This window comes from Helianthus annuus, chromosome 7, assembly GCF_002127325.2.
Source record: "Helianthus annuus cultivar XRQ/B chromosome 7, HanXRQr2.0-SUNRISE, whole genome shotgun sequence".
NCBI classification, from domain to species: Eukaryota; Viridiplantae; Streptophyta; class Magnoliopsida; order Asterales; family Asteraceae; genus Helianthus; species Helianthus annuus.
This window is the reverse complement of record NC_035439.2, coordinates 88319229-88391317: the sequence shown is the minus strand read 5'-3', so window position 1 is coordinate 88391317 and position 72089 is coordinate 88319229. Positions and strand designations below refer to the sequence as shown.

Here is a 72089-nt window from a genome sequence, read left to right as displayed (position 1 = left end):
GGAACATCTACATCACCTTCCAGATTAGTAACATTTTGGTTTGCACCTTGTTCACTGATAGGATTTGCTTGATTTAAAATCTGGATCTGCTCCCCTTCAGCCTCTGAATCACCATGATCAAATGTTGGACCGATATCAGGTGATAATTCTTCATTTGTTGCCGTCTGATTATCGGGAGTTTGTGGAGTATCATCATGTTCTCCAGCATTACTAGGACCTGCTTCATCGTCATTTGAAGTTTGCTGTGATCGCCTAGAATACTTAGCTGGAAATCTTTCCTCTGATGACTCATAATCTCTAAGAATATCCAACTCGTCAAAGAAATCTTCTTCATCTTCAGGTTCTTCCATCACATCAAACGAATCCCACAGAGTGTCGTAATGATAACGCCATGAATCTCCAGGGTTCTGTGGCGGCATCGTATGACCTTGACATTCAACATTTGCAGCTTCAATAATCCGCTTTTCACTTGGAACGAAGACATGTCGCATAGGACTTGCATATCCAACAAATATACCCTCAATGCACTTTGGACCAAACTTTCCAAAAGGTTCTATTACCGTACAGGGTGACCCGAACGGTTCAAGATACTTCAAATTAGGCTTGCGGTTATTGATCAATTCAAAGCACATTTTGTTGAATTTCTTGACAGTGAGGACTCTGTTGAGCGTATAGCATGCGGTGGAAACAGCTTCTGCCCAAAAATTTATCGAAAGTTTAGAATCTACGAGCATTGTTCTAGCCGTCTCGATTAGTGTCCGGTTTTTGCGTTCTGCGACTCCATTCTGCTACGGAGTGTACGGAGCACTAAACTCATGCAATATACCTCGTTCTTCACAAAATTCTTCCATCTTGTTGTTCTTGAATTCAGTACCATTATCACTTCGAATTCTTCTGATACGCCTCTGGTACAAATTCTCAATCTTTTTGAACAACGCCATCAAACTATCAAATGTTTCATCCTTCGTCTTCAGGAAAGATACCCACGAAAATCTGGAATAATCATCAGTAACGACCAAACAGTAGTAATCTCCTATAATGCTTTTGACATTCACAGAACCAAACAAATCCATGTGAAGTCTTTCCAGAGGTCTTGAAACTGAATTGACATGCTTTTGGGGTGTGACTTTTTCTTCTGCTTGCCTTTAACACAGCTAATGCACTCCCCTTCCAGATGAAAACCTTTGATGTGAGCTCTTGTAACCAAATCATTGTGTACCAAGTGATTCATTTTTCTCAGATGTATATGCCCCATCTTGCGGTGCCACAATCTCGATTCTTTCTCAGTTGCTCTCGACACAAAACAATGAGCCTGACCCGTGGTTGTCGTTGCTACACTCATATCCATCACGTACAGATCATTGACTCTTGGTGCCCTCATGATGATCCATTCCTCAGGGACAACAAATCCTGGTTTCAAGATCAAGCATTCTTTATCAGTGAAGTGAGTGGTATACATTATGTCACAAATCTGCGTGATACTCAGCAGATTATTCTCCAGCTCAGCAATGTAGTTAACTCTTTCAAACGTCACAATCCCATTGGATAACGTTCCTTCGCCAATAATCCTACCACCTTGATTACCCGCGAATCCAACATAACCTCCATTGATATTCTTCATATCGTACAGCAGCGCTGTCTTTCCTGTTATGTGCCGAGAAGCTCCACTATCCATAATCCAACGTGAAACGGATCTAGGAAGCCCCTGCACATTTCAAAAATATTTAATTAGATTTTGACGCTACCCAAGCCTCCTTTGACTCGGGTAACTTGACATTGATGTGAGTTGTTTTTATGTAGAGCGGTGGAAAATTTTTGTCATTTATCTTCAAACTTTCCTCAGACCCAATGTCAACCTCTTTGTATAAAGGAGCATCCTTTTTCGGAGGTTGACCAGATGATTGGTCTTTCTTCACCACATACTTCTTTACAGAAGTTGATTTTTGTTTCTGAAGTTTCTCAAACAAATTCAAAGGTACATACATCTTCTTGGTCGAAGATGATGATTTTTCAGTCTCAGAAACCTTTGGTTTTGGAGAACTTGCTTTCTGCTCAACACCTTTTGGCTTCCAAGTTTGTTGAAATGAGGCAACTCTTTTGTAAAATCTGTCGTTTTTAGTTACCACATTTTAGTAGGTTCAGTTTTGAATTTAATGTTTTCATTTTTCAAAACATTTTTCTCAACAAACATTGGTGCTTTCCCTTTCACATCATCTTTCTTTATTGGACTTGTCACAGCTTCAGTCTTGGATTTCAAGTTGGTACACTTTCGTGCAATATGTCTAACCTGATTGCATTAAAAACATGTTCGGGTGTCAACTACCCTGCTTGTACCCTCAGACTGAGGTTGTGAGGCCTTCTCCTCAAAGAACTCTTTGTTTGATTTTGAAAAAATTTTAGGTTCTTCATCAGAAAGTGAACTCGAACTCGAACTCGAACTTTTCACAAATACTTTCTTCTCTACAAATTGTTTATTATGAACATTCTTTCTTGGATAATTCTTACCCCCCTGATAACCATTCGACCATCTGTTTTGTTTTTTGTTATGAAGATGCGAAGGTACAACAAGTTTTGTGTAGTAAGATTTATCTTTTTCAAAGTTCATTTTCCTCTTTGTCTGGTTCAAGCTTTTCACCTCAGACAGATTAATTTCTGTCAATTTGAACACATTTGTCAATTTATCAACATTTACATTCTCTAGTGGAAACTCAGAATCCGAATACAACTTATCCGATCCAAACATCTTGTACATGACAAGATTAGGTTCGTCATTTAAGTTGTTTTTGGTTTTGAGTTTCGGAATGTAATTATTCAAGAAACACTCATCATCTTCATTTGAATCAGACTCCAAAACACTTTCAGCCATGCTTTTAACAATATTAGTCTGAACACTATCATCAGATGATGATGACGAAAATGTGATATCAATTGACTCTGGAAGTTTTATTTCATTTAATCTTCTTCACCATTAACCAGCCCGGACTTTTTCTTTGAATAATTGTTTAAAACTGGTGGTGGAACTTGATGATATCCCACCCCTGTTCCATCCGAAAATACATCTTCGCCTGCTTTGTTTTTCCCGATGGGTTTGGGAACAATGTGCTGCAAAACAAAGCTTACGGAGTTATAGCTGGTTAATTTCAATTTGATGCGTTTATTTTCAATTTTTGCTTCTTGGAACTGAAGCTTCAGTTTAGCAATTTCATCCAATTGTTGATTAATTAACTCTTCTTTCACCCTAAGCACTCCCGACAGTTGAAGATTTTCTTTTGTTGTTTTACCATTTCGTTCATCAGAATCTTTAACCGTTCGTTTAAGCTTCTCAAAATTTTCGGTGATGTGACGATTTTCATGAATTAGTTTTTCATTTTCTTTCCTAGTTCTTTCTATGTCACTTTTATCACTTTCAGTTTTTTCAGTTAACTCTTTTGCTCGATCGTTTAAAGCTTTCAACATTTTATCCTGGTTTAAGATCTGATTTTCAACCTCTCTGACTCTTTTTGTCAGATCTTTAACCTTTTTGTTGTTAAGGTAAGCAATAGTACTACAATCTTTGCAGTTTTTCATGCATTTCTTGCAGTCACTTTCAATTTTAACTTTCTTACCTGACACTTTGTTTGTATCAATCTGACTGACCTGGCTTTTTGACTCAGTTCCAGAACTAGAATATACCTTCAATTCCTTTGCAGCAAGAACTTTGTTAGCCATCTTCATCAGATTTTCAGCTGTGAACTCCTGTGATGTATCTATCAACCCGTCATCAATCTTCTTTGTCTGCTGCTTCTCTTCTGCCATCTTCACTTTTTCTTCTTTCTCTTCCACTTTCTCTTCACCGCCTCCCCATCATTCTTTCTGTCTGGCTTCTTCTTCTTCAGCGAATTGCTGAATAAGTGCATCAACACTAATGGAATCAGGATTAACTGCGATATTTCCTTGTGGATCAAGGTAGCATTCTCTGTCGGCATCCCATCTCTTTGCCCTTTTGGCTTCTTTGTAAGTGTTGTAGATTCTGCTCATTCTTGTTTGGGCTTTCATTCTTCTGTTCACAAACTTTTCTTCTTCCGTTCTGTTGTCTTTAAATGGAACAATCTTTGTTGCTGCAAACGCATAACCAACTGCGTCTTCCTCAGGCAATAGCTCACTCCAGTCATATCCTTCATCGTCATGAATGACTGCAAGAGCTCTAGACTTCTCTTTGTCTTCAATCTGCTTCAACCTGGGAGGTTCCGACTTATTCTGATGATAGATTGCTTTCTTGTAGTAATCTTCTCGGAACGGATTAGCAGAATCATCAGCATAATCGTTTCTGCACTCCCGTCTAAAGTGACCTTTCTGTTTACATTTGAAACATGTCACCTTTGATTTGTCAAAACCCAACTTGGTAGAAGGTCCACCAATAGACTTCCTTCCAGTTATCTCCATGAAACGTTGAGCTCTTCTAACAGCACTGGCCATACACCACCTTATATCGATCAGTCCCATTTCCTCCGGATCGATTTGATCATAGTCTTCTTTCGTAAGGTTGGTGTTGCCTATTGTCACACCCCGATTTCCACGTGTCTCACCGGTGGGCCCGGTGGGGGATTATCGTGACGTAGTTGGCAACAATATAGTCAAACCACACAATATATGAATGCACAGCGGAAGCATAAAGATAAATGTATTTCAACGTTAAATGTAATATCAAGTATCACCATTGTTGAAATAAAAATCCACAGGGGATCAATAATAATAATAAAGTATTGTTCAACAGACTTCAGGCATTTTAAGCTTGCGAGACTTCTAATGATGCTAAGGAGAAATCCCAGCCAATTACGCATAGTACCTGCATTTAGTCTTTTGGGAAAAATACGTCAGTTTACACTGGTAAATACATTCAACTGACACTTTTGTAAAATGTTTAACAAAATTGGTTTAAATGCACAAGGCACAAACTCTTTATAACTTGGGATAATTTATAATTAAATCTAGTAAAGAATTACATGTTACTATGCGTTCGGTCGCCCGGGTCGTGTCGGGTTAAAGTTTAATAGACACGCCACATAGCATAAAACTGTGGCAGGTAAACCAACGGCTACACTTTTATAGTCATGGACATAATGCCGGGTTACGCCTACACCCGGATGTCAAGGTCGTGGCCATTTCGTAAAATGCTGCCAAGGATATCTGGGACATGGTCATTAAGCTCCCAAAGGCGTAAAGCCAACAAAACAAGTTTTTAAACGTGTCACATTGATAATACCCAACTACTAATGAGTTGGGGTCAATTGCCCGACCAAGCGGTATTTTAAATACCGTAACCCAAGCCCGTATAACGGAAAATAAGTTAAAAGTATTTACCTTTGCAAGTATAAATCCTTAATCGAAATAAATCGCAGATAGATTTTACTGGTCTCCTATTCTGGAACGAAGGTTTTAAAATAACCTATTAGAATCCTAACGGGTCTTTAATTTAGCCGTAGCTTAGACCGGTCAGTTTCGAAGGATAGTTACGGTTTAAGCGCGTGAAAGGCGAAAACCGTGAATGGAGTGTGATTTTGACCCAACAAGTTTGAAGACTTGTATGGGCATAATAATCATACTCTGGATTTTGGGGTCAAAACAATATGGTTTGACCCGTTTCGGCTAATTTATGTAAACTAGTTACATAAGCCAAATCGTGCGTGTAAAAGGCGCAACGGGTAACCGTAAGAGTCCTACACTGTTTTCCTAAGTCAATATGCTTTAAAGAGGTTGTGGTATCAGTAGGATACCTTCCATAATACCCGTAACGAGTTTAAGTTCATAATATGCCCCGTAGGGGTATTTCGGTCTTTTTAAAGATTATAAAAGAGGTTTTTGAGTTCTACAGGAAAATCTGAGTTTCCCGAACAGTTTATAAAGTCTAAAATACTTTATTTATTATTTAAAATCAGTAGCAACTGGAATCGGGTCAAAAGACCTTGTAGAACTCAAGTTATGGCCGAAAAGGGTATATTCGGTATTTACCGAACCGTTGCCATAACCGCAGGTTATGAGCAGGTTAAAAATAATTAAAAATATTTAAAAATCCCAAAATATTATTTTACATCAGTGAGTAAAAGGTTTGGTGTCGAAATCCGGGTTTAGATAGGCGTTATGCTAATTGCGCTATTAAATCACTAAAGTTTCCGTAATTGCGCTATTTAGCATAACTCCGATTCTGGACCTCGGATTGACGTGAAATTTTAGGGACATTCTTAGAGATCAGTAACTAAGGTTATGGCTCTTTCACATGTCCAAAATTCTCGTTTTAAATTAAAAAGGGCGTTACGGTCAACTTTTAAGCATTTAACGGAAATGTGTAAAAGACTCGGACAAACAACGAACCGGTCACAGAGGGTTATACCATCATGTAACCTGGTCCTAAGAGAGTCCTAAGGCATATCTAAATCAAACTTTAACGGGTCAGAACTGAATTCAAAGCAAAAGTCAAAGCTTTTGCGACTTTCGGCTCCGAACCGGGTTAAAACAGTAAATGGTCGGATCAAACAAGCTTAGACTAGTTAATATACTTATTATCATGTTTTATGAGTGTTTAAACAGGTTACATATCATCTACATTACCGATTATGCAAGAAATCGCAAAATAACATTTCTGTTGACTTTTTCTATGCACGTTTGACTCGACATTAGGACTAGTTAGAGTGGGAATCAGAGGGTGCCCTTTTAGGGGTTTAAAGCCCACATGATTACCAACATATAACTATCTTTGATTCGACAAACCACTGGACCATTTGTGATTTATCGCTAAGTCAATTGTTAATTACGACGGATTGACTTTTAAGCTAAACTAAGCAAAAACTAAGCCATAAAAGGGTGGACACACTTACAGAAGCTTGGTGCACGATTTAGGATGTTAGAAGAGTGCTTGAGAGCTCCAGAGATGACTTAGAATGCAGGTTTGAGGTGTGATTCACTTGTGTGCAATGTGGTGCCTTTTATAGTAACATTTCATGCATAAGATCATTACAACTCACCCTACAAGGGTTCATGGATGATCAGCAGGTGGCCCTGGGTGCTAGGGGGCATGTAGAGGGCGCCCATGCTTCATTAATTGCTCAAATGATCGTTCACAAGCTCAAACAACAAGTCTGTCCAAAGTTTCTGCATCTGGGGTCCTTACGTGGCCCGCATTAGGATTCAGGCTACATGCACGCGGGCCGCCTGAATCTTCATGTCAGGAAACGTATCCACAGGTGGCTCGCGGCCCGCATTAACTTGCTGGTTTCACCCACGCGGCCCGCCTGAGGGTTGATTTCAAAGATTTTCAAATCTTTTGTCATGATTAACCTGACCTTTCGGTTTCGAAGGGGTAACTTTGCGATTTGGCCCTCAATTATTTACAATGAAGGGCCTCGTGCCTTTTACCCGCATTGTTAAGTCCCCGGTTAGTTTAATTACTATCCGAAAAGCCTTAACTTTTATTGTTGACGCTTTTAACCCCTCGCATATGAATTTGATCATAACTTTCTCGTTTTAAAATGGAACTTCGCGAAATTTATATAGTATATTCTAGTGAGCGTATTTTACTGTTACAAAGCCTCGGGTTCGTCAAAGGGTCACTCAGAGGTATAAATTAAACATGTTGACACAATTAACCCCTGCAGCTCGTAATCTCTCACTTTCTCCCGCGTTTCGCTCCGTACGATCCATGACTTATTCGTTTGAAGGTACGAGCATCATTTAGGGTTACTATACAGTATATTTACCCTTCGTTGACATTTATAACCCTCGAATTTACATACTTTCAAGGTTTGTCAACATTAGTCCTTTATTTAATATTTAATGCCACGTGTAAACTCATGACACGTGTTAACACATTATTGGACACAAAATTTCGAGGTGTTACACCTATCTTCCCAGCCACGAGACTCTCATAAGATTCTAGCACTGAAGCTAAGAAGACCATCTGTTGCTTTGCTAACTCCTCACTGATATTTTGACCATTTTTCAAATCCACAGCGATGTTGCATTGAAATACATTCTTTGGTGCTGAATGCTGTTGACTTGAAGTACTAGAAGATGATCCTTGACTTGAAGTGTTTGATGACATTCCTCCATGAAAACCACTGTTTAAGCTTTCTTGATTCGTTGGTTGTGAACTTTCTGCTGTGAAAGCTGTTTTGGGAGACACGGTTTTTGGAATCATACTCTTTGGATAATACAGTTCCACATTTTGTTGATACAAAGAGTGATTGACTTTATTTGTTTTCTTTATCTCCAGCTCATGACTTTCAAGTCTTTCAATCAGCAAATCAACCATTAGCTCTTCTGACTTGATTGTATTCTTGATCATCAATGCAAAGTATTGCCAGTCCATATCATTTGGCAAAGAGTCAAACAGCTTGTCAACTAGCTCTTCTTGAGAATATGTGACTCCATGTCTTGCCAACTCCAGCTTTAGATGCCCAAATCGCTCAATCATTTTAGAAACAGACTCATTTTTTAGACATCCGAACAAATCAAACTCTTTTCTCAGTAATTTCTTTTTGTTTTTGATTATTTCAGCAGTACCAACACATTTAGTTTTTAATTTTTCCCAAAGATCTTTTGCGTTTGTGTATTCAATCAGTAAGATTATGTCTTCTTTCACTGACTGATGTATCAATGCTATGCACTTCTGCTCAGCCACAAAATTTTCTATGTCTTCACTTTCTGTCAAATTTTCAAAGTCTACTCTTCCATTGTTGAAACCGTTCTTTAAACTCTTCCAGCTCGGGTACGCGAAAGCCTTTAACCATTCATCAAATCTTTTGGCCCACCTGTTATACTCTTCGATCGCCATCAGCTTTGGTGGTATGTTATATGTTCCATACGCACTTTCTACGCTTAAGGCATCGGACAAAGTCTTCTTTGTACTTGGAGAATTTTCATTCGTTCGGTTTGACGTATCATCTCCAGAATTTCCAGCGAATGCATACATGTCACTAAAAGGATTCATGAATTCATCCATTTTTAAGTACCTGAAATAATTTATCAAACACTTAGAAAATTTTTTGTGATTTTCAAAAATCTAACACAAATGCACTTGGATCGAATGACTTGTTCGATCGAACGATATACACTCAATCAGTTAGCTTGTTCGATTGATCGGCTTGTTCGATCGAACGACCTGTTCGATTGGATGTCAAATGAATGACTTGTAATAGCAATCAATTACTGTCCGATCGGTCGACTTGTCCGATCGGCTAGCAATATGACGTAAGCAACAGATATCAAATATCAACAATGTTGTCCGATCGATTAGCTTGTTCGATCGGCTAACACTGATGATGTCAGCAACACTTTTTGAATGCAATCTAACTGAAATTGTCCGAACGTTTATACTAACAAGTTGATGATGTCAGCAAGTCTAAGAACAGCTATGTCGTCCGAACGGCTGACATCAGCAAACAAGAACAGTTTTTCATAGTTTTTGATGAATTTGAACAAGTTTTTGGACGAATTTTGTTATGAAAACTTGAAGGATTATACTTCTGATGATTGCGAATCGATCTATAGAAAATTTATCAAATTTTAACCGTAAAATCACTCTCAATTTTAAGTTTTTCCGATTTTATGGTGACAAAATGAAAAATAAAGCTAGATCTGAGTAGAAAGTAGAAGAATTTGTCAAATTTCCGGTGAAATTTGAGTCGAATCAGCAGAAATGACAAATCTCCGGTGAAATTTGTCTTCGAATCAACAAACACGGCTTGAATTCCGGTGAATTCGTCTTCGTAGATCTCGATTCAGCTTCCTGATGCTCTGCTACCACTTGTTGGTCCCTCGGATAGGATCTACTTCTTTGGAAACTTAGTTGAATCGGATATGATTAATGCGCGGGTATCATTGAATCACACAACAGATATACGAGAACAAATTCAACTCTGAATTACTGTCTGATCTTCTATTGATAGAATATGAAAATGTACAAGCTCCTTAGAGAGTTCAGACGGACATGAGTTTGCCAGAGAGTGAAAGTGTCAAAAGTTACAAATGAGCTGATCGAATAGCTATTTATAGGCACAGTTAGGATAGAGTGAGTGATGGCCGATCGGCTGGGCTAGCCGATCGGCTGACATTGCTGACCGATCGAACAGCCTGTTCGATCGGTTGGGCTGTCCGATCGGCTGGGCTAGCTGATCGGCTGGCATAGTCAACATGAGTCAGCACTTAACAAAAACGCGCCATATCCTGACTTGCCTTACATACAAACATACAAACATAAACTATTTACAAACATACAAAACATGACTACATGCTGACGGAAGCTACAGACGTTATTGTACTAACATCATGGTCATTCTAGAGTGTTCTTGGCTGATCTAGAGTCTTCTAATGGTGCTAAGATGTTCTAGCAACTTGTAGGCTGTTCCGGAAACTTCTGGGCAGCCCTAGACGCATCTTTAGTGTTCCGGAACCTTCCAGAACTCGTGAAGAAAGTTGTGTATTTAGGCGGATCGTGACATTCTCCCCTACCTAAATTCGCAACGTCCTCGTTGCGATTTCGGGTTATGCCTCGTTGTGATGAATGACTAGTTGATCTTGTCTTAGAACCAACCTCCAGTTGTATTGATGTTATTGACATACCTTGACGGTCAGTGTCCGTCTTTGTCTTCATTTTATGAACTTGGTTTTCCGTCTATGATGCAAATATTGTTTGCAAACGGAATGAGAAAGGCCGGCTCCTTTTCAAAGAAATCCTGGCCAAGCACGAAGTCGTGCTCTTTCATTGGCACCACGGAAAGGTCAATCTTACCTTTCCATGCCGATTGTGGTTTTGATGCCGTAGGCCATCCCTAGTGTTGGTTGGATGGGTCCGTTTGTGGTCTTCATCGTTGCGTTTTGTTTTGTTACTCGAACACCGAGTCTTGTTGCTTCATTTATTGAGACGAAGTTATATCTTGCTCATGTGTCAACTAGTGCCTTAACGGGTCTCCCGTTTACCACCATGTTGACGAGTTGAAGTCCTGCTTCCGACTTCTTTTCTGGTTTTGTGGTTGTGGATCTTTTCTTTCCCTTGTTCGGGAGCTTTTTGATGTTATGTTTTTCTCGTGTTTTGGGAGTTTCTTGTGTGTTTAAAGTATTAAGATGACTTACTTGCATGGACCCCGGACATGCTTCTGGTTGTGCCTTGTTGGTGTCGATCAATTTTGCTTCTAACTCAGCAAAGTTTTTGTGAAAGTTTTGGATCTTGACGTCTACCTCACTCCGCAGCCTTGCGATTTCCTCCTGGATCATGGCTTGCATCTCGAGGCGTATGACGCCGATAGCGGTTTTGAAGTCTTCTTTGAGTCCTCTTAACTCATCTCGCACTGTTCCCAAAGCGTCTAGCTTTTCCAAGGAACGATTGACAAGAGTTCCAAGTTGTGTGACCGATGCTTCGACATTAGTCTTTATTTTGTCTAAGGATCCGACCAAATCCATAAACACACTTTCAACTTCTTGTTGATTCTGGTTGTGATTGTGTGTCTCTTCTTTACTAGAGATGATTTTCTTGTTTGTTGCTCCCTTCTTGCTTTTCTTGTTCGCCATCCCGATGAATCGACGCGGCTTTGATACCACTTGTCACGAAGTAACTTCTGACTCACGTGTAGCGACTTAGACTTGTTCTAAGTTAAGCTTTTATACCCAGCGATGATAAGTTTTGTGGGAATCAAGTGATGGTTGCAAGTGTTGCTTACAAAGAAACAACTTAGTATTGATTAGGACAAGGTTTACAAGAGTGAGCTATGAGTACAAGTATACAAACTTGCTAAAGTGTTGGGTTATGAATGAGTTATGAGGGGGTTATGTGGGGTGATCTCAAAATGAGACCTTCATCACCTATTTATACTAGTTCATACTAGTTCTAGAGAATTCTTAACTAGAGAATTCCATATAAATATCTAGGATATTTATGAGCTGAATTCTAGAGAGTTTCTTCAAAATATCCATGACTCCTAAATGTTTTCATGTTCATTCTAGAGTGTTCTTGGCTGATCTAGAGTTTCCGATGGTGCCAAGATGTTCTAGCAACTTGTTGGCTGTTCCGGAAACTTCTGGGCAACCCTAGACACATCTTTAGTGTTCCGGAACCTTCCAGAACTCACGAAGAAAGTTGTGTATTTAGGCGGATCGTGACAATATGCCTTTTAAAGTTTAGGTGATCTATTTAAAAGAATTATGTGTTTTATAGTTTGAATGGTGTGCCTAAATCTGATAAAACACCATTTGATCATTGCAATATATGTATTTCACAATATTTACCAACTCTTATATTAGAAACACTTTGCAAAGAAATAAACAATGGTACATACATTTAAAACACTATGGAAAGAAATAAACACTGGTACATGTGGTTAAAACACAACGTCAAGAAAATACACACCACTGAGTAGCATAACACATATTGATGAACCAAATAACTAAAAAATACAACAACAAATAACTACAAGTACATGTCCTTCATTAAACCTGTTAATGATTAAAAAAAAATAAGAATAAACTTGTAACTGGTAAACACAATGTGAATAAACTAATAATTGCTAAAACACAACATAAAGAATTTGTGAATGATGCAAAAAAAAAAAATAAATAATAGAATAGAATATGATTTAGTATGTATTATTCGTATTATAAGTAAGTTGCAATTTTGAAATCTTAAAAGAGTTATTGTTTCCTTAAATATCTCCATTTTTGTTTAACAGGTAAATCTTTCATAAATAAGTTAATTATTCAGTTACATTTATGCCCTTTAGTATATAATTTATTGATGACACATGTCACAATGAGAACACTTCCTACACTTTGTAGGAAAAGTAGACTTTGTAGCCAACTCCTACCCTATATATATAATCAGAATTTATATTGAGAATCATAAATTATATTTTATTTGAATTCGAATACTGAACTCGAATTTGAATCGAATCGAATTCGCATTTTTAAAAACCAAATTTCAATCAAGTCGAATTTCGAATTTTTCGAATCCGAGCGAATAATAAACACCCTAGTTGAAATGGCTTGGGCATGTTAGAAGGATACAAGGGACAAATGCGGTTAGAACCGTAGAAACTTTCAACGTGGAGGGGGGAAGAGTAGAGGTAGACCCAAACTGATTTGGGATTAGTGGATTAGTCATGATTTGCGAGAACTTGCACTTCTTTGAGGACGTTATCGATGATAGAAGTTCATGAAAACGCAGTATTAACGTTAAGGATTTTTAGGAGGACGATTTAGTTTTTTACTAGATCTCTTGTGTTAGGGGTTTCGTTTGTCATTTTATTTTGGTGAACTTTGCATGCTACCACTAAATTGTGCATGTCTATATAAGATGTGTTATCTGTTCCCAGTATACAATCATTAGACCACTCGTAGTGGACGTGATTTTTCCAACATTTGCCCAAAAAAAACGCCAGATCACGCCCATACACCGCCCCCTGGGCGTGTTTCACCAACTTTTTTGGTTTGGCGTGTTTAAAATCACGCTGTTGGGGCAAAATTTTGACCAATTACATTGAAGCTCCATTTTTTTTGGCCAATAGCTTTTTTGGTTGGTTTTTTTATTTTTATTTAATTCTCTGCATCCTTTTAACATAATGCCAACATCCCCACTACACCCATTTTAGAAAAACACCCAATAATGCCCCTTGCTAACTGTACTGTCACATGACAAAAAATGCCCAAAGATAGGGGCATTATTCACACTTACCGCTATGCATGCTCTTAGTAGCACAATTAATTTAGCACTCTTTGTTTTTCTAGCGTTGTATACATATATTTATTTCATTTTGTTTATTTTTGTGTGTACTTGTGTATGTTGTCCAGTCATTTTGTATACAATTTTGATTTTTGGCGTTAGGTCTTACTAAAATTTTAGCTGTTTCTTTATCCTTGTTCTTTAGATAAAGGTAAAATTTGTTTACATTACACCACCCCTAAACTCTATCTAACTTTGCTATAGACGGGATTTTAATAGGGATGCAAACGAGCCGAGCCAAGCTCGAGCTCAAGCTCAAGCTCAGTTCGATTCGAACTTTATTTTTTAAAGCTCAAGCTCGGCTTGTAGATAATTTTCAAATCGAAGTTCGGCTTGTTTAATCTATACATATAATAAAAGAAACTAAATAAGGGACACATGTCAATCATTGAGGCCATATATACTTCTATTTTCCCGTAAATTCCTTTGATTTTATAGATAATCCTAAAATCTATCTTTAAAAAAGTTAATCCTAAAATCTTAAAATAATTAATTTACATATTAGTACTTTTCAAATTTTCAATTAGTTACGTATCAATAAAATAATTTCAAAAACTGAAAAGTTACATAGTTAATTCCCATACTAATTAGCTAATAATTATATATGCGGAGGAAGTTGATAAATATGACGAATGTGAACTTGAAATTGTATACAAGCACTTCTTTTGACTTTTCACTTTTTTTTTGGTGTTTTAGAATTTTGAATATTTTTACCCCCCAATAACGCTTACAACCACTTAACTTTTTAAAGATTTTATAATTAGGTTTTACGTGTTTATTTTTATGTACGTATCAATATAAATTCAGGTTGATTTACGCTTTGACGTTAGCATTATTTTTATGTTCGTTTTCAGTTGGTATATCTTTTGATGTATTTTTTTTCGGGTCAAATATAATACATCTTCGTTAAACGATATAAATTCGAGGTACTTTGCATCTCAACGCCGTAGCAACGCGCTACGTTTCCATTTAAATTTTGTTATATATATTGCATTAGAATTCTAAAAGAAAAGATATTTGTTTATACCTAAGTCATAACTAACTATAGTAATTACTATTAGACATCTTATCTTATATATTTATATAGCTTAATCGTATTAGAATTTGAATATCGTTAAACAATACCAAATTTTCAAATCAAAGTTCATATCAAATATTTGTAAATTTTTATCATAATTACAATTAGTATTAGTATGCACAATATATTAATCAAATACAATATAATCGATAAATATAACTTAGTAAATATAATCACCCTAAACTTATATTTTTATGTATACTAATGGACAAATCCAAAGCTTATAAGAGAACAATTAAACTAGGCGGATAAACATTAACTCAAAACTTAAATATACCTTTTGGTATCATCAATCTCCAACTTCAAATCTTTATATTATCTTCTTTTTAGTATCTAATTAAAATTAACCCAATATATATTTTCGTATGCATACTAATTTGTATGCTACTGAGGTGATAAACAGTTGAGATAAATATAATTTTTTTTATTTAATATATGAAATTTTATTTTTTCAACCCGCGTAATAAACAAGATTTTTAAGATATGTTGTTTTACTATTTAGTACATAAAATTACATTCATTCAACCCGTGTAATACACGGGGTTCTAACCTAGTATAAATTAATTAATTTATATTAGTTATTATCATTATTTTATATATAATTTAGTTCTTTTTTCATAATATTATAAAATTATTTATTATTATTTAAATGTATATTTATTAATTAAAAATTATATAAATAGTGAGCTTGTTTAGACTCGGGAGCCAGCTCGAGCTTAGGCTTATTTCCTAAACGAACTTGTTTTTAGGCTCTGGCACATTTAATTTAGGTTCGCTTCAAGCTTTTTTCGAGCTGAGCTTGAGTAACTCGCAAATAGCTCGGCTCATTCACTCATTTAGTTTTTAGTATGCATTTTTTTTTTTTTTTTTTTATTGATATACTATTTTTGTAGAAAAGTTATTATAAATAGTGGGAGTATAAATAAAAGGGCAAGCCTCTTTCTCAACTGGTCTACATTTCGGAATTTAGCGAGTTCCTCCTTCCCCAAGTAATCTTCACCATTTCAATAAAACCCCAAACAAACCTCTTTCTCAATTCTCAATTCAATTCACACACATTTCTGCAACTTTCTCTTCCTTCAATTACCTAAATTGAACCCAATCCGATGGGCGGCGGAAACGGAACCGGCGACGGTGTTGAATCGGACACGATTGAAGACACTGACGCCGTCACCGTCAACATACGGTGCTCAAACGGCACGAAGTTCACCGTTCAAGCGAGCCTCGAGTCGTCCGTTGAGTCGTTCAAGTCTGTTGTTGAACAGAAGTGTGATATTCCGTCGGCACAACAGCGGTTGATTTATAAAGGACGGATACTTAAGGATGATCAGACTCTTAAGAGCTACGGTAGTTTCTCATTAAACTGTTTATTTATTTGTTGAATGAATGTTTATGTTTGAGTTTGATTGTTTTTACTGGTTATGAACTTATGACTGGAATGCTAGGTTAATTGTTGTTTGTGTGATTGTAAATCGATGAGGTTTCGTGTTTTAAGTGGTTGTTGATGATATGAATGTGAAGTTTTATTGGACCAGTTTGTGAGCAAAGTAGTACTAATAGAGTAATAGATACTTTTGGTGTTAGGTTTAAGAGAATATCATGCTAAATTGGCTTATGAGTTTTAAAAACAACGATAAGCGGTTAAGTTTTGCCGGCTGCGGGCAGCGGGCGTTATGGCTGATTGCTATTGATTGTAATAGTAAGAAAAGAGAATGGAAAATTGAAAACACAGCTTGTTTTATCTGTTTATTGAATGTTTATGTTTTCACTTGTTACGATTGAAACGGTAGGTTTAGCGTTGTTGCAGCTTTTTGTGTGGTTGTAAATTGATGCGGTTTCGTGGTTTTAGTGGTTTATGAATTATGATAGATGTGGTTGTTGATGATATGAATGTGATTACGTTTGGTTCAATATATTTTTTTATTTGATTGTTAGTGAGTTTCAGTGGACTGGTTTATGAACAAAGTAGTAGGAATAGACACTTTTGGTGTTAGTTTTTTAAGGGAAAAATCATGTTGGGTTTAGTGAAGGTTTAGAAGATTTGTGCCTGGTTTCGGTCCGTGTTATTTTCTTGGGACCTAAGTAACAAACCCTAATTGTTTTCTTATATGTACCTCTCATATATAATTGTTATCTTTGTCTGAGTTTAATGAGAAAACCATAGTTGCAACCCATGGATCGAACCACGTTAAATTTTTGTGGTGTTAATTAAATTTTTGAATGCGTGATTAATCGCTTATGTGTGTGTTGATTTGTTTCTGCATACCGCTTTGATCCTAACAAATCATACCAAATATGCTTATAAGTTTTTATTATAAAGATATACAGTTAAATTTTGTCAGTAGGGGAGCATTAGGGCTGATTGTTTTATATATCGTAATATTAGCATAAGAATGGTGACTTATTTGATGCTTTATTATGCCTGGTGCTACTGTTTGTCTTTCATCTATGTGGTAGTAACATAATATCTTTCATATTGCTAATAAACTATAGACGATTTATTGTGCTAATGATATACGACTTTTAGGCATGGAGGCGGATCACACTGTTCACTTGGTACGTGGTTTCGTGCCCGCTACATCTACCCCAGCAGACGCCCCCCCTACCAGAGCAAACACTACACCTGCTGCAGCGGAAGCCGGTTCAGTTGATGCTGGAACCACAGGCGGAAACGGTCTTGGCGGTTCACTATTTCCCGGACTCGGTTTAAGCGGGTTGGGCGGCAATGGTGGCTTGTTTGGAGCCGGACTTCCGGGATTGGAACAAATGCAACAACAATTAACTCAAAACCCTAACATGATGCGAGAAATAATGGATCTACCTCTTGTTCAGAATCTATTAAACAACCCAGAAACTATGCGCAACATGATGATGAGTAACCCTCAAATGCGTGAAATAATCGATAGGAATCCCGAACTTGGTCATGTGTTAAATGATCCTGCAATTCTTCGTCAAACGATGGAGGCTGCACGAAACCCTGAACTCATGCGTGAAATGATGCGTAACACCGATAGAGCGATGAGTAATATTGAAGCGTCTCCTGAAGGGTTTAACATGCTTAGGAGAATGTATGAAAATGTTCAGGAGCCATTGCTGAATGCAACCACTACGTTGAGCGGTGGTGATGGTACAACAAATAATTCGAACTCAAACCCGTTTGCCGCTCTTTTGGGTGGTGGTCAGGGTGGTCCACCACGTGAACAGGGGGCTAACCCTAACCCTACCACCACTGGTGCTGACCTGACTACTGGTTCTCCTGCGCCAAATACGAATCCGCTTCCTAATCCTTGGGCTGCTGGCGGTGGTAAGTTGTCAAACCTTTTTTCAACTTCATAAACATTGTTTTCTGTGCAAACGAGCCAAGCCTGAGATCGAGCTCGTGCTCGGCTAGGTTCGAGCTTTGTTTTTAAAGCTCGAGCTCGGCTCGTTGGTAGTTTCTCAAGCTCGAGCTTGGCTTGGGCTCGGCTCGTTTATTATCTATTAATTAATGTGTTTAATTAATAAAAATAATAGACTTGTTTAGGCTCGTGATCTCAATAAGTGAAGCTCAGGCTCGGGCTTGTTTACTAAACAAGCTTATTTTAAGGTTCGGGCTCGGCTCGTAAACAAGTTTAATTTAGCTCGGCTCATTTACTAGGCAACTTTAAATAATGGGTAAACGTTATGAAATATTTTTAAAAAAACTAATATTACACTAAGGCTCGATAAGGCTTGACGAGCCTGATGAGCTTCATATGCCAGGCTCAAGCTCGGGCTCGACAAATAAACGAGCTTTATTTTAGGCTCGGCTCGTGCTCGATAAGGTTCGGCTCGTTTCAAGCTTTTTCTCGAGCCGATCTCGAGCAGCTCGCGAGCCACTCGGCACTCGTCTCGTTTGCACTGCTATATTGATAAACTTAATATGGGTTTGCAGGTGGAGCTAACCAAACAAATGCCGCCGCAACAAACCCTGGTGCGACCGGTGGGTCACCGCCAGTCAGTGGTTTAGGTGGGCTAGGTGTTCCGGGTCTTGAGGGATTGTTCGGTGGCATTGGCACTGGCACTGGCACTACTCCTGATCTCGGTTCAATGAGTCAACTTATGCAAAATCCGGCTATTACTCAGATGATGCAAAGTCTCCTTTCGAACCCACAATATATGAATCAGGTATTTGTTTTGCTTTTTTAATATGGATTTTTTGTTTGTTTGTTAGGGTGTGTAGTTACTGAAAGACTAATATATTGTTTTGTTTAGATTCTTGGACTCAATCCACAGATGCGAAGCATGCTTGAATCAAACCCCCAATTGAGAGATATGATGCAAAATCCCGACTTCATTCGTCAGTTAACTTCTCCGGAGACCATGCAGGTAAATAAATTAACATCTCTAAAACATTTGTAGATAAATGGAATGTTAAGAGATGTCATCTTCTGTTATTTTAGCTCATTTATTTTCTTAACCGTGTCATGTTTATTTCTATAACAGCAAATGATGGCACTACAGCAATCTCTTTTCTCTGGACTCGGTCGGCAACAACCAACCGGGTAAATTAAATTACCTAATACTTTTGTTCTCAATTGGTCGATCAGTAATGTTTATTGGTTAATAACTGATATGAAATGGCCGTTTCTGTTATGCAGGGATGCAGGTCAAACAGGAGGCGCAACAGGTATCTTATGCTCATATTTTTCTTGTAATTAGTTTGCTTAAATATATAGGCAAAAGTTGCAACACCAACAGATGTTTTCATGTTTTTTTTTCTAGCACGTGTGGTTTTCATGTTTTTTTGGCAATAGCAGGTGCTCCGAGTAACTTAAACTTGGATATGCTTATGAACATGTTTGGCGGCCTTGGAGCTGGCAGCTTTGGAACACCAAACAATTCCAATGGTAAGATACGACAAAATATGCAGGTTGGATGGGTTGGGTAATTTTGATGCGGACTGAATGGTTGAGTTGACCTGAAACACTCTTGTCTATATTGATTAGAAAAAAATAACAATATATTAGATTGTCAGATGATTACAAATATTTTATGGATTTCAGTAGTTATCTAGCTTTTTCGATGAAATGATTTTGGAGGTTTTATGTCATGTTGACCCTTTTAGGGCCGCAGACGAACCGGACGTTCAGCGAACAGTTCATGAATCGTTCGGCTAGAAGTTCGTTTGTGTTCATTTTTGTTTAATAAATTAACAAACAAAAAAGAACAAACATGAACAGAGGTCGCGATCATTCATTTATGTTCGTGAACGTTCGGTGACTTGTTCGTTTATGTTCGTTCGTGTTCGATAATTCATTAGTGGTTTTAATTTTTATATTTTATTCAAATACTTCAAATTTTCGACAAATAAAGTATTTAATAAGTATAAGTGTATTGCATATTCTGTTCATGAATGCTTGTTACCTAAAATTAACAAACAAACACAAACGGACACGAACACTTCCATTTCCTTAATGAATGAACACGAACAGAAAATCTCATTCGGTAAGTGTTCGTGAACACATATTTTCCTTAACAAACGAACACGAACATGGTCTTGTTTGTGTTCGTTCGGTTCGTTTGCAGCCCTAATTGAGGTCAATTGGTCAAACATAACCCGACTCGACCCAGTTTAAAGTAAATGCAACAAAATTGCGACCTCCAGTATCCACCATTGTTCCGTCTCACTCTCGGTCATTTACCCATTAACTAACATTTTTTCCATTTGTTTTAAAAAATCAGTGCCACCAGAAGAACTGTATGCGACCCAACTGGCACAGCTTCAGGAAATGGGATTTTTCGACGCCCGTGAGAATCTTCAAGCACTGACTGCTACCCGAGGTAATGTTCATGCTGCGGTTGAGCGGCTATTGGGAAATCTTGGTCAATAAAGAATCTGAGCTGTTGCGTATATTATAAGATATATTTACATATATATGTATACCATATCGGTAAACACATAGGGAACTGGTCGTTCTGTTCGGATCTGAGCTTGAATCGTAAGATGTTTATTTATCCGGTGAATGTATGTATGCTTTTTTTCTGAATGGTTTTAGTAACTGGCTTCCCTAGTTTGTAATTTGTATAACAATAATAATGATTCTGTAAGTAGATTTGTTGCTCATGTGGTGAAGTTAACTTGATTTTGTGTTCTCATGGTTTATTGGTTTTAAAACTACTTGCTATAATTTTTTTGTACTTTTTTGTTTTACCACTAAACTAACATGTTTGCTTTGGTTTGAATTTTGCTTTTAATTACAATAATGTTATCTATGCTCATATATTTAAGTTTTCTTTTTTATTGCATTTATAAAATTTACTCAATTTTTTGTAGCATTTGTAACAATCCTACAAGACACGTTATTTTTTTTATGTTTTGACCACAAAGGTTTTGGTTCTTACACTTTGACCCCTTCAAATTTTGTTAAGTTTTTTAAACCAATTTACATTCTTATCTCACGAGTTTTAATAAATTTATCAAATGTCCATGAACTTAAATAAAGTTATTTTTACTCTTTTAAACCCGCATTACACTACAACCCCCGAGTTTTAAAAAAGTTACCGCTTTAAATTTTAAACGAATTTTCGTTGTGACGTCATGATTTTTTTTACATGTTTCATCTTTTTATATATAGTTTCAAATCATATTAATTTATGTTATGGTACCCGAAATTTGTAGCCGAAACATAAATAAATCGTTATAAATAACTAGACTTTTAATTACTATGATTATTTTGGCTTTTCAAAAAAAGGTTTGTTCCCCGCCGCAACGCGTGGGTGGGAACAACCTAGTTGTAAACAATTTGCACAACTATCTTAATAATATTATTTCTTATAATTATAGTTAATGCAATAATTATTTATTATTCTTAAAAGGTTATATATAAGATGGACGAAAAAGTGCTTGCGGCTCACCCAGCCATGCCCATTTTGGCTGGTAATAAAATGACCTATTTGTTATGTTTCATTTTAACTAGGGAATATGCCCGTCGCGTTGCGGCGGTATATTACCGCAAACATTTGATTAATTTCGGTTTGTTACAATACTAGTACGATACATGCACTTTATATAGAAATCAACGCGTGTCTTACATGGATTGAAAACGATAAAACATAGTTATCGAAACCAGTGTTGTTCGAATGGTATCGATCGATTGAGATCGCCATCATTTTCGATAAAATTTATATCACAATGTTGAAAGAAAATAAAAATAGAATGCAAGTTACTAAAAAAATCAAATATATTGTCGATTTCAGTTCAGTTTTATACGATAGTATATGATAGTTGAACGATATTCATGGAGACTTCGTAAAAAATTTGTAACTTGTCCTATGAAAAGTATTTTTTTATTAATATTTGAAGAAACACTGGATAAATGACCGAAATCAAATTATCCAGGGAGTTAGATTCTTCATAAAAGGGTGGTTCTCTCTCGTTTGATTCGAAGGGACGGGTCTTCTTCTCCGATGAACACTGCAAAACAGAACACCGTTAGTCTCGTCACGGGGAGAAGAGAGGTTCTCTCCGTGACCACACTCCGGCGTGAGAATAAGTATGTGTTTATGAAGAAGAAGAAGTATTGATGAAGTGAGTGTAACTTGAGGTTCATACCTGAATTATTCTCATATTTATAGCCGAGAGTTTGAGCGGGAAAACCTCTTATTGAAATGTTAACGGAAGATACTAACTCCGTAAGCGGTTATTTCTTTTCCCGTTAATCTTCTTGATCTGACGTGAAAGCACACGGATCGCCATTCAGATCAACGACTGGGGAGTTGCCACGTGGAAAGTGGGCAAGTGGAGGTTTCTCTCCAATTCCATGCCATCATCGTGATTTCAGGGTGGGGGGGGGGGATATTCCACGGTCCTCCCAACCGCCGAGGTGATCCCACCTCGCAGATCGCCACCCAGCAAGCCTGAGTCTGGGGGTAAATCCGCTACCGTAGGGCCATTGGGAACGAGCAAGACTCGAACCCGCCACCTCAGGGTGGCCTGGGATGATGACACGTGTCTCAGACGGTTATAACCATCTGGTGGTGCACGATTGAGTCTTGTAGAAGATTATTGCCATAATCCGGTGTGACTCCTTATCGTATGGTATCAGTTTAGTAAATAATATCCAAGTTTGGGTATTATTTTAAGCGGGAGCATTTGCTGGGATTTTTGTCCCTTTGTTATGGAGAATTGGCGCAAGGACTTATGAATTTCCTTTTAGCGCGCATGTGTTGTCTGCTGTCTTTCTTCTAAACTCTTGGTAGGACCAGTGCGCGGCCGCTCAAGGTCTAAAGAGGGTTAAAAGACGAGGTTGTGGTATGGTCCCAAGTTCTTGATATGAGGTTTTTGGGACCTTACCCCTTCAAGTCCCCCCCAGTCTAGTGTTGCTCTTATGCAAATAAGTGGAGTACTGGACTATAGGAAAGAAATGCTTGTGGGCGTTTTGGGCGCGAAAGTGGGGAATCTTCTATGAGAAGATACACTTTGCTTATTATGTTGATGCTTGAAAATCTTTGACTTTGGGTGTGAAAGGTACAGTAATGACTGTGTGACAGGTTGTCGCTATCAGATGCACAGTACTGATCGTGTTTTACACGCGCGCGTGAACTCGCGTTTGTGTTGTTCCTTACTCACCCCTGTCGCTTGGGTAACTGTGTTATCCCGGAAAAGGTGTTATTGCAGTTACCTAAGCTATTTATGGCGGTGGGTATATAAGAGTTTTGGATTTCCTATTTCCAGTAATCATTACTTTGTTGAAAATCCCTCTTTGGTTCTTCATCTTCTTTATTCGTTTCTGGAAAAATTTTGCAATTTCTTCCTCTTATGTCAACCGGAGATCATCACGAAGATTCTACTGAAGAAATGTCTGCCGAACTTCCACCATTAAAGTGGTCTAGGGCAACTTTTGATGGTTTGATTCGGAATCTCCGGTTTCCGGAAAACTGGGGTGCCCAATACCCTGAGGAGGGTCAGACGGCGGCGGATGCTCCGGCTGGGTATGTGACCCTATTTTGGGATTTCTTTTGTGCAGGCAACTTCCGTCTGCCTGCAACTAAATTTTTCCTTGAAATTCTTGAGTATTACAAGTTCCATATCTCTCAGTTGCACCCTATCGGTATGGTTAGGGTTCGCCATTTTGAATTTGTATGCCGGACGATGGATATCGAACCGACGGTTCCCCGATTCCGTGTTTTCCACCAGATGCACTGTTCTCAGGGGTTCTATTCTTTTGTACAAAGAGCATCGGCGAAAAAAATTTTGCTGAATCCCCCAAAATCATTCCATGACTGGAAGCAAAAATTCTTTTTTTATCAAGGTGGGAGTCATTCCGATGAGGATGTCTTTTTGGGGAAAAGAGGATGTTCCCACTGAGACCATTCAAACCCCTGTTGACGAAAATTGGTACCAATATCTGAAAGACGTTCCATCGATTGCTTTGCCAGAGAAAGCCCTTGTTGGTGCTAGCATGAGTCTGAATTGGAGGATGGACCGGGAAGACAACTGGTGTATATGGAGGATGGCAAAGGTAAGATTTTGGGGTTTGCCCTGTTTGTTCCTTTCTCCTCTTTTTTTTTTTTTTTTTTTTTGACCTTGCTCCTCTTCCTTTGCAGTTGTTTCCTTGTATGTTGTTGCATTTGAGAGGGAAGGTGGAAAGATGGCTACTATTGCTAAAATGCCTGAGGAAGAGCTCTGGTATCTCCGTATTGTGAAGAACTTTGTTCTTCCGTGGGATGCTGATCTGTCTGCACAACCTGCTGCTGGTGCTGGTAAGCTTTCATCATATTATTTTTTGTCTACTACTTTTGCGCGTTTGAATAAGTTTTATTCTGCGCTTTGTTAGTAGGTGAATTGTCTAACTTAGGCATAGGCCCTGAGAAGAGGAAACGTGCGCCCACAACTAGCGCCGCGCCAAAGAAGAATGAAGCTGACAAGGCTCAAACTTCTAAGGCAAAAAATGTGGGAGTAGAGAAGAAAGGCATGCGCCGCTCCTCTGACTCCTGGTGTGACTATGTGGTGGTATCTGATTCTTTGGAGGGTCTTGCGCCTGCAATTATAAGAAGACCGAAGCCGGAGCCAAAAGATACTGCTGATATTCCTCCATCAAACCCTCATGATCCCATTGATTTGGAATCAAGTCCGGAGTGCTTAATGAGGAAGAAAGCAGGAAAAAGGAAGCAGACTAATGCTAAGGCTGAAGGTCAACCGGCGAAGAAGATTCAGAGGAAGAAGATTACCCGAAGAGGCAACTTGGACGCCTTTATTTCAGAATCTGTTCCTGGTAAGTGTCATCTTTTGCTTCCTTCTTTTTTACTTCCTTGAATAATTGTTATTTTCATGTTTATCTTTAGAAAAACCATTTTCTACAGAACCATCGGCTGTGGCTAATGAAAAACTTCCACCCTCTCCTCCACGCGCCTTTGTTGCTGAGCAGTTGAAGAACACTGAGACTCCTGAGGAGGGGGAGGCTGCTAGGGCTGAAAATCTTAAAGATGATAGGCCTGTTGATGCTGCTGCAGAAAAGGTTACTAGCCCAGAGATTGTGGATGGTGCTGGTAACCCAAAAACTCCTGAGCCTGCTCCTCATGATTTGGAGAAAGGGAAGACTGTTGAAGATATCCCTGTCACTACTTCTCCTTCCAAAGCTTCTGGCTTTATGCCTGAGAACATCGAGAAGGTTACTGTTGAAGACCAAGGCTCATTCTCTGATGCTGGCAAGAATTCTCCAATCCGCCCAGATGAAACTCTGGGGATTATTTTTATAGAACTTATTCGGAGAAGGATGCCTCCAAAATTCATGCCCCTGTTTGGAATCTGAAGAAAGGTGATACTTTCTCATATTGGTGCGTGTGTCGGGACTGGTTGCAGGGGGTATTTCTGCCCGGGGAGATTAAGTTCCAAGAAAGTCGTCTTCATGAGCAAACTTACCATGCCTACCTTGAGGAGGTTGCTTCTTATACATCCACTACGCATCGCATAGTGCGTGAGTGGCATAGTATGCACAAGGAGTGGGCTGCCTTCAAGGTATCCAAGAAGAAAGTTGTTGATGATGAACCGTGTTTCCCAGTTAAGGGCTAAGCTGGAAGCTGATCAGGCCAAGTTTGAAGCTGATCGGAAAACTGAAGAATGGTCCGTTGCGGGCTGGAAGAGGAAGGCGGAAGCCGAAGCTGCCCTTCTTTCCGAGGAGCACAAGAACTGGAAGAAGATTTGTGAGAAGGACAATGCCGAAAAGATGGGTCTCCGCAATGTTATCAATAATCTCAAGGCTGAGGTTGAGAAATTGAAGAAACAGGATGCGGAGATTGAAAAGTTGAAAAAGGAAAAAGCTGACGCTGAAGCTGCGCGAGATGAGGCGCGTTCCCACAGGGAGCGAAGTGAACAACGAGAGGTACATGCCTACGCCACTCTTGCTCTTAGAGATAAATAGATAGAAGAACTTACCGTTTTGCTTTCTGACCAGGAACAACTTAAAAAAGATTTGGAGTTTGCGTATACTGAGAAAACTGAAGCTTCCCGCCGCTTAGCTGAAACTGAAGAAAAACTAGAAAATTCCGAAACGGCGCGGGTAACAGCAGAGAGTGAGCTTGAACCTTTGAAGAGCGATATGTTATGGTTGAAAGATCGTGGGATTGCCTGTGTAAGTTGTCTTTGCTTTTTCTCCTTGTGGAAATGCCTTGTCCTTATTTGTTTTCCTTGTTTTTGTAGGTTGCTGAATCAGTGTTGAATTCTGAAGAGCTAGATAAAAGTGTCGCGCGTTTGGTGGTTGCTGCGCGAACTGATGGATATGCCCAAGGGTATGCCGAATGTTCGCATCATGTGAATAATGCTCTGAAGGTTGATTGGGATACTAGCAGATCTGCTACTCATGGCGTTAATACTGGCGCTGCCCTTGCAGCTTTAAAAACAGAAGTCAACAATTTGCAGCTTCCTGTCATGGATCTTATAAATTTTGCATTGCAATCCAAAGATCACGTGGCGCAACTAAAGGAAATCTTCCTAGATGAAGGCGAAGATTTAGCGTAGACTTTCTTTTATAATTGTATGAACAATCACTTTCTAGCTTTTTTGGGATGTGTATCCTCTTTTTCTTGTTAATGCGCTGCCGCGCAAGTAACTATTAACAATACACTGCCGTGTAATTTGATGATTTTTGAAGGCGTGTTGGTGCGCCAGGAATAGTATGATATGTGTTTTTTAGTTTACAATATTTTGTATGGGTACAATTACTTTGATTAGGTAAAGCGAATGAAGGTGGTATAAAGCTCATGTGTGAACGTATGGTCTAGCGCGATGTGTGTAATCACTGACCGTTCATGAGACTTGTACTGTATTTACCATGATGTTTTTGCGCTTACCAAAATAAATTGCATGCACTTTGTAAGAAAAAACACAAGAATAATAGAAACTTTGTTGTTTATTCCAGGATAAGGCGCAGAGGCCGTTACAAAGTCTATTAAAAATAATTACATGGGACTTAACTTACACTCTATTTCTTGCTTAGATTTGATAAACTGTAGAGTCTGCTTCGTTCTGCAAGGAGATCATAGAGTTGCTGCTTAATTTTTCGCTTTTTTGCTCGGGCCTTCTTCGCCTCGAGTGATTTGTTTTATCTCCTTGCGCACGTTTTGTAGTAGGTGAGTGAGCTCACCACTCTTAAGCGCCTTCTCAATTTATGTGCGCAAAGAGATGTAGTTATTAGTAGTATGCCCGTTGTCTTTGTGGTATTCACAATACTGACTCGGGTCTTTTCCGCGTTTGTTCTTCATGGGTGGTGGAGGCTTAAACTGGTAATCCTCCGTGCTTAAAACTTCTGCGGAAGTTTTGGTCAGGGGAGTCCATTGTCTCTCCCTGTTCTCTTGTTTAGCTTCTCTCTGTGCAACGAGCTTGTTGATTGTGGCATGTGCATCCTCTGATGAATAGTTCCCTGAGCTTGAATCACGCCAACCTTTCTTAAATTTCTTCCCGCCACATGGGCCTAAATTTGAGGGTCGGTTATGCGGTGGTGGCGGCCTGTTGGTACTGAGACTCTTTTCCGTTTGGGCGTAGACCTTAGCCGCCGCCATTAATTTCTCCCAGCTTTTCGGGAGTCATTCTGTCCCAGACAGGACTTTTATCATGTCGTCGCACCTGACTGCATATTTAAATTGGGTGTGGATCAGGTGTTCGTGAACATCCCCGATTTCGAGTACTTCCTTGTTATAACGAGTAATGAAGTCTTCCAGACTTTCATCATCATGGCGCCAGATATTCATTACGTCCGCTGTGTCGCGGATGGATCGCCTTTGCTGACTGAAGTGAACCAGAAACTTCTCGCGTAAGTCTATCCACGACGTGATTTTTCCCACGGGCAGGTTGTCAAACCAGAGCCTTGCGGCTCCTGTAAGGGTTTGAACGAAGAGATGGCACCACATCGGTAGGGTCCAGCCTCCCACCAGTCCTGCGCTTATGAAGACTCGCAGATGATCATCTGGGTCCGTCATTCCGTTGAACTTGCCTACGTTGGACGGGAGCTTCGCTTTCTCTAGTGGAGCTAGAGCAATTTCGCTAATGAATTTTGAATTCTCTGCCGCTTCTGCAGGGCAATAGATCAGATCATAATTGTGCTCAGCCTCAGGATTATAAACCGCTCGTGGTCTACACTTGTTGTAGTTCGGCTGTAACCGATTAAACACACTAGTAATTTCTCCATCACGATAGGTTCGATCATATTCACCGGTGTGGATGTTCCGCTGAGAACCCAACCTGGTGTGAACTGATGGCCTTCTATGAGAGTGTGACTCGTCTTGATATTCTCTCCTCCGATTCTCGGACCGAGTATACTCGTATCTCGATGGAGATCTAGAGTAGACTTCAGTGTCCTTGATCTGGACTTGGGATGGTCCACCATGCTGAGAAACGTGTGGTACTGATGGTGCTTGATTTCGAGACACAGGCCTTCGTGATTGGGTTCGAGGAGCGGTTTGTGCACAAAGTTGTGCATACACAGCGTTCAACGCCCCATGAGATCTGACATACCAGGAGATTGGGGTCTCCTCTGGGGGTAGAATTGAGCTTACAGGGATCTTAGGTTGTACCCCTGGGGTGACAGGGTCATTGTGATGATTGCTAGTGAACTGTACTTCATTGTCATCTGAAGCTTCTTCAACAATACCCTCAACCTGGGTATTGTTAGGGAAATTTGGCCGAGGGCCATTTTAACGATGAGTTGAAGTTTCTTCCATTTGGAAAATGGAAACAATAGGGTGAATCGAAACGAGAAAAAAACGGATGAAACAGAGAAATCGGTGGGCGCCAATGAAGAAACACTGGATAAATGACCGGAATCAAATTAAACAGGGGGTTAGGTTCTGCATAAAAGGGTGGTTCTCTCTCGTTTGATTCGAAGGGACAGGTCTTCTTCTCCGATGAATAGTGCAAAACAGAACACCGTTAGTCTCGTCACGGGGAGAAGAGAGGTTCTCTTCGTGACCACACTCCGGCATGAGAATAAGTATGTGTTTATGAAGAAGAAGAAGTATTGATGAAGTGAGTGTAACTTGAGGTTCATACCTGAATTATTCTCATATTTATAGCCGAGAGTTTGAGCGGGAAAACATGTTATTGAAATGTTAACGGAAGATACTAACTCTGTAAGCGGTTATTTCTTTTCCCGTTAATCTTCTTGATCTGACGTGAAAGCACACGGATCGCCATTCAGATCAACGACTGGGGAGTTGCCACGTGGAAAGTGGGCAAGTGGAGGTTTCTCTCCAATTCCATGCCATCATCGTGATTTCAGGGTGGCCTGGGATGATGACACATGTCTCAGACGGTTATAACCGTCTGGTGGTGCACGATTGAGTCTTCTAGAAGATTATTGTTGGAACTTATGAGATCGTTGATACTTGAACTAGATTAGTTTTTATTATAGTTTGTAGCTTGTTTTAAAGTCTAGGGGCATATTTTGTAATTAGATGAAAGTAGCAAACCTGACTTGGTGTAGTTAAGATTCCAGCATAATTATAATTATGCTGGCAAGTCAGGATCTATATAAACCCATGTATTGTTGCCCTAGCCAAGCTTTTGGCTCTCTTGGTGAATTCAAGTGTTGTTTACATTATAATCTATTCTCATTGTGCTTAATCAGATTTCCAAGGTGCTTTATTGTTTATCTTCTTGTTTGGATTCAATACAACACTTGTTGTATTCATCATACCATTAGCTTCATCTTCATTCTTGATTCTTCTTAACTTTTTCATAGTACAAACACCTAATCAATAGGTGTTTTGGTCTAAAACAATCAACCACTGTGATCCGGATTGATATTGGGATCTACAATTTGGTATCAGAGCCTTAATGCTCTTGGTGGTTGTGTTTTTGTTAAGATTTTTCAAAGTTTTGAAGGTTTTTCAAAGTTTCAAGGTTTTTCAAATTTTTGGACTTAAAATGGATTGATTTGGTGTGTTTAATCGATAGGTTGTTGTTAATATATGATTAGGGAGTCATTTTGGACATTTTGATGTATAAAAACATGGTTTTTGAGTCGTTTTTGGGTGATTAGAGGGTTTTAGTTCGTGTTAAACCCTCTGGTTGGCGAAGATAAGTTTGAATATAGCGAAATTATTTTGAATATAGCGAATTAATTTTTGAATATAGCGAACTTGTTTTTGAATACAGCGAAATCATACTTGAACATCGCACAATCGTCAATTTCGCCGACTATAATTCGAGCGAAGTTGCTGATTTCCGATGAAATAGTGCCAAGTGTCCCTGTAGCGAAATTATCGAAGGCGACTTCGAGAACTGTGATAAAGAACCACAGCGTTTTTATCACGGTGTGCGGCGAAATAAGCCAAACTAACGTGTGTATTTGTTGTATCAGCGGAATTTGCTCTCTTCGCTCGTGCGGGACTTGTCCGCGTACCGGCGAAGACATTTGATCAACATGGATTATCAGCGAATTTGTCCTGGTCCACTCAATTCCAGGCAACTGTCCGACGAAGTTTTCATCATTTCTGGCGAAATTGTTCTTTCATCAGTTTGTCAGCGAATTTAGACTCTGATCAGCTTTCTTAAGTCTAAAACAAGTCAAGATGTCGTTGAATCAGCTAAGTCCAATTGCTCAAGCTGAACATGAGACAGGAACCACCACAAGACCACCAAAGTTGAAAGGAGCCGAAGATTTCGGTACTTGGAAGAATCGAATCAAGTCATTCTTCGAATTCACTGACTACAACCTATGGCTTTCTATCATCGCTGGACCCCACGTTCCAACGGTGGTTCAAGGAGATGTGATAGTCAATAACAACGACCCCACAACCTTCACCGATGAAGACAAAGCTCTAATCCAACGCGACCGTCGTGCACATGCCGCCTTAACCATGGCTTTGTCAACTGACGACTGCAACATGTTTGAAGAATACAGAACTGCTAATGATCTCTGGCACGCTTTGATCGAACACTACGAGGGAAATGAAGAGCTAATTGAGAGCAAAAGAGACATGGTGCAGAAACAATACGACATGTTTGGTGGAATTCGTGGAGAAAGCCTCTCTGATCATATCAGTCGTTTTCTGAATATGATGACGAAGATGAAGAAGGCAGGAAATCCTGTCACTAATCGTGCCGCCATAAAGAAGCTTCTGGACTCGCTTCCAAAGGAACGGAGCCTTCAATGCATGATGATAAAAAGGGATTTCCTCAACAACCCAAATCCTGTCACTCTGTCTGATTTAATCAACACTCTGAAAGCTTTTGAAATGGACGTCAACAAACACGAAATGAATACAGCTGGTTACTCCCCAAAGGCAGCTCAGACTTCTACTGGACTGAAGAATGTGGCATTTCTAGCTTCAGGAGGCACCAGTAAACAAGCCTCCGAGATGTCCTACTTTAACGTTTCCGCAAGCGCGTCAAAGGCTCCACAATCTAGTGATAAGGCTGCTGTGGTTGGTGATACTCAAGCTGTGAAAGTGTCAACTGAACATGTGGCACTTTTTAACATGTTTTTGAGTAGCTATGAAGCTCTAATGTCGGGAGAACTCAAGAAGGAGATTCTCACTGCTGAAGACATGTATCAGGTTGATCCAGATGACATGGAGGAGATGGATTTGAAGTGGTAGATGCCTATGATCACTTTGAGGTTGAAGAAGTTTCAGGATAAGACGGGGAAGCGTCTAGGTCTTGGAAAAGCTGGTTTTGATAAATCCAAGCTGAGATGTTACAATTGCAAAAATTTGGGTCACTTCAAGCGAGAGTGTCCTTTGTTGAAGGAGGGAAACAATGAAGCTGCTCCTGCCACAAAACCAATTGCTATCGAAGAAAACAAGAACAATGCTACTCCCAACACACCAAAAGCTCTAGTCGTTGAAAATTATGATTGGGGTGAAGAAATTGCCAAAGCCAAGGAACAAGTCAACAAAGCTCTCATGGCAAAGATCTCAAGCGGGTCGTCATCAAAACAGTTTGAGAAACAGGCCGCTGGAATTCCAAAGGGGGGCAACATTGCTGACAAGGGTCTGAAAAGCATTCTCATCTCCCCGGAGCCTGAGAAAGAAAAGAATTCTGAAGAAGCTGAAAAACCCAAGGATCATGTTTCTAAGGAGTCATCTGATGAGAAGAAAGAAAAGGGAAAAGTCTCAGCAGCAGCAATGAAACTGAATCCTCCAAAGAAAAAGCTGACAAAGACTTGGTAAATAGTATTCCACATAACTTTAAAGTGAAGTTATGCACACCAGCATGCGTTGATGTCGTGGCACATTACAAATCTCTTAATCTAGAATTTAAGAGGCAAAAAGCCAAAGCTTTAAAATTTAACAAAGAACTTAAACAGAACGAGGCCGCATATCAGAGAAAGTTAAATTCAACTTTAGCTGAAATGCAAACTCTAAAAGAATTTGTTTTTAGAAAAGATTTTATCATTAACGATCTCACAGATAGATTGGAAAAAGCTTTGAACGAAAAGAATAAATTGCAAATTATCATAGACAAATGGAATTTCAGTCAGAAGGCCTTTACTGACATCAAAAACTGCCAACGACCAACGTATGTAAAAGATGGGATCGGGTATAAGGATAGGCAGGGAAATGAAAGAAAACTTTTCTTTCCACCACATAGCAAAAACTATGTGCCTATGTCAACTCCTCATCCCGACAATGATTTCATTGATGAAAAGGCCTCTGTAGAACAAAATGATTCTTTCAAAAATGAAACAACCGCTAACATTCCTAAAAGTAATGCAGATCCAATTGTGTGTAAAGAAGATGTGTGCGATGAGGATGGAGACTGCGACGGTTCAAAAATAGGAATAGGTTATTCAGGCGACAGTTATTCCACTGTTACCTGGTTCTCCTGGAACTGTTCTAAGAAAAACAATATTTGGGATGAATGTAATAATTTAATTAGGACGGATGGATGTAATGGCCGTGTGCCTAAATTTAACTCTTTGGATGACTGTAAGGGCCATGTGCCTACATTTAAGACCCGTGATCGTGAACATGCTATGTTTGAATGTCATGATTTAAATTCTGCATTTTGTAATGATAAAAATGTGTGTGAATCTCTTGTATTTTTGCCAGAGTTGAAAAAGAATAGCTTTGGAAAATTCCTCACCGAGGAAATTCCAGAATTTATTCCATCTCGAACAGGTATGACAGATTCAGAAAAGAAAGTCGCTGAAGATAGCAGCAAAGAAGATTTAAGCTTTTCAGCCTGGGAAAAGGAAGAAGAGACTTCAAGTTCAGATGAAGAACAAGAATCAGAAAACTCAAGTGAAGATCAAACAACAACAGAAGGTGAAAGCTTCGAAGATTCAAGTGACGAAACAATCGAAGATCAAAATTCAGAAAGTTCAAATGAAAATCAGAGCTGCGATGATTCAGGTGACGAAGGAAGTGAAGATCAAAATTCAAGTTCATCAGATTCCGACAATGATGAATACTGTTCAAAAGATGAAAGCCGAGTTGACAAGAAAATGAAGAAAGCCGAGAGCTCAAGATACACTGCATCAAAAGATTATTCAAAAAGATCAAGGCACTCATCACATACATCATCTTCTAACACCAAAAAGCCCAGTTGTAAACGATGTTTTCGCTGTGGTCATTTAGGACATACAGCGAAACATTATAAAAACAAGAATTTTTCTAAACCAGAATATGATTTTGTTAAGAATTTCACAGATCAGCTTGATTATCTTAAGAAATCTGTTAAAAATCTGGTTAATTCAACAGCTTATTTTTGGAAGCAAAAAGAGGACATCGTGGGTCAAAACCATGATAGATAAGCAAATCTATGTTCCCAAATCAAACTAATTTGTGTATATTCTTGTATTTCAGAATAAACTCCAGAAATGGCTTCGAATGCTCATGGAATATACCTGGCATGTCGACAGCGGATGTTCAAGACACATGACAGGCTTAAAGGAACTTCTGAAAAATTTTCGTTTTATTGATGGTGATTTCGTGTCATTCGCTGGAGACGAGAAGGGAGGGAAGATCGTTGGAATAGGAGATGTTGTGTCTGAAGCACTCACTTTGGAAAATGTCAACTATGTTCCAGAATTGTGCTACAATCTTTTGAGCGTATCACAAGTCTATGATAAAGGAATATCGGTGCTTTTCAACGACGTGGAATGTTTGTTTCTCAAGCCTGAATATGTCGTTCCTGCAGAGATGATCATGCTCACAGCTCCAAGACAAAACAACACATACGTACTCAACATGAAAAACGCCAAGACAAATGATAACTTGACTTGTTTAATCTCAAAGGCTTCAGAATCGGAGTCACTGCTTTGGCACATGCGATTAGGGCATGTAAATTTAAAAAATATGAACAAACTCTCTAAGTTAAACTTAGTGAGAGGTCTTCCGATAAAAGAATTTCCTTTTTCTGAAAAATGTATAGCATGCGCCCAAGGAAAGCAACACAAGAAATCGCACAAGTCAAAAGCAGTAAACACGATTACTGTGCCTCTTCAATTAATGCATATGGATCTTTTTGGTCCAATAAGTGTTAAGAGTCTTGCTAAAAGTTCTTACTGTTTAGTGATTATAGATGATTTCTCTCGTTTTTCTTGGGTTTATTTTCTTGAAGCCAAAAGTGAGATAGCTGATATCCTTAAGTCATTCATTCCCTTGATTGAAAACGTGACCAGATTGAAAGTGAACCAATCAGAAGTAATAATGGTTCCGAATTCAAGAATCAAACCTTCATATCCTTCTGTGCAGAAAGGGAATTCATCTTCAATACAGTGCGGCCAGAACTCCTCAACAAAATGGAGGTGCTGAACGTAAGAACAGAACTTTGATCGAAGCCGCGAGAACCATGCTGGTGGATTCAAAGCTTCCAATCATCTTTTGGGCAGAAGCAGTAAATACAGCATGCTACGTTCTGAACAGGGTTCTCATCGTAAAACCTCACGGAAAAACGGCATATGAACTTCTTTTCAAAAGAAAGCTGCTTATTGATTTCTCAGACCGTTTGGATGTTCGTGCACTCTTCTAAACACTCAAGAAAATCTCATCAAGTTCGAAGCGGTGGGTGATATCTGCTATTTCATGGGATATTTGTCACACCCCCAAAATCCACATGCGGAGTACCACCGCTTGGAGGCGTGACTGACCAGGATCAAGCCACCAATCATATTGAACATAGCAAATAATAATTTAAGTAGTTCGCAAAACCCCAATTCAATACAATTGATGTTTAAACCAAACTTTGATTAAGTAGCGGAAGCATAATATGAAAACCCAAAATAAAGTTCAAGTGTTTAGAATAACATCCACGATCCTTATCCCACAACGACTGTGCCTCCCGTGCAAGCTCCATATGTACCTAAGGTCCTGCAAGGCATGCAGCAGAGAGTCAACAACTAGTTGAGCGAGTTCAGAGTGTATAGTTCAGTAATTGTAATAGGAAAGTAAGCCTTTTGTTCGTTCGTTAAGTCATGTATCGTATTAGTTCATATCGCGGCCCTCTAGGCATGTGTGCGATGACTAGGGGAGGTTTTCCCCAAGTATTCTAGACTATGTATATTTGTATCGCGGCCACCCTGGCATGTGTGCGAAGTTTTAGTATGTATAGTTCGCGCCCTTTCCAAGGCATGTGTGCGAAGATTAGTCATAATATCGCGGCCAACCCTGGCGTGTGTGCGAAGATCAGTTCAATTTAGTACCATTAGTCTAGATGTATCTTATCAATAACCCTTCCTCACCCGAGGATCATATAACTAAGTTCCATGTGCTAGGTAATCACAAATAAATAATCCAACCCATTCCCACCCTGGGAACCCATGCCTTGGCTTGTGTGAACTCACCTTTGGTTGCTCGGTTTGACTCTTTAAAAAAAATAGCTAACAGTCGAGGTCGGTCAATCACGTCCTAGTATGATTACCATACAAGTCAGGTTCATATTCAAGTAACACACACAGTTCTACACGTATTCTAACATGTTGCACGTAAAATATTATAATATAATAAAATATTATAATGTATATATGTACACATGCATGCAAAGTGTCACTATTCGAATTAGCGACCACATATTCATCACAAATCACATAATAAATCTTGTCACAAAATTTCAGCTTTTAAGTGCATTTTCGGACAAATTGCGGTGCGTTAATCGGGACCGTTCGGGCACCGAATAGTTCCCAAAAAATTACGGAACGTTTAATCGAACCAGAGACCATTGTATTAAAATTTGGTGACCAAATTCCTTACGGATGTTTCGTGAAAAATCTTGCGCCAAACCATGATCAGATTTGACGTAATCTGATCACGTTTGCCGAAAAATTTATTTAAAAATATCTGTGTATCCAATTGGCGCGTAACCAAAAACAAAATCGCATGTCCGATCCCTAGAATCTACAGTAACATTTTCATATTCAAACAGTAAACACACACCGAGTTATAACGCAAAACGTTCGCTGCATTTTCTGCAGAAAATGGCAGCTCATAGCAGTTTTACAAACAATTCCGCTAAAAATACCTAGACCTGTCCGAAAAATACGAAACCACTTCTGTTTGAAAGCTATTTCCGGATACTTGGTTTTAGACTCTGAAAACGTAAAGTTTCGATAATTTAAAGTCCCGGAACAGGCTACGCAATTCAGCGTATTTTCTGCAGAAAAACTCAGCTTTCGTTGCTGAAACGAAATAGTTTATTTAAAATAGAAAACGACGTCCAAAAATCATGATTCTAGTGCCATTTGAATCGTGTTTCAAAATACGCATTATAGACTCAAGAAAATTCAGATTTCATTAATTTTTAACCCGGTTACAGCCAATTGAAGTTGGCTGAATTCGTTGGACAGATTCTGTTTTCGATACCCGATCGCCCTAACCAAAAGCCTAGCGCACCCAACGACCCATAATGATCATTTACAGCAGATTATGTTCATAAAATATATCATACACAACTATTCAGTAAGAACTAACAAAGTTTACATTCAAATTACGCAAAGAAACTAACCCTAACAACTAGATGAACACACAATCGATCTTAACATTACATACATGTGATCTTTGACAACTAGCACATTAGATGACATTAGATAATCATACATATCATTAATCGCAGCCACATCCATAACATCATATTTAAACGAAATAACTATAACGTATGATTTACCGGGTTATAAACTAGAGGAGTTGCTAATGACTTGAAATCGGCTAGACTAGAATTCTTGGGCTGCAACTAGCGCCAACAGATGAAGATAGGTCGTAGGGGTATTATGTGTAGGTTAGGGTTTAGATTTTGAGAAGTTATCCTATTATAAAACATATAAACGTAAATTAAATAGGCTGAAGGGAGTTAGAGGTGGTTTGGAATTGTTGACAGACATGGGCCAAAAGCAACAAAACAATTAATGGAAAGTGGGCTAGTGTTTGGGCTGATCATGTGGTTCAAAAACAAAAATGGCAGTTAATGTTATTCGAATATTTTGTGAATGTTGTAGTTTACTATTATTATATTTTCCTTTTTTTTTCATACATCAAGTAATCTATTTGTCCCATTAATCAACTAATATAGAAACATAATGGTCGTGTTATGGTTTGGGACTCATAAGTTCCGAGCTACGAAAGTGGGTTGAATCGACACGTGACATATGCGTTGGTTCATACGATTCAGGTCGGTTCAACATGATATAGATGTTGTTCGAATACTCGTTTACACACTATAATTTAGACAAATATATAATTAATTTGTAAAGGCGAAACAAATGTTTTTTTTTATTACCTCGAAGTTACGGGTTGTCACATCATCCCCAAGTTGAAAGAAATTTCGTCCCGAAATTTAGTACACAGTCACTGGATAAGCTAGTTGTGTTGAGCGTTTTCGCGGGGTGTCACATCATCCCCTACTTGAAAGAATTTTCATCCCGAAAATTGTTCTAAAACAATGGCTTGAAGTGAGTTCCGATGAACTCGATCTATAGATACCTTACAACGCTTGGGGTGGGGGGAATAATCTTGTGATCGGTGGAAATCATGGTATGGTTGTTAGCGTTTCGTTATATCAGTTGCCAATCAAAGAAACAGGGAATTAATGAGGTTCGTACGAATAATCGAGCGAAAACAGGGGTCCATTAATAACCGAAGGATTCGACCAGCTAATCTATTCTCTAGGGGCATTTCCAGTAGTGGTGTATGGCGGCACGACACGAAAGAGAAGTTCGTTGCATCACGGTCGCGGAAGTACATCACTTGTCCAAAACAAAATTTGGTTGGTAGGGTTTCGAGTTGCAAAACGACGGACGCGTGTAACTGTGACTGCTTCGTTTCTGGTGACGACGACCGTCGAAGATGATAAGGTTCGTCAACAGGGATGCATGGGTACAGTCCTACTAAACCCGAGTTCGTTTCAGCCAGGTCTGGTCTTCGTGAATGTTGACATACAATCCGAATGTACGGAGGGTCAGATGGCGACGTCATGTCGAGATAAGCGTATGACTAGCTAGAACACCTAAACAATGGTCGTAGTGGGGTGACGAGGGAACAGAAAAGAATTTACCACCACTTGTCAAATTTCAAGTAAACATTCGGGTGTCATATAGAACGCCTCAGGGTTAATAGACCGCATGCTACCATGCTACATAAACATACAATAAACAGCATATCATGCAAAAGTAATCTAGCAAGTAGGCAATATAAACTTAAATCATACCACCTAAAGTGTTGAGCCTTGCACGTGAAGTGAAGCGTCGTTGTGGATCGTTGAGCACTGTACAGGTTATAGTCTGGTTTTATATCAAAAAGATTTTTACCCTTTCTAAAACCTAGTTCACTATAACCAATGGCTCTGATACCAATCTGTCACACCCCCAAAATCCACATGCGGAGTACCACCGCTTGGAGGCGTGACTGACCAGGATCAAGCCACCAATCATATTGAACATAGCAAATAATAATTTAAGTAGTTCGCAAAACCCCAATTCAATACAATTGATGTTCAAACCAAACTTTGATTAAGTAGCGGAAGCATAATATGAAAACCCAAAATAAAGTTCAAGTGTTTAGAATAACATCCACGATCCTTATCCCACAACGACTGTGCCTCCCGTGCAAGCTCCATATGTACCTAAGGTCCTGCAAGGCATGCAGCAGAGAGTCAACAACTAGTTGAGCGAGTTCAGAGTGTATAGTTCAGTAATTGTAATAGGAAAGTAAGCCTTTTGTTCGTTCGTTAAGTCATGTATCGTATTAGTTCATATCGCGGCCCTCTAGGCATGTGTGCGATGACTAGGGGAGGTTTTCCCCAAGTATTCTAGACTATGTATATTTGTATCGCGGCCACCCTGGCATGTGTGCGAAGTTTTAGTATGTATAGTTCGCGCCCTTTCCAAGGCATGTGTGCGAAGATTAGTCATAATATCGCGGCCAACCCTGGCGTGTGTGCGAAGATCAGTTCAATTTAGTACCATTAGTCTAGATGTATCTTATCAATAACCCTTCCTCACCCGAGGATCATATAACTAAGTTCCATGTGCTAGGTAATCACAAATAAATAATCCAACCCATTCCCACCCTGGGAACCCATGCCTTGGCTTGTGTGAACTCACCTTTGGTTGCTCGGTTTGACTCTTTAAAAAAAATAGCTAACAGTCGAGGTCGGTCAATCACGTCCTAGTATGATTACCATACAAGTCAGGTTCATATTCAAGTAACACACACAGTTCTACACGTATTCTAACATGTTGCACGTAAAATATTATAATATAATAAAATATTATAATGTATATATGTACACATGCATGCAAAGTGTCACTATTCGAATTAGCGACCACATATTCATCACAAATCACATAATAAATCTTGTCACAAAATTTCAGCTTTTAAGTGCATTTTCGGACAAATTGCGGTGCGTTAATCGGGACCGTTCGGGCACCGAATAGTTCCCAAAACATTATGGAACGTTTCAATCGAACCAGAGACCATTGTATTAAAATTTGGTGACCAAATTCCTTACGGATTTTTCGTGAAAAATCTTGCGCCAAACCATGATCAGATTTGACGTAATCTGATCACGTTTGCCGAAAAATTTATTTAAAAATATCTGTGTATCCAATTGGCGCGAAACCAAAAACAAAATCGCATGTCCGATCCCTAGAATCTACAGTAACATTTTCATATTCAAACAGTAAACACACACCGAGTTATAACGCAAAACGTTCGCTGCATTTTCTGCAGAAAATGGCAGCTCATAGCAGTTTTACAAACAATTCCGCTAAAAATACCTAGACCTGTCCGAAAAATACGAAACCACTTCTGTTTGAAAGCTATTTCCGGATACTTGGTTTTAGACTCTGAAAATGTAAAGTTTCGATAATTTAAAGTCCCGGAACAGGCTACGCAATTCAGCGTATTTTCTGCAGAAAAACTCAGCTTTCGTTGCTGAAACGAAATAGTTTATTTAAAATAGAAAACGACGTCCAAAAATCATGATTCCAGTGCCATTTGAATCGTGTTTCGAAATACGCATTATAGACTCAAGAAAATTCAGATTTCATTAATTTTTAACCCGGTTACAGCCAATTGAAGTTGGCTGAATTCGTTGGACAGATTCTGTTTTCGATACCCGATCGCCCTAACCAAAAGCCTAGCGCACCCAACGACCCATAATGATCATTTACAGCAGATTATGTTCATAAAATATATCATACACAACTATTCAGTAAGAACTAACAAAGTTTACATTCAAATTACGCAAAGAAACTAACCCTAACAACTAGATGAACACACAATCGATCTTAACATTACATACATGTGATCTTTGACAACTAGCACATTAGATGACATTAGATAATCATACATATCATTAATCGCAGCCACATCCATAACATCATATTTAAACGAAATAACTATATCGTATGATTTACCGGGTTATAAACTAGAGGAGTTGCTAATGACTTGAAATCGGCTAGACTAGAATTCTTGGGCTGCTACTAGCGCCAACAGATGAAGATAGGTCGTAGGGGTATTATGTGTAGGTTAGGGTTTAGATTTTTAGAAGTTATCCTATTATAAAACATATAAACGTAAATTAAATAGGCTGAAGGGAGTTAGAGGCGGTTTGGAATTGTTGACAGACATGGGCCAAAAGCAACAAAACAATTAATGGAAAGTGGGCTAGTGTTTGGGCTGATCATGTGGTTCAAAAACAAAAATGGCAGTTCATGTTATTCGAATATTTTGTGAATGTTGTAGTTTACTATTATTATATTTTCCTTTTTTTCATACATCAAGTAATCTATTTGTCCCATTAATCAACTAATATAGAAACATAATGGTCGTGTTATGGTTTGGGACTCATAAGTTCCGAGCTACGAAAGTGGGTTGAATCGACACGCGACATATGCGTTGGTTCATACGATTCAGGTCGGTTCAACATGATATAGATGTTGTTCGAATACTCGTTTACACACTATAATTTAGACAAATATATAATTAATTTGTAAAGGCGAAACAAATGTTTTTTTTATTACCTCGAAGTTACGGGTTGTCACATCATCCCCAAGTTGAAAGAAATTTCGTCCCGAAATTTAGTACACAGTCACTGGATAAGCTAGTTGTGTTGAGCGTTTTCGCGGGGTGTTACAATATTCATCCACGCAGAAAGCCTACAGAGTCTACAACAAAAGAACGAAGATGGTGATTGAATCGTATTACGTTGACTTTCAAGAAGGAAACTACACTAACACTGGAAGTACTCCCGATTGGTTTTATGATGTGGGTGTGATTTTCAACACCTTCGAAATTCCAGAAGATATTCCAGAAGCAGAACCTGCTGAAGCTGCTCAAGTTGAACCTCTGTTTGATTCTTCAGATATTGGTGTAACTCCTTTCACTACTCGTTTCTCTCCATTTTCTGCTGATCCACTTCTATCTGTGGATGAAGTAAATGGTGACACTTTGCCTGAGAACACCCCTGAAAATGGTGCTTCTTCCTCACAGGCAAATGTGGATGAACCAACTCAAGAAGATGACCCTCCAGTAATCTACGTGGACGAACACTTCACCAACCTTCCGCAGCAGATTGAGTCTCACACAAATGCAGGATACAAGACAAATCGCAATCATCCTCTTGAGAATGTCATAGGTGCAGTAGAAGAAGGAGTACGTACACGTGGTCAGTCATCAAGCATAAACAAAGGGCTCTATGCAGCTTTTCTCTCACAGTCCGTGCCTCGTGACATTGAAGAAGCCATTCAAGACTCCAATTGGGTTCAGGCAATGCAGGAAGAATTATCTCAATTTCGCAAACTCAAAGTCTGGGAGTTAGTAGATTTACCTGAGGGAAAGTTTCCAATTGGTATAAAATGGGTCTTTCGTAATAAGATGGATGATCGTGGAGTAGTGATCAAGAACAAGGCCAGATTGGTGGTGCAAGGTTTTCGTCAGGAGGAAGGAATTTATTACGAAGAGGTTTTTGCTCCAGTTGCAAGATTGGACGCAATCAGAATATTCCTGGCATACGCATTATACAGAAATTTCAAAGTTTTTCAGATGGACATAAAGAGTGATATTCTGTATGGGTAGGTAAAGGAAGAAGTCTACGTGTGTCAGCCTCCAGGTTTCGAAGATCCTCATTTTCTAGGTCGCTACTACAAGTTGGGCAAAGCCCTCTATGGTCTTCACCAAGCTCCACGTGCTTGGTATGAGACTTTGTCAACTTATCTTCTAAAGTGCGGGTACACTAGAGGAACGATCGACATGACTCTCTTCACCAAACGAATCAGAGAAGACGTAATGTTGGTTCAAATTTATGTGGACGATATCATTTTCGGGTCAACTAATGAGGAGCTGTGTAGAGAATTCGGGACCGTCATGAAGGCAAAGTTCGAAATGAGCATGATGGGAGAACTCACATTCTTCTTAGGGCTAGAAGTGAAGCAAAAGGAGGACGGCATTCTTATTCATCAGGCTAAGTACATTCGGGATATTCTCGCAAAGTACAACATGAACGACTGCAAAGTTGCAAGCACCCCGTTCGCCTCTCAGACGGAGCTTACTCTAGATCCTCAAGGAAAACCAGTGAAGAAGTCCTTTTACCGCTCAATGATAGGCTCTCTGATGTACTTAACCGCAAGCAGGCTTGACATTATGTGGGCAGTTTGTCTCTGTGCTCGCTTTCAGACAAATCCCAAAGAATCACATAAAACTGCTGTGAAGCGCATCTTTCGCTATCTTAAAGGAACTCCGAAACTAGGTCTTTGGTATCCTAAAGATAGCAATTTTGATCTTATTGCTTATTCTCACAGTGATCATACAGGTTGTAAAGTAGATCGCAAGTCTGTATCAAGAGGATGTTAATTCTTGGGAAATCGTCTGATCTCTTGGCAAAGCAAGAAGCAGACAACGGTGTCTACCTCCACTGCTCAAGTTGAGTACACTGCGGCCTACAGTTGCTGTTCACAAGTTCTCTGGATACAAAATCAGTTGTTGGATTATGGAATCAACATCATGAAGACTCCTATATTCATCGACAATGAAGCATGTCTGGGAATTGTGAAGAATCCCATCCACCATTCCAGAACAAAGCACATCAAAATTCGAATTCACGCAATTCGAGATGCCTACGAGAAAGGATACATTCAAGTGGTGCCAGTGGATACAACACAGCAACGGGCCGACATTTTCACGAAAGCCTTTGATAAAACCCAATTCAACCAGCTGGTAACCTGGTTGGAAATGGTTAATTTCCTTGACTGGAAATGAATCTTGTTGTCCAAAATTCGTTCGTAAATATTCTATCCTTTGTCCATATTTAAAAAAAACGTTTGTTAAAAGTAAAACAAGTATCGTAAAACGTTGCCCACCAAAAAGATTTTCTAAATTTTAAAATTTCATTTTCGGGCAATGGACTTTCGAAAATAAAGATTTTAGGGGGGATATTCCAGAAAATCAAAAATTAGATGCTTGTGTCTGACTCCTGTTAGAGGAAATGATAGAAAAATGCTAACACTTTGTCATTTCTTGAAGAACAGAAAACAAAAGAATTCGGGGTACCAAGCAACGACGTGTCGGTAGATTCAGCAACACCAACGTGTAAACTGCTGGTAGGGAGCAAAACATAACATCTACACAAGGATTCTGGCTTTTCTCAGGCATTACGCATCTTGTGGGAAACATGTTGCGGCATATGGCTTAATGGTCTTAAATCTTGCGTTGATAGATTGCCAAAGTTTGAGATTCCGGGTCTTTATATTGGTATTTCATTCGGGGATATCATAGTTGTTCTTCTTCTGCATCCAGATACATGCTGACCTAGATGCTATGATATCTTTTCAAGAAAAGAGCCCAAAAATGGCCAAATCCCAAAATTGAAGAGGCTTTCATAGAAAGTCATTCAAATGCGCAAAAATGCACAAATCGTACCAAATCTGGTATCTGTCTCCGCCCTCAGTAGTTTTCAAGAGCTCTGCTGTACGGAAGTACTGACCTGATCTCCACTCTATCGTTGAAAAGCAAAACGAATGAATCCAATATACTCACCTGTTATGAGGAATCTTTGTGCATACCTTGATCGCGGGGGTATGTCCTGATGTAGGACTCATGGGCGTAATGATTCTATTCTCAATAGCTTGTGTGGGGGCCATAGAAGTCTTGTCAATATTACCAAAAACATGATAAACACGCTCTCCGAAGGCATGTTGAAAGAAGGATGCATGGATTTAAGCGGACAAACATACTGACAGTTTTTCTTGTGACTTGATTGACTAATAATAATAATAAATAAGAAATTGACAAGTGTTGACAATATGATCTTTTGCAGGTAAGTCGTCGAGCGTCAAAAGAATAAAGAATGTTAGCAAAAACGGAACCTCCCAAAGTTGAAAAATGAAGTTCGGAGTCAAAATGGCCCAAATTTTCTCTAGCTTGTAAATATTTCGTAATTTATAGTATTTTAAACAAAATTGGGCACGTTTTTTGAGAAAGTTTGAAATTCACGAGCGAATTTAAAATCGAGTTTGAAAATAAGTTGTGAACATGATTTGGCGGCGGAATTAAGATTCCAGCGAAATTATCATTTTCGCTGGTAATCCTAAACTGCCTATAAATCGCTCATAACCGACTATGTTTCAAATTTTTCAAAAACCACTTCATTAACTCTCTCCCTAATTTTCGGTTAACATCATTCAAATTTCCTCACAAGATTCATTCCCGTTCAAGATCATCAGGTAACCTTTGAAGTTAATCAACGATTGCATCTTCTGCATTCATCGATCCACAATCGGCTCTGTGTTTAAGTTTGGTTCTTTATTTTAAATCGAAACTAAATATCATGAATCAGTAGATATTAAGTTGCTTTGAGAAAGATTTAACAGGCATCATCGATTTTTCAAGGATTTTGAACATTGCTAAGATTGTCTGTGATCAAAGATGAATAATGTGTGAAATCATTTAGGGTTTTTAAGAAGGGTTTTTGAAGAAAATTATGGTGCCAGCGAAATAACATTGAATATGGCGAAAAAGATGGCGAAATCACCATGAATCAGGGAATCTCAAAAGTCTCGAACGCGAGTTCGAGCAACCGGCGAAATAATTTTATTTCGCCAGTAAATCGGCCTAGACTAATGTCTTCGCTGATGAACATGTTCGTAACCAAACTCTGTCTTCGCCAGCGATCGTCAGCGAAATAGGTTTGAGTCACCTAATTGTTGCCGGCGAAAACACACAGATCCGTTTCTGTTGCCGGCGAAATTGCTTAGTCTCGATATTCATCATCAGCGAAGATGATCTTTTTGATTTATCAGCGATTCTGATTTTCCCTATTATTTTTGTAAATATCATTTTAATACTAAAATCAAATTATCTTTTATATTTAACCTAAAATATTGGTAAATATTTTCTAAATTCATTTTCCTTATACAATATGTAAATATTTCGTTGTAAATATTATATCTTTATGGCATAAACTTTCTAACTTGGCTCTTTTGTCGTGTCAGAAACAGGATGGTGAAAATTGTCGAGTGGGATAAGACATTATCAATCTTGAGCAAGTACCACAGGATTTCCAAGACGTGGCAAGATGGATAAAGTCAAGCAGGATTGGCTATGCGGTTGAAATAGAAGTTCCTATCTATCGAATCTACATTCATGAGTTCTGGCAAACAGCGAAACCCGAAACTATTAACAAAGCCAGAGGGATATCTGCAACAGTTTGAAACAAACGTGTAATCGTAACTGAAGAATTAATTCGCAGAGTTTTGAAACTGGGAGATAACGCACAAGATCCGATCATTTTGAGCAAGGATGATGTTTTGGATGGATTTCGTGGTGTGGGGTACGTGGGGGACTTTCGTTAAAAGAAGGAGATTAAAATAAATGGGCTCACGATGGATTGGAGGTTCATAGTACACGTAATTGCTATGAGCTTAGTTCATCGTAAAGGTGGATTTGACGGCCTGAATCTGGAATGGTCGGGAGCAATGTTGAACCTATGTTTAAATCAAAAGTTCAACTTGTCTGGTCTTATCTTCAACTACATGCTCGAGAATACAAGGGGACACACTTGGGCAATGTATCCCCGATTCATTCTGATGTTGATCAACGATCAGTATGACAATCTACCGCATGATGGAAACCTCTTCACCTTTCACGTTCCCACCAGTCGACAATATACAGAGATCAAAACGAACGAATGGGTGATGTTACATGACTGGATGTACACTGCAGAAAGACTGTCATTGGTCAAAGAAGCTTATAAAAAGCACAGAGCAGCAGTTCAAGCAAAACAACAAAGAATCGCGCAAGCTGAAGCAGATACTGCAGAAAAAGAAGAAGAACAGTTGAAGAGAAAAAGGAAAGGAAAGCAGGCAGCTGACGATGAACCTCCAAAGAAGAAGAAATCCTCTGAAAACCCAGAAAGACTTATGGGTGCAAGCTTCAGAGCTGCCGAATTAGAGGAACATCATCAACACATTCAAGACATGCGGAAAATTCATGCAATGCAAGAAAAGGAAAAGAGAGAAAAGAGGCTTGAAAGACGAGAAATGTCAGAATCTGAGAGACCAGGCGTAGTAACGGAAGAAGAGCAAACACTGGATGATTTTGTTGATACATTATTAACAGATCCAGAAGAAATTTCGGCAAGCAAGTCAACTTCCCCAAAGAAGAAGTCAACAGATGAAGGACCTTCTAGGTTTCCTCAAGTAAAACCTACAAGGATCTCAAAGCCCCTTGTGCCTCCACAACAAGTTCGTCCATTTCAAGATTTATATGATAAACTCGTCAAAGAGATCGATCCAACTTCAGCTAAAGAAATCTGCCTGCTCAAGAATCAAGTGAATGATACAAACATCCTAAGAGAAAAGCTGAAAGATCAAAGAAAGAAAAACAAGAAATTGCATGCCTACGTCTCTGGTCAATCACAATACATAAGGTTTCAGCAGCATGGGATAGAGAAACTATACATAATGATGAAGAACATTTGCACAAAAATTGAGATAGAACCCATGTTCTCTTTCGCAGAAATCTTCGATTTTGAGACATTCAAAGAGGAAGAAACAAATAGAAAGAAGAAAGAAACTGAAGCAAAGAAACGTCGTCTGGAGTCGACAGAAAAAGTAACTGAAGGAGATGAAAGCGATGAAGAAGAAATGGAAAGAGACGAAATGCCTGCAAAATACATTGAATGTGGATTGGAAGAGGAAGTCGTTTATGAACAAGAAGATGGAAAGACTTTCACCCTGCAACATCCCGAATGGTTTAAGAAGGAAAGAGAAAAACTTCCTGATTTTTATCAGGTAGTAACTGTTGAGAAGACAGAAGCTACTGATAAAATTATCAGTTGGATGTATAGCAATCTCAAGGGAATGTTTGTGGTCAAAAGAAGAGGTGGTGTAATTCAGTACTTCCGAACAGGGTATGATCTCTTTTCTCTTCCAAGGTGGGATCTACGCGAACTTCGCCGACTGGATATGTTAAATCCAGAAGATAGAAGCGTTGGTGGGGACTTTGAGCGCATAATTGCCAAAGAATGCAACAAAGGTTTCCCAAATTTCAAGCCGCAACGTCCCAGAAGGAGAGTGTCCAAAACGACAAAAGATCCTATTACTAGAAAAGGCAAGGTGACGTGGGTTATTAACCCTGCTAAAGTTGTCACAAGAATTAAGCTTCCAGAAGAAGTTCCAGTATGTCTAAACAAGTTCAAGAAGTGGTTCTACGATAGCCACACTGGTGAAGCGGTGATTCGATCAACCGAAAATGAAGATATTTGAATCTTGGATCCAATGGATGTGTTTATGTTTGGACTCTCTGACCTAACAGTGCTGAATGCAAGTCGTATAAATGTTGGAGCTGGAAACGCTAATCTTGAAGAGGCCATGTTATTTCAAAGGGCAGTGGATAAAGCTTGGAAGATAAAAAGAGAGATGCTTGACATTGTTGATAAAATCGAGAAAAGAAAGGAAGCTGATGAAAAGAAAAAGGAAGAAAGAAAGAAGAAAAAGCACGAAAGAAAGAAAGAAAAGTCTTCCTCAACAAAAGAGCCCACCACAACTTCTCAAACAACATCATCACCTCCGGCCTCATCCACATATGAGACCATTATGGAGGAACCACCGTCAACAAGTGAAGCTATTTTAACACAACAAACTCCCGCCACAACAATCAAAGTTCAAGCAACACCAGAAGCAACAGGGAATGAAGGAGTCCCTCCAGAGCCTGAGGAGAAAGTTGCAGACAATCCAGTGGAAACTACTGAAGAATGAAAAACAAGTATGCAACGATCTAGGGGGATATTGTTGGAACTTATGAGATCGTTGATACTTGAACTAGATTAGTTTTTATTATAGTTTGTAGCTTGTTTTAAAGTCTAGGGGCATATTTTGTAATTAGATGAAAGTAGCAAACCTGACTTGGTGTAGTTAAGATTCCAGCATAATTATAATTATGCTGGCAAGTCAGGATCTATATAAACCCATGTATTGTTGCCTTAGCCAAGCTTTTGGCTCTCTTGGTGAATTCAAGTGTTGTTTACATTACAATCTATTCTCTTTGTGCTTAATCAGATTTCCAAGGTGCTTTATTGTTTATCTTCTTGTTTGGATTCAATACAACACTTGTTGTATTCATCATACCATTAGCTTCATCTTCATTCTTGATTCTTCTTAACTTTTTCATAGTACAAACACCTAAACAATAGGTGTTTTGGACTAAAACAATCAACCACTGTGATCCGGACTGATATTGAGATCTACAATTATTGTCATAACCCGGTGTGACTCCTTATCGTGTGGTATCAGTTTAGTAAATAATATCCAAGTTTGGGTATTATTTTAAGCGGGAGCATTTGCTGGGATTTTTGTCCCTTTGTTATGGAGAATTGGCGCAAGGACTTATGAATTTCCTTTTAGCACGCAGCTGTTGTCTGCTGTTTTTCTTCTAAACTCTTTGTAGGACCAGTGCGCGGCCGCGCAAGGTCTAAAGAGGGTTAAAAGACGAGGTTGTCGTATGGTCCCAAATGCTTGATATGAGGTTTTTGGGACCTTATCCCTTCAATATTACTAAATTAAAATCAAGAGTAAATTTCTGTTTTGCTCCCTGTGGTTTGGTCACTTTAACGGTTTTGCCCCAAACCTTTCAAAATAGCCATTTTACTCCCTGATCTATAAAGGCCTTCATGATTTTGCTCCCCGCCCCTAAACGTCATCCACTTTAACAGTTAAAGTCTGTCACGTGCAAAACACCTGAGGGACAATTATGTCTTTTCCCAACCCTCCCTTTACAATTCTAGCTTAAAACCCTAACTGTTAAAATGGATGACGTTTAGGGGCGGGGAGCAAAATCATGAAGGCCTTCATAGACCAGGGAGTAAAATGGCTATTTTGAAAGGTTTGGAGCAAAATCGTTAAAGTGACCAAACCACAGAGAGCAAAACGGAAGTTTACTCTAAAATCAATAATTAATATAAATATGTATTTTAATTATCTATCCTTATTAATATAAGAAATAATTAAATGTGGTTATTTTAGTTATCTATCCCCTATTAATAAAACAAATAATTAAATGTGTATCACTGTTCATCAACACTTAGAATTAGAATTATATATAGAATTATCTATTATTACTTTGGGTCCTACTAATACCCTGCTAACCAATGGGCCATGTAAAACACAGCTTGTGTTGAGCACAGTGAAAGTTGACGACCCCCTTTATAACCACCTCAGGTCTAAATCTGACAATTAACCAAATGTAACCATCTTCTCAACAGCCAAATTATCCTAATCGTTTATATCCAAAGCCGCTCAATTATGAAAACCCAAAAATCAAAACATTGATTATAGGTCCGACCTTAGCCCTTAATAAATAATTTATTAGCCCTTAATAAATAATTTTCCGAACGGCACATTTTACGCATACCTCCTAAACCATTCATAAACAAACTTATTATTGTTAGTTATAAACTTTGTAATTATTTGTAAAAATATCATAAACTTGGGACGTAAAAAGTGTTTTAGGTCAACCTGAGCCATTTTGAAATGAACCCGTTTCTCAACATGATGGTCCACGCCTTTTGCTACCTCTATGCCCCGGGTCTTAATAAATATAATTCAAATAAACTACACAAAGATCATATCAAAACTTTAGCAGTTACGCAGAAAAATGTAGACTACATCCGGAGGGTGATCTGATTTTGGAACCAAAGATACACGCAAATTCGGATTCTCACAAGTCTCGTCTAGATGCATGAACATGAACCTTAAACACGAACATGAACTAAAACAATGGCAAGGTTCGGCCTTGATTTTCAAGAACTCTAGCTCTATGCCTTTTCTTAAATATGTCTTGCCTGAACTTCTTGGTTTCTCTTTGGATATCCATGAATGGCTTCTTCTCTATTCTTTCCTTTTCACTTTCGATCATCTTTTGCCGTTGTGCCACTGCCAGTGCCGCCTCCTCATCCTCCTCTTGTTGTCGTTTTACCTCTTCCTGCATGTCATTCACATTTTAACAACCCATATTTTTATGCAATTGCTAAAAAATATCACATTTACATTAAATAAAAAAAAAAACATAAATAAGATCAAAAGGTTGGCCCCTTGCTAGCTTTCATATGATTTTGAATTGAGTTAATTGTGTTTTTCGTTCTTGTGGTTCGTTGAAAATAACCATTACAGTCCATTAGTTTAAAAATTGCCAAAACAGTACCAGTACTTTCACTTTTGTAACAATGACAGTCCACCTCCGTTAATCCCATCCAATTTACCTTTTAAGTTTTTGGTGGGGTTAACGGAGATGGAGTGTAATTGTAACAAAAGTAAAAGTACTGGTACTGTTTTGGCAATTTTTAACTAATGAATTATAATGGTTATTCTCAACAAACCACAGGGACAAAAAACGTAATTAACTCTTTTGAACTATAAGAGAGTGGAGGGACCTGGAGATCGGAAATGAGACCGTCTAGTGATTTGATTTTCCTGTGTGGCCAACGGGGAATGCCAAATTCTCGGCATTTTTTCTTGAGAACGGTGAGTCCAACTTTTAAGTTTTTTGATGCTTCGATTATAGGAACATCGAAGTATTTCGCTAGATCTTCTAAACCAAGGCTAGCTATGTCTTTAGTTGCTGCCCGCTTCTTTTTCTTCCAAGAAACATCTGTACCAATTGCACTGTGTTGGATTAGAAACGAGGTGACACGAAAATAATCAAGTTTTGGGTTGTCATATCTAACTTGTTTGATAAAAGGGTCATGTTTGGGTTGACTTTTTTAAACCCGTTTAATTAGAGCATTAAACAGGTCAACCCATTTGAAATTAGAATAAAAAACAAATTTTATGGTCCGCATACCAGCCCGTCTAACCTATTTATTACAGCCCGACAACCCATTTATGACCTGTTTGCAACCAAGGTTTAAAAAAACGGAAACGAGTTTCGAGGCGTTTTCCCTTCGCCTCACGAGGCGTAAGCCTCGAGGCGAAACAAGGCGTAAGGCGAGGCGGTATTAATAAATAAATATAAAAATTATATATATTATACAAATAATAATACTAACTAATTCCATCATCAAATTCATCAAAATTATCAAAACATACATAAAAAAGACACAAAATGCTTGAAATTGACACAAAAAGTCAAAAACATCAAAAACAACCATGAAAATCCCATGAGGCGCACCTGAGGCGCAGCCTTTCTTAGCGCCTCAGCCCCTCTGAGGCGCATATGCAGTAAAAACCCCATGAGGCGTGCCTCAGACTCGTTTTTTGGCCGTTTCGCCTCGAGGCACACGCCTCAAGCGTTTTTTAAAACCATGTTTGCAACTTGATTACAACCCATTTACAGCCCGTCAAACCGTCATGTTTGGCTCGCCTAGATAAATGGGTTACAAGGGTTGTTGTTCGGGTTACACAATTTTAAGCACGTTCCAGAAGATTAAAATAACATTGTAGCCTTCTCAATTATTTTAGTGTTACCGACACGTCCATCGCTTTTTAAAGAAATTCAGTTTAAGAAAAAAGTTAGAAAAGTAATGTACCGAAAAAAAAATATTATGTGAAATCAAACCTGTGGCGCTTTGATCACTTTCTTCATTTTCTGATGACCCGTAAGGAAGAGAGTTAAGATCTACGTCACACATGTGATGACTCTTATACCGGTTGTTTTTGTCTTCTTTCCGTTTACTAGCTTCCTCAGATTCACTGTTACATTCTTCGATCTTTTTAATGTCACGGGTCAACTGAGTAATCGTTTGTATGTCATTACTCAAAGATGGAATCGTTTCCAACTTGCGGTTCCTGAAAATCACAAAACATGATATCATAAAGGATAAAACAGTAGCAAGAACCGAAACTTTCTTTCTTGAAAGAGTCAAAAACATTATTAAATAGAGCAAGAACCGAAAACAAAATTCCAACATGCTGATCAGGCTGACACATAAAAACAACACAGAAGACTACATACGAACCGACTTTAAAGCAAAAAAAAAGCTTCAAGTTAATCTCACCTTGAAACTGTAAGAACAGTCGGGAGCCGATCGATATCACCCGAATACCAACAATCCTTATCGAAAACAAAGATGCAGAGCCACACACCATTCACAAGCCCTTCGAAATACGAAGAAACTTCAAACTTGTGCAAAGTGAACACTTTACAGAAGCTAATCTCTTCATAATCCCTCTCTTTATGAAACACAAATTCTCTCTCCACCTCCACTTCTCCCCCTCCCTCCTTAGAATCCGATCGGTATAGATGCACCGTCCTAATCAACTCTGCAATAATCAAATACATCACCAATCGCATCAAACTGAAAAACAAAATTACCTAAAGGGTTTCAAAGTTGAAACCGCATTTCGCATATATTGACAAGAATTTATGCTTTTTTTTACAGTTTTGCGTCTCTGCGCGAATTAATCAAATACATCACCAATCGCATTATATCGAAAAAAAAAATAACCTAAATTAGCATTTAATCTACAGAGTTCAATAATGTTTCAAAACTGAAACTGCATTTCCTAACATTTGACAATAACTTACGCTTTTTTTAACATTTTTGCGCCTGCACAAATTAATTAACTCTCTAATAATCAAATACATCGTCAAATTGAGAAACATCATAAACAAAATTAGCATCTAACCAACACAAAGTTCCAGAGGGTTTCAAAACTGGAACTTTCGCATCCGTCAACAAGAATTTATGCTTTAAAAAAAATTTGCATCTCAACTGCGCGAATTAATCGGCTATGAAATAATCAAATACATAACCAATCACATCAAATTGAAAGAAAAAGGCTCAAACTATCCACACACCCTATCTGCCTATTTGCACACCCTTTGCCTCGTATATGCCTATACGGGGCGTATAGGGTTACATCAAACAGTGTCTGACTCATGTCAGTTCTGGTTTGGCTGCTCCTATCTGCCTCGTATAAATAGGGACTAGGGTGTGTGAATATGTAGACCCGAAAGAAAAAACACAAATAACCAAAATCAGCAATTAACATCTAACCAACACAAAATTCAATGGGGTTTCAAACCTGAAACCACATTTCACATCAATTTACAAGAATTTAAACATTTTTTAAAAACATTTTTGCCTCTCAACTGCACAAATTAATCAGCTCTGTAATAATCAAATACATCATGAATCACATCAAATTAAAAAACAAAATAACCAAAATTAGCATCTAACCAAAACACAAAGTCCGATAGGGTTTCAAAATTGAAACTACATTTCACATCGATAGACGTGAAAATTATTTGTACTTTTTTTACATTTTCGCGTCTCGAAACGCACGGTTAAAGTTTCAATTCATCAACATTGAAACGTACGGATACAATAGTAGAAAACCAATGGGTTTTGCTAAGGTTGTGAGCCTTGGGAATCTGAAAGTTTGAATGGTAATGTGGTTACCTGGGCGGATGAGGTTGCGAAAGGCGACGAGTGCTTTCAGAGATGGAGAATGTTGTGAGAGAGACGCCATTGGAGAGTTAGAGCAGAAGGCATAATAACTTCAAGAGGGTTTTATGAGGGAGGGGAAGAAGGGGTTTTGCTTTTGCATGCGGTCAGTTTTGTGTCACTTCCGAGGGGATGAGAGAGAAAGTGAGAAATGGTTGTTGTTTCAAGTGTGTGATTTCATAGTAGTTTGGTGGAGTCATGAGTTATCTTTTGTTTATTTTACTTTTGACTACTTGTACTTTGGTGGTGGTGTTATTTATTTCAAAATCTTTATTTCATTTCTTTTAGAGTTAAATGTGATTTTAGTCTCCGTGTTTTGAATCATTTTGCCAGTTTAATTTAAAGATTTCATTTTTCGTCTGTGGATCCAAAAAAGTTTAACCGTTGCCATTTTAGTCCACTGGGTTAACTTCATCTATTATTTCGGTTAACAAGAAGGGCAATTCGGTCATTTTATATGGCCGAATTGCCCTTCTAGTTAACAGAATTACATATAAAATGACCGAATTACCCTTCTCGTTAACGGAAATAATGGATGAAGTTCGCTCAATGGACTAAAATGACAACGGTGAAACCTTTTTGGACCCACAGGTGAAAAATGAAACCTTTGAACTAAACTGCCAAAATGGCCCAAACCACAGGGACTAAAATGACATTTAACTCTTTTTTTAAGATAATAAGATAGATTGTTTTAGTGTCGTGTGTATGTTTTGTGACCTTGCTTCGGCGTGAAAGTAAGTATGATGTTTAAAGGAAGCCGTGAGTAGTCATGGTATTGAATGTGTTTACTTGTGGTTTCTTTTGTTTATAGTCTTGGTTGAAACATTTATGAAAAACATTATGTGAGGTGGTAATTTAAATAAGACTATGTAGCAAAGTACAAAAGCATACTAGTGTGTACTTTTGGCGAAGTATGAATGCGTTAGGTCATATATAATGGATGTTGTGATTTATTTTATCTTTTGTATGGATTCGCCTTTATTTAGAGCGTCGTAGATCCATCCTGATGGTAGCGACTTTTAATCCTGACCAACATTGGTCCCAATGGGAGAATAAGTTTTGTCCAATGAGAGAATAAGTTTTGTGTGGACTTTTAATCCTGACCAACATTGGTCCCAATGGAAGAATAACCAAAATCTTTTTTTTTTTTTTTTCATTAGCTAAAGGTAGGATTTTTTTTATTTCACCATGAATCTATATTTGTTTCCTTAGTTTCGTTATCTGACATGAAAAATGAGTTTGGGATTCCGTATGTTAAATAACGTAACTTGTAGATACATAGATAGTGTAGGTACTAGTTTGTAATTTCTTATTTTCTATTTACATGTTCGGAGTAATTATGATTTCAAATATTAAACATATTAAATTTTTATGTAAGAACCAAGATACATGCATTCATCACACGCATTTAATTCAGTCTTATACTGTAATTATGGTTGGTCCACGATTTTTTTTTATTGTTAGTCATCTAAATACCTTTAGGCTAAAAACGTGTTAGCCTTATATGGGTAAGTAAGAGCGTACCCTGTTTCTATCCATCAATTATCACATAGTATATAATACATGTGAAAGTGTAACGGTTACATATAACATAAGCTAGTGTATAGTGTATGAATAACATTTATATTTGTACAATTCTACAAGACGATGTCATATGTGAGCTTAGATTCACACAAACTATATAAGAGTTCAATTTTTGTTTGTATATTGTGAGTAGACGTGTAAAAAAATCGGTTTGTGAAAAAAAAAAAAGCCTCTAACAAAAACTATTCGATTTTTTTATTAAAAGGGTTTATCAAAAACCACTTACGGTTCGAACTGACTCGTTGGGCGGGGATTCAACAAAAAAATCGGTTTGAAAACTGGTTAAAAGAATTAAGACCGTTGGGAAACCGGTTCGGTTGACAAAAAAAAGCCGGAAAATGCCTTTGTGTTCTAATGGTTATATTAACGTTGGAGGGTCAATTTGACCAATTTTTTTGTTGTTTTCCAGATTTTGACACCCCCAAAACACTATAAATAGTTTTTGCTTCATTTGTTTTAATTACCTTACTCTAAAACACTCTCTACTCTACGAAAATCTCCAAAATGCACACTATACTTTAATGGCAACCTCTAGTGCTCAAGATTCGATTAATGTTGGTGATCTTCAAACAATGTGGTGGTTCAAGTTTAAGACAAACGCTCACTCGAGGGAGAATTGGAATATAACGAGCAATTGTATGAGGACGAGGTAGCCGGCGGATTGACAACTCCAATGATCGACGAAGAAGTCGCTTTTGATGAATGCCTTCGAAATAGCTCTAGTCCGGACATATATTAATTGTTGTTTATCAATATTTAGTATTTTAATTCCACTTAAAATATAAAATATATTTTAGTGGAAACTGAGACTATGTATTTTCTTTTTTATGTTCGATGAATGTTTAAGTTTTTAAGTATTTGGATAAAGCGGGTTTTTTATGTATGCGTTAAAAACAGCTTAAACTAGTTTTTTAATGTCACACCCCGATATTTCCACGTATTACCGGTGGGCCCGGTGAGGAGTATCGTGACGTAGTTGATATCATCATAGTCAAACAATACAATTTAAATGCACATGGGAAGCAAAAGATAGATTCATTTCAACCGAATAAATTGTAATATTAAGTATCAAAAGATAGTTGACAATGATCCACAGGCGCATCGAAAGAAAAAGGAAATTGTTCAACAGACTTTAACATCTAGAGCTTGCGAGACTTGATTATTGATGCCTGGAGTAGCCAGCCTATTTCGTATAGTACCTGCACTTAGCCTTTTTGGAAAATACGTCAGTTTACACTGGTAAGTACAATTTAACTGACTCATTTTGAAAAGTTTAAGAAAATTAATTTGAATGCACTTAGGCAACATTATCATTTATAACTTGGGACAATTTTTTAAAAATAATCTTGTATACAGATTTACTTATTTGTCGTCCGTCAGGGCCGGTTTGTAGGGCCGGCCTAGATTAACTGACAGGCCACAGGTATAATACCCATAAGGTTGATTCCTTTAAGTGGGCTACCAGTTTTTACATATGCAACTGTCAGGTGTACGCCTACACCCCGTGCTTAGGTCGTGGCCATTTCTTTGAATGATGCCAAAGATATCCGGGACATGGTCATTTAACCCCCAAAGGCCATACACCAAATAATACAGAATAAAACAGGTTATGTAAATACATTAATCACAATACGATTTAAATGACTACATACCCGACCAAACGGTATTATTATAATACCGTATCCCAAGCCCGTATAGGGAAAATAAGTTAGAAGTATTTACCTTTGCAAGTATAATTCACAATAGCAAGTGCACGTAGCTTTTACTGGTGCTCTTAATCTGGAACGAAGGTTTTTAATAACCTATTAGATTCCTAACGGGTCTTTAATTAAGCCTAAACTTAGACCGGTTAGTTTTAAAGGAAGATACAGTCTAAAATGCATGATGAAGTGAAGACCGAAATAGAATGTCTTTTAGACCCGACAAGTTTAAAAACTTGTATAATATGGGTAACCTAAACACATTCTGGATTTTGAGACAAAATTGATAAGGTTTGACCCGTTTCGGTCAATTTATGCAAACTAGTTACATAAACCGAACCAAACACGAAATATGCATAGCGGGTAACCCTATGAGTCATATAAATCTGAGTTACAGGTCTGATGTATTCAGTAAAAATACTTAATTTACTAAGTTATCTCATTAGGGTATAACCTATATGTGAAATTTATCATTTCTAACCATACTATGCACCGAAGGGGCATTTTGGTAATTTCACCTAAGGTTTAAAGGTCGAATCTGGAAATCTGGGTTTAAAACTTTTTCTTACTGCTAAAGTATAAAAATTTACCTAAGATTTCAGTAGGTATCAATTCTTATATATCTAAAATGGTTTTAATACATACTATGCGTTAAAAACGCTTAAAAAGACGATTTTGAGCTATTTCCGGGTTTTTAAAGGAAAGCTGATATTTTTATTATTCCAGAAGGCTTAAAATATTCTATTTATCATATTAGATCAGTAGAAAAAGGTTTGGTATCAAAAGGATTTGTAAAACTCATTTTATAGCTTAGAAGGGCAAAACCGACAACTTCCGATTTAAGCTTAGAACTCTATGTTATGCTCAGCCTAAAAATAAATAAAAATCTTCAAAAATCCCAAAATATTATTTTATATCAGTAGGTATAAAGTTTGGTATCGAAAATCGGGTTTTGATAGGCTATATGCTAATTATGCCATTTAATTACCAAAGAGCTTTCTAATTACGCTAATGAGCATAACTCTTAATCTTGACCTCAAACTGATGTCAAATTTTAGGTACAAGTTTATAAATCAGTAACTAAGGTTTCTGTTCTATTACATTTTCAAAAATCACGTTATAAGGTCATATGGGCATAATAGTCAACATTTAAGCAATTAACGGAAACATGCATGTGAATCGGATAACTAATGAATCAAGTTGTATAATCACAGAGGGTTATACTAACATGAAACCTAGTCCTAATAAAGCTCTAAGGCATTTCTAAACTATGCTCTAACGGGTCAGAACTGAAAGTCAAAGCAAAAGTCTACTTTTGCGACTTTCGGTTCCGAACCGAGCTTAAACTGAAAATTGTCGAGTTGAACATGTTTAGACATGTTCTTACATTAATTAACAAGTTATATTAATGATAAAACAGGTTGCATGGCTTCTACATTGTTAATTATGCATTAATTTGAAAATAAGCTTTCTGTTGACTTTTTAAGATTAGCTTTGACCCGACAATTGACCTAGTTAGAGTGGGAATCAGAGAGTGCCCTTTTAATGGTTTATCACCCTCATAATTACCAACTCATAGGTACTTTAATTCGAGATTTGACTAAACAAATTACGAGTAATCTCGAAGTCAAACCTTAATTACGACGGTTTGACTTTAAGCTAATTAACTAAGCAAAACTGAATTAAGAAAGGTTAATGACACTTACCAAGATCCTAAGAATGATTATGGATCCTAAGAAATCTTGAAAAAGTCCAGAGAAGCTCCAGAGACCAGCTTGAAGTGCAAATGAAATGAGCAAGTCCAATTGTTGCAACTTCAAGCTCTTATATAGTGAGCTAAATGTCACAAGATCATCACACCTAAGTCTACAGGTGTTTCCTGATGCTTCCCATGTGTCCCTATAATGCCAAAACCATTTGCCAAGTCCCTGAATTCGAAAACCACTCATATAAGACGGTGCAACCTGCGAAACAGGCATCTGTCCATTTTCTGCTGCCAGCGACTATCTTACGGACCGTAAGCAAAAAGCCTTGCGGACCGTAGGCACCTCTTACGGACCGTAAGCCTTTGGCTTTGCGGTCCGTAACCGACCATGGATTATATCGCCCAGTTGCAGTGCTTGCGGACCGTAAGCCTAAGGCCATACGGTCCGCATCCGATGAACAGAACACAAAAACTTGGAAACTTTCAAGCTTTGACCATGCAACTTTGGAATTTCCGAATCACCTGCTTTCTTTTCAGTGTAGGGACCATGTAACCAGTCTTTTGCATGGTCTTTCCATGCACTTACACATCTTGGAATCTTATGGAGAGTCTTGTCATGCACTTGAATAAAGTTTAATTCTTTTGAACAAGAATTTTAATTATAAACTTTGTTGTAACATTATTTAGATACCCAAATCTTTATAACTGAATTTGTTTATTATGGAAATGACCGGTTCTAAATATATCAGATGTTTATCATAAATGATTAAGGTCTTGGGATTTATAATTTGGTCGCTCAGAGGTGTTTATTAACATGTCGACCCTTTTAAATCCTACCATACATCTTTTACTTGATCCGGGTTCCTGACTCGTTTATCTTACATGACACGTGTCTTTATTTTATTGGGTATGATTTTACGAGGTGTTACATCCTCACCCCCTTAAAAGAAATCTCGACCTCGAGATTTATTGGAACAAATGAGGGGATTTTTCCTTCATGGTAGATTCTACCTCCCACGTATATTCGGGACCTCTGCGGGCACCCCATTTGACCTTTACAATAGGCACATGCTTCCTTCGAAGCTTCTTTACATGTCGATCCTCAATCGACAAAGGTTTTTCCACAAATTTCAAGCTCTCATCTATGTGCAAATCCGTATGTGGTATGACTAGCGGACCATCGGATAGATATTTCTTCAGATTGCAGATGTGGAATACATTGTGAATACCACTGAGCGATTCAGGCAAGTTCAACTTATAAGCCATTGTTCCTACACATTCGATGATCTCGAATGGTCCTATATACCTTGGGCTTAACTTACCTTTCTTACCAAATCGCATGACTCCCTTCCAGGGTGATACTTTAAGCAGAACCTTATCACCAACCTCAAACTTTAGAGGTTTTCGCCTTTTATCAGCATAACTTTTCTGCCTATCTCTGGCAGCTTTCAGGCGGTCACGAATTTGGACAATCTTGTCCGTTGTTTCAAGGACTATATCAGGTCCTGATAACTGAGCTTCTCCTACCTCTGTCCAACAAATAGGCGTTCTGCATTTCCTACCATATAATGCCTCAAAAGGAGCACCCTGAATGCTTGTATGGTAGCTATTGTTATAGGAGAACTCGATCAATGGCAGGTGGTTATCCCAACTACCACCTAAGTCAATCACACATGCATGAAGCATGTCTTCCAAAATTTGGATTGTACGCTCACTCTGTCCGTCCGTCTGAGGATGGTAAGCCGTACTAAAATTTAAGCGCGTGCCCAAAGACTGTTGGAAACTTTTCCAAAAATGCGATGTGTATCTAGTATCCCTATCAGAGATAATAGACACTGGAATGCCATGAAGAGATACAATCTTATATACGTACAACTGGGCTAAAATGTCAGAGCTATGAGTCTCCTTGATGGGTAAGAAATGTGCTGACTTAGTCAGTCTATCTACTATGACCCATATAGTATCATTTCCTTTCTTTGTCTTTGGCAACTTGGTGATAAAATCCATTGTCACCATTTCCCACTTCCAGGTGGGAAGTTCAAGCTGTTGTAACAAACCTGACGGCTTTTGATGTTCAGCTTTAATTTGTGCGCACGTCAAACATTTGGCTACATAGGTAGCTATAGACTTCTTCAAGCCTATCCACCAATAATTTGCCTTCAGATCCTGGTACATCTTGTCAGCTCCAGGATGAGCGGAATATTTAGAACTGTGGGCTTCCTGGAGTATAACATCCCGAAGTCCTCCATAAACTGGAACCCATATTCGTCCATTTAACCTTAGGATTCCGTCCTTGCCATAGGATAACTGCTCTTCAGTTACTCCTAGCTTTTCATCAGGATAGTTAGCTTCCAATACGGCTTCCTTCTACGCAGCTAACAACCTTTCATTCAAACTATTCTTTAATTCAATGCTCTTGGCATTGATTCTTATAGGCTTCACCCTTTCCTTCCTGCTTAAGGCATCGGCGACTACATGGTATTGAAACTGGTGAGGTAAGCTTGACAATCTAAATTCTTCATTACCAATGATAAGAAATCTGACTCGATCCTTTCAACCTCATGTTGCGGGCAATAATTCTCTTTGATGAGAGCAACGAACTGATCCCATGACAGATTGTAGAGTGGGATCTTCCCAGCAGCTTGAATGTGAGATTTCCACCATGCTAATGCCTCCCCCTTAAATGATTGGGATACATACTTCACTATATCCCTTTCAGCACAACCGCTGATGTCAACTACTGTGTCCATCTCATCTAACCAGGTCATACAATCAATTGCCCCTTTCTCCCCAGTGAAATCCCGGGGTTTGCAGGAAACAAAGTATTTATAAGTACAGGACTTGTTACGTGGTTTATCATCAAATACTATCCTCTTGGATGGAACACTGTTTTGGTTTGAGGAATGTCAATTATCATCTTTCTTTAGCTCATCTTTCTTAGAGGATGGCTTGCTGTGAGCCTCTGAATGAGTCTTAGGCTTGGAATGTGGTGCGGATAGGGTCCTACTTCGAGTCCCACTAGATTCATTATACTGCCGCTCTATAGCTTTTGTAACAGCATTATCTACTAATGCTTGCAGTTCCGCACCGGTCACATGTATCTTAGCATTTTCATGGTTTTCCAATGGATGACTATTTACCTCTTCTGACCTAGCCATGTAGCTTTAATTGCTACATAAAATCAAATAAGGACAAGGTTTATACAGAAGCTTATACAGTTTTATTTTTGACAACTTATTAACCATGGTTTTTAATAGCCATTTTGGTTAATTTGTTAAGTATATAATTATTCAGGATCTTTATCATAATCCTAAATTATAAGTTAATAATAGCACAAAAAGGCCTAGTCACTAGGACAAGTTTAGTTTATAAGCCCAGATTTAAATGGAATCGAGGCATTAAGGTTTGAATCAAGGTTCATTACCTTTTCTTGACAGGGAGTTGTAGGCTATCTCTGTCTTTTGTTTCAAAGGGCGTTAATTATAGCCCGTAGGCACTTCATCCTTAAGGGATGATTATATAAATAAGGGAAATTGGAATAACCCAATTAAAGATGACTTATGCAATTTTATCGAACCACATTCTGCCAAGAGTGTTAACGTGTTTTCAGATGTTAACAAGGATTTGAATGGCCATATCTGCAACGACATATAGGCTAGGTCTTACCCTTAAGATTCTTTTTAGTATTTAAACGCAGAACAATACTAGTTTGAGATGTTAATATAGATCTTAATCTAATTGTGGAACTACCATCTTGGCCTTGTCTTATTGTGACATATTGCTAGGTTTTGTCCTTTTTAGATTTTGCCATTTTCTTATAATGATAGATTTTATAATAGGAATGTTATTTTCATTTATTTCACATTTCATGTTTATGCATACAATTTATAAAAATGAAAATTTAAACTCATCATTCCATAAAAATTCAAACAGGTACAATTTTGCCCTAAACGGGACTTCTACTGAAATAACACGCCCACGCAGGGGCTTAAACAAATAAACAAACATACCCACGCAGGGGTCAACAGAAAGACATGCCCACGCAGGGGTAGAATATAAAAGACAAGCCCACGCAGGGGCTGAGTACAGAAACAATTGTGCACGCAGGGACATGATTACAATAAGTTAAAATAGACAAGGATTCTCAAAAATCCCCTTTCTTGGACTTCCCCTTGATTAGGCTTGCCAAACCCTTGAAGAAGCCTTGACGTTCCCTGCGATCTCTTTGAACCTCCCGGTCAACCTGGTTCAATCTATCAAGAACCTCTTGTTGGCATTCCGGCGGAATCAGTTGCGGCTGCGGCGGCTGCTGATGTAAAGGCTGAGGAGGAGGTGGCGGACGCTGGTACCCATAAGTTGGGTAACCAGTGGTCCAAGGACCTCCATAGGGCCCTTCAGGATGAAGAACGTTGTAGTCCCATGCTGCCTGATAAGGATCAACATCTGCATAGTTGTAATTTGTGTGGGCCGGCTGCTCAAAGGGGTTATACGCCGCTGAGCCGGCGTATGTAGGAATTGGGTTACCAAAACCTAATGGTGGTAGCGCGATAGGCGCAGAGTCCGGTTCCAAGACGGGGTTTGAAGGCCCGCCCATCTGCGGGTCTTCATGGAGTGGTGGGTAGTTGTGCCACTTGATGGTTGAGGGGTACTGATACGTACTCTTCCTCGCACGGACATCCGTGCGTTTGACATTCTACGCCTCGGTGGCTCCGGAGGCGGTTGCTCAACTGGTGGTGGTGGTGGTGGCGGTGGAGTAACTACCACAAAACGAGAATCCTCAGAGGGATCATGCTGTTGTTGCTGCTCGTGAGGCGAGGAGTGGTACGAAGGTGTAAAATACCATTCGTACTGGGCGAATCTTGCCTGGTAGCTGTCGGGACCACGGTAAGGTGATCCATGAAAAGATGACCCATCGAAGATCTCGATGGGGTGGTTAGGGGTTCCGGATGGTGGCTCTGCGGGATCGGCGTCCTCGTCCATATCCATTGGATTATCGCCGGAGAAATGGTCCTCTGGTCCCAATGGGTTAAAACCCATTGGTTCTTGAACGTAGTTAGCCGGGTTGAACCGGCTCTGGAAGATAGGAGTGGGGTCGCCAAAAGAATGGTGTGAATTGGACCGCTGCAGAGGTATAAATGAAGGTTGCGGGTGCTCATGGTGATGGATGGCGTGCGTGGTGGGAAGAGCTAAGAGAGACAGATCGCCTCCCTGGTTCAATATAAGTCCTCCAATGTTCTTGTGGACTGGTGCTCATGGTGATGGATGGCGTGCGTCGGTGGGAAGGTCCGACCTCGTGATCATGACCCGTCATTGGGCCTTGCCTCTACCTCTTTTGAATCGTGGCGGCATTTTTGTTCCTGTCAACATAAACAAAGATAACAACAAGAATATATATAAAAGAAAAAAATAAATCAAATCAGGATTTGTCCTATGTTTTTGTCTAGACTAGGAAATTGAGGAATAAGAAATTTGTGTAACTGAGATTAAACACAAAAGGCTAGGGTTTAATTCACTCAGTGTTGGCTCTGATACCAACCTGTCACACCCCGATATTTCCACGTATTACCGGTGGGCCCGGTGGGGAGTATCGTGACGTAGTTGATATCATCATAGTCAAACAACACAATTTAAATGCACAGTGGAATGAAAAGATAGATTCATTTCAACCGAATAAATTGTAATATTAAGTATCACAAGATAGTTGAAAATGATCCACAGGCGGATCGAAAGAAAAAGGAAATTGTTCAACAGACTTTAACATTTAGATCTTGCGAGACTTGATTATTAATGCCTGGAGTAGCCTGCCTATTTCGTATAGTACCTGCACTTAGCCTTTTTGGAAAATACGTCAGTTTACAGTGGTAAATACAATTTAACTGACTCATTTTTAAAAAAGTTTAAGAAAATTAATTTGAATGCACTTAGGCAAAATTATCATTTATAACTTGGGACAATTATTTAAAAATAATCTTGTATACAGATTTACTTATTTGTCTTCCGCCATGGCCGGTTTATAGGGCCGGTCTAGATTAACTGACACGCCACAGGTATAATACCCACAAGGTTGATTCCTTTAAGTGGGCTACCAGTTTTTACATATGCAACTATCAGGTGTACGCCTACACCCCGTGCTTAGGTCGTGGCCATTTCTTTGAATGATGCCAAAGATATCCGGGACATGGTCATTTAACCCCCAAAGGCCATACACCAAATAATACAGAATAAAACAGGTTATGTAAATGCATTAATCACAATACGATTTAAATGACTACACACCCGGCCAAGCGGTATTATTATAATACCGTATCCCAAGCCCGTATAGGGAAAATAAGTTAAAAGTATTTACCTTTGCAAGTATAATTCACAATAGCAAGTGCACGTAGCTTTTACTGGTGCTCTTAATCTGGAACGAAGGTTTTTAATAACCTATTAGATACCTAACGGGTCTTTAATTAAGCCTAAACTTAGACCGGTTAGTTTTAAAGGAAGATACAGTCTAAAATGCATGATGAAGCGAAGACCGAAATAGAATGTCTTTTAGACCCGACAAGTTTAAAAACTTGTATAATATTGGTAAGCTAAACACATTCTGGATTTTGAAACAAAATTGATAAGGTTTGACCCGTTTCGGTCAATTTATGCAAACTAGTTACATAAACCGAACCGAACGCGAAATATGCGTAGCAGGTAACCCTATGAGTCATATACTGGTTTCCTAAGTTAATATGCCTTAAATATGTTGTGACATCAGTAAGATATCTTCTATTATGCCCCAAATGAATTTAAACTCAAATTATGCCCCGAAGGGGTATTTTGGTCATTTAAATGGTTATAAAAGATATTTAATATAAATTTGAGTTACATGTCTGATGTATTCAGTAAAAATACTTAATTTACTAAGTTATCTCATTAGGCTATAACCTATATGTGAAATTTATCATTTCTAACCATACTATGCACCGAAGGGGCATTTTGGTAATTTCACCTAAGGTTTAAAGGTCGAATCTGAAAATCTGGGTTTAAAACTTTTGCTTACTGCTAAAGTATAAAAATTTACCTAAGATTTCAGTAGGTATCAATTCTTATATATCTAAAATGGTTTTAATACATACTATGCGTTAAAAACGCTTAAAAAGACGATTTTGAGCTATTTCCGGGTTTTTAAAGGAAAGCTGATATTTTTATTATTCCAAAAGGCTTAAAATGTTCTATTTATCATATTAGAGCAGTAGAAAAAGGTTTGGTATCAAAAGGATTTGTAAAACTCATTTTATAGCTTAAAAGGGCAAAACCGACAACTTCCGATTTAAGCTTAGAACTCTATGTTATGCTCAGCCTAAAAATAAATAAAATTCTCCAAAAATCCCAAAATATTATTTTATATCAGTAGGTATAAAGTTTGGTATCGAAAATCGGGTTTTAATAGGCTATATGCACATTACGCCATTTAATTAATAAAGAGCTTTCTAATTACGCTAATGAGCATAACTCTTAATCTTGACCTCAAACTGATATCAAATTTTGGGTACAAGTTTATAAATCATTAACTAAGGTTTCTATTCTTTTACATTTTTAAAAATCACATTTTAAGGTCATATGGGCATAATAGCCAACATTTAAGCAATTAACGGAAACATGCATGTGAATCGGATAACTAATGAATCAAGTTGTATAATCACAGAGGGTTATACTAACATGAAACCTAGTCCTAATAAAGCTCTAAGGCATTTCTAAACTATGCTCTAACGGGTCAGAACTGAAAGTCAAAGCAAAAGTCTACTTTTGCGACTTTCGGTTCTGAACCGAGCTTAAACTGAAAATTGTCGAGTTGAACATGTTTAGACATGTTCTTACATTAATTACCAAGTTATATTAATGATAAAACAGGTTGCATGGCTTCTACATTGTTAATTATGCATTAATTTGAAAATAAGCTTTCTGTTGACTTTTTAAGATTAGCTTTGACCTGACAATTGACCTAGTTAGAGTGGGAATCGGAGAGTGCCCTTTTAAGGGTTTATTACCCTCATAATTACCAACTCATAGGTACTTTCAATTCGAGATTTGACTGAACAAATTATGAGTAATCTCGAACTCAAACCTTAATTACGACGGTTTGACTTTAAGCTAATTAACTAAGCAAAACTGAATTAAGAAAGGTTAATGACACTTACCAAGGTCCTAAGAATGATTATGGATCCTAAGAAATCTTGAGAAAGTCCAGAGAAGCTCCAGAGACCAGCTTGAAGTGCAAATGAAATGAGCAAGTCCAATTGTTGCAACTTCAAGCTCTTATATAGTGAGCTAAATGTCACAAAATCATCACACCTAAGTCTACATGTGTTTCCTGATATTCCCCATGTGTCCCTATAATGCCAAAACCATTTTCCAAGTCCCTGAATTCGAAAACCACTCATATAAGGCGGTGCAACCTGTGAAACAGGCATCTGTCCATTTTCTGCTGCCAGCGACTGTCTTACGGACCGTAAGCAAAAATCCTTGCGGATCGTAAGCACCTCTTACGGACCGTAAGCCTTTGGCTTTGCGGTCCGTAACCGACCTTGGATTATATCGCCCAGTTGCAGTGCTTGCGGACCGTAAGCCTAAAGCCATTCAGTCCGTATCCGATGACCAGAACACAAAAACTTGGAAACTTTCGAGCTTTGAATATGTAACTTTGGAATTTCCGAATCACCTGCTTTCTTTTCAGTGTAGGGACCATGTAACCAGACTTTTGCATGGTCTTGCCGTGCACTTACACATCTTGGAATCTTATGGAGAGTCTTGTCATGCACTTGAATAAAGTTTAATTCTTTTGAACAAGAATTTTAATTATAAACTTTGTTGTAACATTATTTAGATACCCAAATCTTTATAACTGAATTTGTTTATTATGGAAATGACCGGTTCTAAATATATCAGATGTTTATCATAAATGATTAAGGTCTTGGGATTTATAATTTGGTCGCTCAGAGGTGTTTATTAACATGTCGACCCTTTTAAATCCTACCATACATCTTTTACTTGATCCGGGTTCCTGACACGTTTATCTTACATGACACGTGTCTTTATTTTATTGGGTATGATTTTACGAGGTGTTACATTTAACAGCACCAAAACTGGTTTTTTACTTATTTTTTCGACGGTTTTCTTTTGTACCAATTTAAAACCGGCCTAAACTGTATCAGTTCGGATTCTCACTTTAAAAAACCGGTCAAAAAATCCATTTTGTAAATGTCTACTTGTGAGTTTATTATAATAAGAGCTTTTTGGAAGTGTAGAAATGTCTTTTGGTTATTAATCGTGTTGTTGATGTAGGTAGGCTTACCAGCTTCTAACGCTAGCCTTTTAAGCTCGAAGGGTTAAAAGCTCAAAAGCGTCTACCATGATGGGATGTGTCTATAATAGCATTCTATGTCAATAGTGACATTCCACGTTTGATCGCCGAATATGAGTCCCCATGTCTACTGCAGCACGTGGTTGAATGAGGGAGATCTAATATCCACTATATAAAACCCTCACTCACCTAAAATGGTTTAGTCTTATTTGGCCACTTGGAATGAGAGTTCCCCCTTACCCCTTTTGCCTCTATGCTTGACGCTCAAGCTACCTGGGCTGAAAAGGCTTCACTATATATAGATGCCTTGGGCATCTCAGGTAACACCTAATTTTTACCCTCACTCGCCACACTCTCGAGGGAGCCAGTTGTAATGCTTTGCGTTTTTGTATTTTCCTTATTTAGAAAGATGTATTCGTATTTCTATTTTTTGGAAATCTTGCAATCATAATTCATTTCAATCTGCGTAATCTCGAGACACGCTTGTTTATGCATAAATACATGATACTTAATCAATCTCGAATACGTGTTTTATATAAGAAACCAAATTATACTTGATGTTTAATTATATTCGGAACCACACTCATATACATTCATGTTATTCACACACTCATATATTCCTTATTCACACACGCAATTTCCTAACTCTTTTATTTAAGCTTAAGTATTATTATCACAACACTTACAGGCTTAAAGCAGTGGCTTGGCTCTGATACAACCTTTACTCTCACGACCCCCGACCCACCCTGGACGGAATCGGGTGCCGTGAGCAGTCCAGTGGTACCGGTGATTATTTTTGGAAACGTTGCAGCGGAAATTTCATCAGGACCGTGAGTTAGGAAAAATATCAAAGTTTAAAAACACCGGATTTTATTTATTAAATAGATGGGATAAAACCCATGTTTTACAATGGTAGCTTTAATATAGATAAATTTGATTTTATAAAACAATATTTCTTAATTTGATTTAATTAATAAAATAAGCCACTTCTTGAAGTCCTTCCGTGCTGGATCCAATCCTTACTCCAATCTACTGTAATTACCTGAAACGTTTTTTTTAAAAGGTTTTGTCAGCGGGAAATACTGAGTGAATCATTCTTTTTATGTAAAAATCATGTGTAGTTATAATTTACAGTATTAAGAGCGATTACAATGTTTCTGATATCAATCCAACTACCCACAGTATTTGTCACTCGACCATCCATTGGCTAGCCCATTTGTCCAATGGTGTATGTGACTGTGGTCAGATCACCCCTTGGACACCCGTTTGTCCAAGTGTGACGAGAAACAAGTAATGTATACAAAACCCCACATACCGGCTGTAATTTGGTGATTACATAGACTTAATCCCTGTAATTATAACTTTGAAAATAACTTGAAGTTTTGTAAAACAGTTGATAAAAAGAGAATGACTCACATCATAAGCATGCAGGATTGAGTTAACAAACTTCTTGATTCTACTTCTTCCGATAATTAAGCATGCACTTTATTATTCTGGATCTTCTGATGATTTAATAGTTTGTTTGATTGTAAGTGTGTGGTTGGGAGTATTTTTGGTAGTTAAACATATAGTTTAACGGAATGGAATACGTATTTGTGTAAAACCCAAATCAAACCTTAACGGTAGTCACGAGATTCGAACCTTAACGAATTTCACAAAGTATAGTCTTATTCAGACAGTACTTTGGTATCCATTTAATGAACTCACAAAGTATAACACTTTGGATTCCGTTTACCGAAATTCACAAAGTACAACACTTTGGCATTCGTTAGTTGATTCCTGAATCAATCGGACAGAACATCGCTTTGGTGATTATTGGTTAGAACACCAACGTATAGAGAGAAGAATAGAAGAAATGAACAAAGGAAAATGAATCTTAAGCTTCCTATTTATATGTAGATTTACTCCTTAGCTAGAAAGTTTCCTTAACCATTAAGTTTCCTTAACTATTAGGTTTCCTTAACTATTAAGTTTCCTTAACTATTAAGTTTCCTTAACTATTAACTTTGCTTATCTATTTAACTAAATAACTTACTTAGCTTAATTAATCTTAATTAATCTTGATTAACTTAATTAATCTTGATTAATTAATCATACTCAACTTAATTAATAGATTAATTAATCTACTCAGCTAACTTAGCTGCTAAGTTTATTTAATTATTAAGTTTACTTAGCTATTAAGTACTCTAGCAGCTCCTTGCTTACGAGTTCTAATTTCTAGATACAATGGAACTCGTATTAGTGTATTAACTCAATTCAACTTTAACGATAATCACGAGATAAAACCCTCACAACGAATGACAAAGTGTAATCACTTAAACATCCATCGGATTCACAACGAATGACAGAGTATTCCCCGAGTTCGGGTGATACAAAAACATCCTGTCGGAATCACGACTAATGACAAAGGATAGCACTTAAACATCCTGTCGGATAGTTTCAATCGATCGGATAGAGTACCGTACCAGTGATTAGAGTTATTACCCTAATAACGGGCAGAGTTTAGGGATTCAGAGAGTAAAATCCCGAGCTATTATTTACAAAAATAAAAGCTGACGAAAAGAAAAGAATTGAACAGCGATCGAGTTAATACCCGGCATCGTAGCAGCACCCCGCTATACTAATTAGTGATTTGGAGACTATTTCGGCTATAACTCGACGTATACAACGAGAATTTACGTCATTCTAACTTCTGATTTCAAGTCCCAAGGCCTGCTATTTATACATCAAAATTGACATGCTTACGGACCGTAAGACTATTCCCTTACGGTCCGTAAGGGACACCTAAGGGTCATAGGGTGCCACGCGTGGGACTAGGCTTGCTGAGTCGACGTCTCCTTAATTTACATTTTGACAACGAGTTATAAGGATAATTATCGAGTAGGGAATACCCCCCCCCCAAGTTTTACGGACCCTGATCCTGATTCTGATTATTCTGAAAATTTTAGGGATTGTGCAGGATTACTTGGGTGTCTCAATTAAGGTTTCCTTTTTATACAATTAACATAATAAGTATTAATTTTAGTGAGAGTCGTTACATCCTCCCCACCTTAATAAAATCTCGTCCTCGAGATTTGGACTATGATATTTTCTTGGGGTCATGTTACTCCTTTTA

General features: G+C 38.3%; 2 protein-coding genes and 1 long non-coding RNA gene across 4 annotated transcripts; 1 reads left to right on the top strand and 2 right to left on the bottom strand.

Moving 5' to 3' along the window:
- The first annotated feature begins 15764 nt into the window (after window positions 1–15764).
- On the top strand, window positions 15765–20934 carry LOC110878602 (ubiquitin domain-containing protein DSK2a). 2 transcript variants are annotated; one of them, XM_022126934.2, is made up of 8 exons: window positions 15765–16166; window positions 17347–18123; window positions 18733–18965; window positions 19053–19166; window positions 19284–19342; window positions 19439–19467; window positions 19595–19687; window positions 20523–20934. In XM_022126934.2, the coding sequence occupies exons 1-8, from the start codon at window positions 15926–15928 to the stop codon at window positions 20669–20671; spliced, it is 1695 nt and encodes a 564-aa protein (XP_021982626.1). In that variant the 5' UTR covers window positions 15765–15925; the 3' UTR covers window positions 20672–20934. The 2 variants fall into 2 exon arrangements, with proteins under 2 accessions (XP_021982626.1, XP_021982627.1); XM_022126935.2 differs by having other exon boundaries at window positions 15768–16166; window positions 19598–19687.
- Window positions 20935–39168: 18234 nt separating this feature from the next.
- On the bottom strand, window positions 39169–41240 carry LOC118480577. The gene is made up of 3 exons (XR_004863387.1): window positions 41129–41240; window positions 39812–39875; window positions 39169–39338 (listed from the first exon to the last, which is right to left on the bottom strand). It is a non-coding gene; the product is annotated as an uncharacterized LOC118480577 (long non-coding RNA).
- A 9576-nt stretch (window positions 41241–50816) lies between these two features.
- On the bottom strand, window positions 50817–54822 carry LOC110878601 (protein RKD5). Its single transcript, XM_022126933.2, has 5 exons — window positions 54604–54822; window positions 53197–53461; window positions 52758–52987; window positions 51634–51851; window positions 50817–51185 (listed from the first exon to the last, which is right to left on the bottom strand). Exons 1-5 carry the CDS (start codon window positions 54671–54673, stop codon window positions 50973–50975), a joined length of 996 nt encoding a protein of 331 aa, XP_021982625.1. The 5' UTR covers window positions 54674–54822; the 3' UTR covers window positions 50817–50972.
- Between the last annotated feature and the right edge of the window lie 17267 nt (window positions 54823–72089).

Coding starts and splice junctions, on each gene's coding strand:
- LOC110878602 (XM_022126934.2), top strand. CDS start 15,926: ATGGGCGGCGGAAACGGAACCGGCGACGGTGTTGAATCGGACACGATT. Junction 19,468..19,594: donor TCAAACAGGAGGCGCAACAG/GTATCTTATGCT, acceptor TTTTGGCAATAG/CAGGTGCTCCGAGTAACTTA. Junction 19,688..20,522: donor AACACCAAACAATTCCAATG/GTAAGATACGAC, acceptor TTAAAAAATCAG/TGCCACCAGAAGAACTGTAT.
- LOC110878601 (XM_022126933.2), bottom strand. CDS start 54,673: ATGGCGTCTCTCTCACAACATTCTCCATCTCTGAAAGCACTCGTCGCC. Junction 53,462..54,603: donor TCGCAACCTCATCCGCCCAG/GTAACCACATTA, acceptor TGATTATTGCAG/AGTTGATTAGGACGGTGCAT. Junction 51,186..51,633: donor GTCTCATTTCCGATCTCCAG/GTCCCTCCACTC, acceptor AATGACATGCAG/GAAGAGGTAAAACGACAACA.